The 72,089-nt window shown below is 35.3% G+C and overlaps 1 protein-coding gene across 2 annotated transcripts; it reads right to left on the bottom strand.

Annotated features, from left to right (window-relative positions):
- Positions 1-25,073: 25,073 nt before the first annotated feature.
- Positions 25,074-65,981, bottom strand: LOC118201802 (peptide methionine sulfoxide reductase-like). 2 transcript variants are annotated; one of them, XM_085810498.1, is made up of 3 exons: positions 65,610-65,981; positions 26,410-26,661; positions 25,074-25,402 (listed from the first exon to the last, which is right to left on the bottom strand). In XM_085810498.1, exons 1-3 carry the CDS (start codon positions 65,801-65,803, stop codon positions 25,171-25,173), a joined length of 678 nt encoding a protein of 225 aa, XP_085666624.1. In that variant the 5' UTR covers positions 65,804-65,981; the 3' UTR covers positions 25,074-25,170. The 2 variants fall into 2 exon arrangements, with proteins under 2 accessions (XP_085666624.1, XP_085666625.1); XM_085810499.1 differs by lacking the exon at positions 65,610-65,981 and adding an exon at positions 56,229-56,501 and having other exon boundaries at positions 26,410-26,591.
- Between the last annotated feature and the right edge of the window lie 6,108 nt (positions 65,982-72,089).

Below are 72,089 nucleotides of genomic sequence, written 5' to 3'. Positions count from 1 at the left end.
TAGGAATCGTTTCCCTCGGATCCTCAAGAGATAGAGGGGGGTCCTGTCTTGAGACATGAAGCGGTCTCTCCTCCTTCTCCTCGAGAAGTCTTGAGAAAGGGAGAGGATTTTCGGTTCCCTTATTCTTGAGGGGTCTTGACAAATTGAGAGGTCCCTCCTCTTCGAAAGAGAGAGAAGTTTTGGTTCCCTTATCCTCGAGGGGTTTTGACAAATCGAGAGGTCCCTCATTTTCGAGGGGTCTTGATAAATGGAGAGGTTTTTCATCTTCGAGGGGGTTTGATAAAGGAAGAGGTCCCTCCTTCTCGAGGGGTCTTGATAAATGGAGAGGTTTTTCATCTTCGAGGAGGTTTGACAATGGGAGAGATTTCTCCTTCTCGAGGGGTCTCTCTTCCTCAAGGGGTTTTGAGGAAGGGAGATGTTTTTCATCCTCGACGGGGTTTGACAAACGGAGAGGAATCTGAACAGGCTTCTCCTCATCCCCATCATTATCGAGGAGGATGAGGATAGGCTTTTGGAAAGGTTTTTTCTTTTTCTTCTGAACAGGCTCCTCTTGATGCTCGGGGAGAGGGATGGGGTAGTTGTTCCACAATTCTATTTTTTCTTGCTCGAGGATTTTTTCAAAAGTCGTGGCCTCTCTATGATGAGACGAAGGAGGAGAGTCCTCGAGAAGAATATAATAGGTATTCTTCCCAGTCTTCTCGATCGAGAGAGGTTCGTGCAAACATTTGTGCAACCATTCACTAAAATGAACGAGAATCCCTTTTGTCTTCTCAAGACGATCCATAATCCTATTCATTTGCGAGACGGTTAGAAAGTGGGACGTGTAAAAATATTTGGCTCGTTTCATTAACAAAATTTGTGCATCCAAAGGTGGAATGTCACGAGCCATCAACACGTTTTCGTCGGACAAAAATTCGTCCCGCATCTTTTGATAACTCCCCACGGTATAATAACCCGCACATTTTGAAAAATCGGAGGCTTTCAGGTAAACGACTCCTTGGATGATATAAAAGGAAAGATCAACATATTTATATTTGAAAGGAATACACGTAGTGAGCTGGGGATGCCTCCTCATGATCCACTTGGACAAAAATACGACTTTGGGGCTCTCCCCTTTTATTTATAAAGAGAAAGAGAGTGTGACCTTCCCTTCCCTCCTCCTCCTCTCTCCCTGCTTCCTCTATCTCTGGACGTCCTTGGATTGGAAAGGTTGACTTTGAAAAAAAAAAGAAGGTCATGGTTGGATAATTTTTTGTTTATTAAATTATTACTTTCACTTCCTCATTCCCACACACATTCATCTTTTTAAGAAAAGAAAAAGAGGTCATGGAGATAAGATTTCTTGGAAAGAAGAGAGAGAGAGAGAAAGAAACAAAAAAAAAACAAATAAAACGGACGTCATAGAGCCTCTACATGTGTCTGTGTGTGTCTATATATATACAAAAAGGCGAGAGTACTGGGCGAGATCATTTCTTTTCCATTGGGAGCCATGTCGCTATTAGACGTTTTTCCAACTCAACGGATTTCGAACGGGGAGGATTTGAAGACGCTAAAGCAAATCTCCAACTTGAAAATTTTTTTGGCGTGTCATTGTGCGACATTTATTCCGCATTTACCACCTCATCAAGCGATCGTTTCTTTCAACCAAGATGTTGAATCCTCCAACCTGCTCGTTCAGAATATATACAGAAATTTATTCGAATCGCAACAAACGAAAGAGGAATCTCCCTTCTCTTGGAATCGGATGGATCGAGCTTTGAGACGGCCCATTCAAACAGACCGGCGATATACGGATCCGCGCACGAGTTTTCGGTGGAAGAATATTTTTCTCACGAAACGATATTTTACGTTTGGAGTGAGAACGACGGCTGAGGACGAAGTTCATATTGTTCAGACCACAGCCGCTCCTCTCGCCTATTACGAATCATCGTCCCCCAATCTGAAGGAAAGAAGTTTTAAAGTCAGCGACAGGATGAAATATAAGAAATATATTCTAAGACCTTTTCAAAACTATGTCGTTCCCCCGAAAACGCAATATCTCATCGTCACAACCCAGAAGAGTCTCTTTCTCGTCGATCGGTGCTCGTACTCGCTTTGGAAACAATTGAAAGAGGAGATTTCTTTCCAATCGCCGATGATGTTTCAAGAAAAAGAAGAAGAAAACCCTCCGCCACCTTTACCCATCCCTTCCTTAGATGATAAGAGGAGCTGGACCAAACCGTCAGCATGGCCCGAAACAAAATCGACCCGGCAACGGAATGAAATTAAAGTCATCACAATTGAAGATGAGGAGGAAGAAAAAAAATTACCTCTTAAAAAACGGTCGACTTACCGGAACCTACCTGGCGTGCAAGATCCGCTTCAGAACCCAGAAGCTTCTTCTTCTTCTTCCCCGACTTGTTCAAACAGGCAGCCTCTTTCGGACTCCTCACAGACAGAACCTCTTCCAGTATCCTCTTCTTCTTCTTCTTCTCCTCCAACCTGTCCCGACATCGTAGAGGTAGAATGTCAGACGGGTCCACAAGCTTCAAAAAGTCCCGACATCGTAGAGGTAGAATGTCAGCCGGGTCCACAAGTTCCAACACGTCCAGAAATCATGGAGGGAGAATCACAGCCGGGTTCACAAGTTCCAACGGGTACGGGTCCAGAAATCGTAGAGGTAGAATTTCAGCCGGGTAAACAAGTTCCAACGGGTCCAGAAATCATGGAGGTAGAATCGCAGCCGGGTCCAGACATCCTAGATCCCTCCACTCATCCCAAAGAGACTCCAAGTGTTTCAAGACAGCCTTGTGAGGATCCAGCCCTTCCCGTATGGAATGATTATATGGACTTACAAAATTTGGTGCAACAGGAAGGAGAAGAAAATAATCATACGGATGGGTGGGTCAAAGACTGTTTAGATCATTTAACCTCGAACGAAATTGAACTGTTATGGAATTGCATTTCTGAAATCACATCGGAAATGGGATAAAAACCAAAACAAAAAAAAAATTTTTTTTAATAACAAATTGGAGGAGGGTCATGATGTCAATTAAAAAAAAATATTATATAGAGTCCAATCTTGGTGGTTCACTTCAGTTTTCCAGCATGAGGTGATCCACGTTTCCCGAAATATGGATCCCATTCCAAGAGAGATTGTGTAGAGCCTTCACTTCAGTTCTTTTTTTATATACCAAGAGGAGAGAGTCCCCAAAGGCCTACCCATGTCCAAAGAGAGGAAGTGTAGATCGTTCATTTCAGTTTTTTTTTCCAAGTTTAGGGGAGGGAGGTCTCAAAATGACACCCCCCCATTTTCAAAGAGAGATGGTGTAGAGCGTTCATTTCTGTTTTTTTCCAAAGTTAGGGAGTTTTCAAATGGCTACCCATTTCAGAGAAAGAGAGAGAGAGAGAGAGAGAAAGCGTAGAGCGTCCATTTCAGTTTTCCAACATTAGAAGGTCCCAAAATACCTTCTGAATTCAAAGAGAGATCGTGTAGAGCGTTCATTTCCAGTTCTCCAAGATCAGAAGAAGAGGGTCCGCTTTTACCAAAATGGCTTCCCAATTCAAAGAGAGAGAGAGAGAGAGTGAAAGGGTGTGTAGAGCGGTCATGTTCATTCTCCAAGATAGGGTCGTCAGCTTTTTCTCAAAATGTCATCTTCCCATTCAAAAAGAGATCGTGACCAATTTTTTCCAGTTTTTTCCAAGATGGGGGGGGGAGAAGAAAACCTAGGATGGAATAACACGACACACAGAGAGAAAGAGAAAAAAACGCCATCTTGTCATTTTCTGATAGGGTACCGGTGTTCGAATACTTTTGTGACCGACTGTACAGACTAAAAGAAGGACGAAATGGAACAAAGTGGATTATCCAATGCGAACCTGCGGCATACGACAAGCTTACGCAACTCAAAAAGATCAGCTTCGGATGGAGAGTCTACAGAATCTCAAAATATTTTAATACGCGACGGTGCTATAGATGTCAGGCATTCGGACACCTACAAAGTGAATGTAAATTCCAGCAACATTGCGCCTTCTGCTCAGGAAGTCACAGCGTTAAGGAATGCAGAGCCAGCAGACCAACCTGCATCAACTGTGCCGATTTTAATTTCAGAACACGTGGTAAAATCAATACCGCGCATGCAGCATACACAGCCTCATGCCCGACATACGCACGATATATTGAACGGCAACAACGCAGCACAGCCAACTAATAGCAACAAGTAATAATCAACCGATACCCACAGAATCAAATAACCCTACGACAGCACAGATAATCCGCTGCACACAAATAAACCTGCAAAGAGCAGAAGTTGCTACAGCACAGGCGATACAACATGCAACGGAGCATTCTGTAGACTTCCTGATGATCCAGGAGCCGTACTGCCAGGAAGGACGCATTGCAGGTTTCCCTATAGCATGGCAGGTCTTCCAGTCAAAAGCAAGGAACCAAGATCAAGCACCAAGAGCGGGTCTAATATGTTGTAACCCAGCCTGGAATCCGCTGCTAATTAAACAGGACAGAGACTTTGTTGCCGTTTTAATTGTGCTCAAAAATGCACAACTGATTCTAATATCTGCGTACTCCTCCCCAACAGACTCCATCGACAATTTCGTAGCAAACGTAACGTACGTCCGATCTAAATGCCATTCAACGCCACAAGTCTATGGGGGTGATCTTAATGCGCATCATGTAAACTGGGGATACCAAGATATCACTCCCAAGGGACAAGCGCTAGAGGACTACTTAACAGCAAACGACCTACATTTGGTCAATACCAGCGGCGCACCCCCTACCTTTGATAATACGTACTGCAAAGGTTGGCCAGATGTCACCCTGGCAACAGGAACGGCTCTATCGCAAGTACAGGACTGGAAAGTTAGCGACGAACTAAGCTGCTCGGATCACCGTTACATAACCTTCACAATCAACTGTGACACCAACATCTGTATTTTAAAGCGCTTTAAGTTACCAAAAGCCAAAATCCGTCCTCTGACAGCAGCCTTCTCTACTTTATTAACAGCATAACAGGAGACACTAGAAGCCTACAACGGCAAAGACGAGATGGAAGAATTTACAGAACATCTTCTGGATAATATTAAGACCATCTGCTCAAATTTGCTTCCAACGCGAGCTGCCAAGAAACTGCACAGCATTTCATGGTGGAGTAAAGAACTCAGGCAACAGCGTCAGAAATGTCGTGCTCTAAGGCGCAGAATAAGAACAGCAACCGACGAGGACACAAAAATGCACTACCTTTCAATTTTCCGTAAGGAAAGGTCATCATACAAAAAGAACATCCTCGCAGCAAAGATAACAAGTTGGAGAACTTTTTGCACGCAGAATAACAATCCATACAGCGTCCTCCATAAATTGTCGACTAATAAAATCTACCAGCCATCACAGATCTTCGCCCACCCCTCTCTTACAACAGACATCGCAGGAGCCACAGTTGCCACCTACTTAGACGCACTGTTCCCGAATGACGATCCAACACAGGACACAACAGAGCAAAGGGAGATACGTGCAGACTCAACACCTCCAGCAACTCCAGCCGACGAGCCCTTCAGTGACTCAGAAATCAGACAGATCTACCGCCATCTCCCACTCAAAAAGGCACCGGGACCCGATGGCATCGATTATAACATCCTTAGAATAGTCTACAAGGCAAGACCATCCTTCTTTACTAAATTCTTCAATCAGCTCTTGCACCATCGAGTTTTCCCTCGCGTCTTTAAAGAGGGACAAGTCGTCCTCTTCTTAAAAAAGAATAAAGATGCAGAAAATCCGCGCTCCTTCAGGCCAATATGCCTTCTATCCTCCCTAGGGAAGATATATGAGAAGTTAATAGTCAATAGACTCAGATTTCACCTTCATCGCAGCCGCTATCTCAGTAATAGACAATTCGGCTTTAGAGTTGGACAATCCACCACTCATGCTCTGCACGCTATCTTGGAGGAAATACAAAGGAATAGATCAGGCAACCTGCACACCGCCTTCGCTGGACCTCCACAGTGCCTTTGATACACTCTGGTGGCCAGCAATCAAGCAGGCACTCAGGAAAGCGCAATGCCCCATCAATCTCTACAGCGTCCTCTGCCACTACCTGCAGGACAGAAGTCTACTAATAACTCATAACAACGGAGTTACTACTAAACACCAAGAAAGGGGCTGTCTGCAAGGCTCGTGTGCGGGACCGATTCTTTGGACGATTACTTTCAACGCCATCCTGGAGGCCACATGGCCAAGACATACGTCCATCGTTGCCTACGCTGACGATGCCGCACTGTTAGTACAAGGAAGAACCCGCGACGAGCTTGAGAAGAATGGCACCGAGTCTTGTGCACTCTTTGCAGAACTCTGCGGCAAACTTAAACTTCAACTATCTGCTGAAAAGTCCTGTGCCCTGATCATACCGAAGCAAAGAGCCAACCTGAGACGCAAATCATTCATCAAGTTAATGCAGAGGAACATTAAAATCAATAACACCTTAAAGTACCTTGGCCTTCTTTGGGACAACAAATTAACATGGATCCCTCACCTCCAAAGTATTAAACAGCGAACTTCCGAAATAGCAAGAAAAGCCCGCCTATTTCAGGGGCGAAACTGGGGTCAAAATCCCCACACACAGAAAATTCTTTATCTCACAGTCTCAGAGAAAATAGCCCTTTACACTTCAGCAATATGGGCCAATCCGATGAGTGGTAGAAAAGTCAAACAGCTGGGAATTATACAGCGACCTTACGCCTTACTCTTGTGTAAGGCCTACAGAACAACGGCCACTAGTGCAGCAGTGGTATTATCTGGTCTAATGCCACTGCACATACGCGGAGAAACTGAAGCTGCTTACGCTACTGTTATCCATTTAAAGAAGGAAGCTACCTTCTGCGGAAACACTTATAGTCCAGTTCAGTATGAGCATCCAAAGAATACCCTGGAGACGCATCCTGCGCACAAGGGAAGAAATATAAGGATTCACGTCAGCAGAAGTGGCGAGCAAATTACAATACAGGATCCACGGTACCCAATGTAGTACTATACAGATGAATCCAAGCTCGACGAGGGTACAGGTAGTGCCTTCGTCCTGTACCACGGAGGATGCAAGGAAATCGAGTGGAAGGGGCATCTTCAACCAATAAACAGTACATTCCAGGCTGAAGTCATAGCCATTACCACTGCGATTCAGCATGCAATTGACAGCGGAATCACCGATGCAATGCTGTTTACAGATAGCATGTCAACGCTATTCGCCCTAGTCAACCATAACCACACCTCCCCATTGGTAGCGGACCTCCAGAATATTCTACAATCACATCCTCAACTAATTTTAAATTTAATATGGACTAAGGCACACGTTAACAACGAGGGTAACGAGACAGCTGACCAACTGGCAAAGGAGGCAGCAAGCAACATAGCTGCACAGATGGTAACTATTCCAGCGCCACCCTCGTATCTCAAGAGAACTCTTAAGGGAAAAGGTCTGCAGAAGTGGCAAGCTGAATGGGAGACCTGTGATACGGGTCGCAGAACCAATTTATTTCTGCCTAGAGTGAAAATGGAGTGCCAATACTTCATACCTCCCATCACTAATTACATCTCGGGGCACGGGCCCTTTCCCACCTATTTTGAGCGATTTGGTATCTCTCATACAGGCTTGTGCGTCTGTGGGTCGCTCGGAACTCCAGACCATTACATCTTTGAATGCCCGCTCACGGAGGATAATCACCTCCACTTGCCAGCAGACAACCAAATAGCCTTCAAACGATTCATCGTTAATAACAAAGGCACAGTGAATACCATCTGCAGAATAATCAGCCAGATAACCGCCCTGGGGCAAGACCTATGCCAACCCCACTAATTCAGGGTCTTAAGTGAATGTAAGTACTCCTCTGCATCTAAGGAAATACAGTATCTTCCTTCTGCTAAGCGCATGTACCTTCTTTATTAATAGTATTTATGTGTCATGTCATGTATGTGTTATGTTAATTTTTTTTTCTTAAATGTGTAACCAATATGTTATGTAACGTATACCTTGCAAACCTAAATCTGTAATACAATATAAATAGCCAATGTATCTCTCATCTGCCCCTGTATGGCAATGTAATAAATCTTTTAAGATCTCAATAAACCCCCGGTAGGTAGGGGAGGGCGCGGGACATATGCCTGTTTACCTCTGTTAAACACCAGGCGTCCCCGTCCTCCGTCACCTGTCACTTGAGATGTCCTTCCAATCCGCAGTTCCAGCATTTGACGATTTTCTTCCCAGTATTAATTTTATTAAGTCTTCTTAATGCCTCCCGAATCTCTCTTATTTCTTTAGTTTCGAGATATCAAAATTTGGATCTTCTATTTCAGCCGCTCTAATAGGATGGCGATCTCTTCGAGTCACTTGTTGAGCCGACTCGAAATTCATAGCGGCAGATTGAACTTCGGTCTTTCAGATGAGGCACACTCACTGACTGCGGACCAGCAGGGTTTATATAGCTTTCGGCTTGTGTTCGAGAACACTCTGGGCTAAACTGGTGAGAATTTGTTCCAGATGGTTCTCCCTTCCACGGTAAGTCGCCAAATGTGGCAACTCTGCCTTCCTTTGCCATTTTATGGCAACACTAAACCTTCTTTGCGGGAAAGCTATCTCACCGCGCCTGTACATTTCGTAACAATATTCATCCAAATAGTCATTGAATGTCTGACCATCCAGATAAAAAAAAAAATAGGTTTAGAAATTACTGTAGCAAATAAGGATTTTTTTCCCTAGCCCTTTTATTTCTTTTATAAGTTGACTTGACTATTTCTTTCTCAAACTCTAATTTAGAATCACTTCTAAAATTCGTAACCTCAACATCTGATACTTCTGAAGAGAAGTACGTATAATAATAATCATTAATGAGCTCTTTCATTTTCTTGTCATGTTTTTCATGTTCAAAACCACTTTCATCAAGATTCAATTCATTTCGTCCAGATACTTCTTTCAGTTTTAAAATTTTTTCTTCAAGTTCCTTTTTTAATCTCTTTTTTGCTCTTTCTCCTTTTTTTTTTCGCTTTTAATGTATTCTTTACACTTCTTTCTTTTAGTATCAGTGTGATTGAGAGAATCTCTAGGCATCCTTGGATATCATTTAATGAATTCTGAATTCAGCTTTTCAAACTGAAAATTATTCTAATGCAGTGGCGTAACTAGAACTCTTGGGCCCCTATGCAAAAAAATTTTCCTGGACCCCTTTCCCAGTAAATTTAATGTGCTTAAAAAAAATCAAGGATTCCAGGAGGCAATGTTTTCATGATGATTTTTATCACATTTGGATTAATTGTTAAAAAATAAAAGCACGTTCTTCGGGAACCAGTTGAAAGGTACGTAACAAGAAGAAAGAATAAAAAGGAAAATAATTTCCCTTGACCAACTGGTGAAATGAAAATTTGCTTTAGTCTGGGTACTTGAGGCCAGATGATTTTAATTCAGTTACTTAAAACTTTTTGTGTGAGTGCGAGAGACAGATTTTTCTCTCCTTTCACTGAGATGTATAGTGATAATAAAAAAGTCTATATAAAAAAAGGAACGTGCCGACGTATAGCATTAAGAAAAGGAAGAAAGACTAGATTTGCGGAGATTTTTATATAAAATCCAAGAAGTTTTACATACTAATGATTAAAATTTTTATATAAAATCTGCGCCTATCTAAGTTTTTTTCGCTTAAGTTAGCAAACTTATAAATAATTAGTTATATTATAAATTGACAGGCAGATAATTGATAAACGTACAGAAAAGGTATTACATTAATGTATAGTACTCTGTGATTTACTCAGCTTACAAACATGATTTATGCAATAATATACAAGTAATAAATAAGAACTCTTATAATGTAAATGATACATTTGTTAAATATAAAACATATTTATCATAAACTTCATAAAGAAAACTATTTGAACATACAATTTTTGTAGAAAATATGTATGGTAAAGTTTTTTTCCGTCTTTTTAAAAAACCTTTTGGTACACAAAACTACTTGAATACGTGATTTTTATAAAAAATATGAATGCTAAAGTTTTTTACTGTTTCCTTTTAATTTTCCTCAGTCCGTACTGCTCTTCTTCTCTAATTTTTTCCTCCCTCAATAAGTGTAATGATAACATTTGTGGCCAAAATTCATCATAAAGAAAAAATCCTTCTTTTAAAATTTGCGTCTCCTAACCTTCATTTCCTCAAAATTATTTATCAATACTTGGACGTCCATTTTCTCAGCCATCTCAGCTTCAACGCTCAATAGTGAAAGGTTTGACAACCGATCTTGTGTCATACTGTTACTTAAATATGTTAATTGAAAATGACCTCTCACTTGTGGCTGTGGTTACAGGTAATGATAAATACAATATAAGTGAATTGCACACTCCCGAAAAACTGCTTTTCATGTCATAATATTTTACCACTGCTAATTTAGCTAGAAAGGGACGTGAAATCACCCTTCAATGCAGCTGTTTAACGAAGAAAGGGACCCCGCCTCCACTATAAATTTACAGTGTCTTCCCAAGTTGAGTCACAGTAAAACTTTCATCCAAGACTTTACTGTAAAGATGTCCATTCTCCATTTCCCTTTTAAAACGCTGAAACATCTGGTTTTTTTTTTTTTTTTTTTTTTCAGTCAAATTGTACTATTATTATTGCCATATTCCAATGATACATAATACATCACCTGAAATATCTTTCTTCATTTCCTCTGTACTATAAATACATTTCAGTTAATGTATAAATTTTAAATACTTTGACAGTAAAAATTATGGATATTCGAATATTTTTAGGAAATTCTTCACAAGTTTACGATGAAATCATAAACAGGTAGAAACAAATTTTATTGATATGTATCCAAAGAGCTTTGAAAATGATTGTGTAATACGAAATGGAAATTTTAAAATTAAACACAAAATACTTATGGTATGAGGATTTATCTAAGTTTAAATACCCACTATAGCAAAATATGACGATTCCTTTCTAAGTTTTAAGGTCCCAGAAATGTTTAATAATTTAGAGTTAAGCTTATTGACACTAAGGTATATTTGAAGATAAGTACTCACACTCTGTCCCATGGATTTTAAAAGTAGTACATATAAATACTTGTTTAGGAAACCTGTATAAAGTTTCTTCATAATTAGTAAAAATAAAATTGTATGAAACAAGTTTTGTGTACTTCGTAGAGAAATGCGCAAAACTTCATTTAATGAAAATAGATTTGTTGTACCCCAGGTGGATCAGAAAGCAAAAATCAGTTAGGAAAAGCGGCTATATTTTAGGAGCATTAATATTTATGATTATTCTTATCTGTTTTATTTGCGTCTTAGAAAGCTATTTATGTCTCATGAATTAATGACCTCAGATTTTCAGTCTTTACACACACACACTTGCTTATAAATTAAGCAGTATCAATTTTTACCTTAATCATTAATTTATTAATGACAAAAATATAAAAACTAAATGTAATGTATGAGAGCATATATTAATGGAAGCTATTTATGTCTTAGAAAAGTTATGCAGTGATGCCGAAATGAAAGAGAATAATTTACAAAAGAATTTTATGAGTGAAAATCGCATCTTTACTATTAAAACGTGTAAATTAAATTTTTTAATTTGCAACAATTATTAAAATATTGCAATAACGGGGCAGCATTCTTTTCTGAAATATTCCATTCGTTTGTGTAGTGAAAATAGCAATGTAATTCACGTTCTTTCAGATGTTGAAATGCAACTTAAAACTATTAGGGCAACGCTGCCTTTGATATGTTTAGTATTTTTAGTAATTAATTTATAGAAATTTACGAAGTAGTATATACTTTTAGTTGTGCGATGCCATTTTTATTATCATTATTATACTATTATTGATGATTTCACGTACTGAATGCTGTGGAAAGTAAATTAACAGCAAAAGTAAAGTAGATTGTAAAATTTCATTTCAAATAATGATTAGAAAGTACTCCATGAAGGCGTTCTTACCCTTAGGCAAATAGTCCTCGAGTGCTTTATTATTATATAATAATTCAATTCAATTCCGTTTAAATAACGTACAAATTATTGCGCATTACTCAATTATACGCTTAAATGTTTCACGTTGTTAAAATAAATTGTAACTTATTATATTTTTTTCAAACGAAGATTTTGATATGAAGAGAGATTAATATATTACTTTCAAAACAAATTTAATGTCTTCAGAATTATCTTTTACAGGTAAGTGTGAATTTTTGGTAGATGGGTAATTTACAGGTTAAGAAACACTACAGCTTTTCTCTTTTCTAAAGCAAATCAAGTAAATCCTCTGTTCTGTGCTTTCAGATTTAACGAGTTCTGTGCTTTCAGATTTAACGAGTTCTGTGCTTTCAGATTTAATTCTCGATTAAGGATTTTAAAGAATTCTTAACCTGCATTTTATCTGCAATGTGAGAATATTTTGAAAATTTTGATATGAAAAATTGGATAAATATTTATTTACTCATTATTTCAAGTAAAAATATTCATTCATTCCATTTCTTACCCCCATGAGTGTAAAAGTAATGAATTTCTATAAATTTAATGAAAAAAATTTCATTAAATTTAAGCCGGAAATTAACTGAAATATTTTGCCGCTTAATGTTTGAGCATCTGTGTATTCGTAACCTGTCGTAAAACTCCCTGCCCCCCTTTTTTCGGACTTTGAATTCATTCAAAGATCCCTAAGCCGAACGGAAAATCTCTCCTTTCCAAATGTGGTGCCATAAATTCTTTGCGTTTCCTGGACTAGAACGGCATTTCTACATGGGGGTGGGGCAAAGTCCTTTCATGTCACAACTACTCAACTTACGTCAATGATTTTGTGTCTTTAAGAAAGAAAAGTATGTATTCTGGAGTTAGCAATTAATACTTAGGAATGATCCCCCCCTCCAGCTTATTAGTGGAAAAAACAGAGAAAAAAAATCAATCTGCCTTTAACTTTGCCATTTTGTAAGGTCAATCGTGCTTCTAAATCCCAAATGTTTCTGTTCCTTACCTTGCCTCTTGGTGCGACTGCACAGGTTGCAAGTACCATCGTTTTTTACATTGTGAGAACTATATATTCAAACATGCAGATTCTTCCTTATGTAATTTCTTTAAAAATAATACAGAGTGAAATTATTTGGTGAATTTTTTTGAAATTATTTGGTGATTTTATTATCTTATAAGAAAACGAATTCTATTATCTACATATGCTTAAAGATTCTAAAGTTAAAAGTGAATTGGAGTCAAATCAAGGCTATTCCTCAACTATATTAATATTAACAATCGTGTAAAAGGGGTTTAACACAAAATCAAAACATATCAAAATTAAAATAAGAATAGTAGTACAAATTCTAAAAATAAAAATGAAAGCAAAAGGGGAAAAAATACAAGATAAAAATTATAAAAATAATAATTAATCTTCTTTTATAGAAATTCTAATTCCGAACTCATCAAATGAAAATGAATTAAAGCTTCTATATATATATGTAATGGAATCCGTCTTAAAGTTTAAACGCGTAAGGACATTAAAAGGGCCCCCTAAGCCTTCGGGCCCCTATGCGACGGCATTCCTTGCATACCCATATTTACGCCATATATTATATTTTTCTAATGTTCAAACAATTCCTGCTTTTGCATATCTTTTTCATCATCGCTCAGCATTGCAATATTTGCAATTTCCTTATAAGTAGGAATATCATCACTTTTTCCTTTACGCTTGTTATCTAATCAAATTTCTCATTTCTTCCAAGTTTGGATCATTCTAAAATTTCCTCAGAAAAGGCATTTCTTTCTTAACACCTGTTAAGAATTTTGAAATACCTTTTTTTTTTTTTTTTTTTTTTTTGTTCATAGCCACAGATTTTCGTACCTTTCTTTTCATTGCCAAGAAAGGTTTCATTGCAAAATTTGCTTCCTTTATAGTTGTAGGATCTACACAAATAGCCTTTACAAATGTAGTTTCCTTTTCTAGGATTTTCAGAAATTCATTTCTAGAAGCCAAAGCAGGTTTCTAGTGCATTTCACTACCTTTACAGCCTTCTAGGTATTTCAGTGATAAAGGTTTCTTTGTCACAGATTCTTTTGATAAAAATTGTTTTACAGAATTTTGTGCATTGTGATCTGAAAAATGACCTTTCTCGTCTCCAGTTTCAATAAGCACACTTCCATTTTCATACAAAAGTCTAGTTTTAAATGAATTATTTTCTTGGGACACAAGATTATATGCAGATCTTTCTGATGCATCTGTAGGTTGCATTCCATCATGGAGCAGTGTAGAGATACAGATGGGGGATAGAGAAAAGTTTCAAAACATCTATATTATTTTTAGTTGGAAATGTATTAAGAGTGATCATTTCAGTCAGTTCCATATCTTTTTGGAGCAAAATCGTATTATTTAAAACAGTAGATTCACATGTTATTATATGCGAACTATTGAATTCTATTGGTTTATCAACAGCTGTGATAATCTGTTCAGAAAATGTAGATAAAATGTAAGTACCTCTTCTATCTACTACATTGGGTTTTGATGCTTCTGAATGAGGTATTTCATAGTATCTTTACAAGCTTTTCTTTTAGTTTCTTCTTATAGTGACTTCACTTTAATGCTCCTCTTCTGTTCTTGTATAAATATTTCTGAAGGGTCTTTTATCAGATTTAGTTCAGAACATTCATATTCCACATATGGCAAAATGTCATTTCAGTCAATGTATCTTTGTCCCTAAGTTCAGCTTCAAAATTCAACTCATCTATCGAGCCTAGATTTTTCATTTCGTCAAGAAGTTGCTCTTGCATACAAATTTGAATAGTGTTTATCATATGAATTTGAACTTCATCTTGTTTTGCTTCTTCAAATAATATAGCTATTTTATTACCTAAGAGGTACCTTCTTTGATCTAATTAATATCTACACTTTCACTCATGCATATATAAAGCTTTACATACATTTGCAAAATTAAGTCCAAAGTTGCACCAATATCTCCCAAGTAATTCCTCTTCAGTTTATCACACTCAGGTCAGAGATGAGAGTGGGATCCGTAGTCATAAGAATGAGGTTATCTCCATTTTTCAAATTCCTGAGTTTTTGTTGTAAATTCTGTCCTAATTACAAGCGCAGTATTAAAATCTTTAGAGATTTCATTAGGATTTTATTTACTGTCATAGCTACCTTGCATTCTCTTCCCATTTTGGTAACCCTTTTTTTTTTTTTTTTTTTTTTTACACCCTGCTTTCTAGGATTTTCCTTCTTAAACATTCATTCAATACTTTCATACTCATGTAGTTTCTCTGCTGGGGCATATATATAAATTTCCTCCCATTGTCAAGAAAATTTTCGCTATCCACTGGAACCCGTTAGTTAATTTGCTCAGTAACTAATTAAGTTTTTCAGATTCTTAAATATTTTTATTTCTATTATAAAAAATGACTGTAAAATTCATGAGCATAAATTCTCCAAGACTTTTCAGTAGTCTTTCTGATGTCAATAAAAAGCTTTTTGGTATATATATCTTTTAAGATAAGATTTTCCACATAATCATACTTAGTTGCATCTTGAGACGCTTCTCTGGCTAACATAGTAGAGATTTCGACAGTTAAAACACCAAAAAAGATAAGCCAGCCGATCTTTCTTGGGACCTAAGCCATTTCAGCTCTTCTCTCAAAATTGAACCCTTTCATCTTTTTTTCATCAAACTTTGGAGTAATTGTGCCGACTGGATTTTATTGCTCAATTCTGCTATATTTGTTGGCGATTCTCTAGCTCGTATTTCTTGATTTTGCAATCCAAACTGCTTTATTTGTAGTTCAAATGCCCTTGCTTCCTGAGCTAACATTCTTCTTAAGCTTCTCGATCAGTAGTTATTCGACTTATTATGAATTTAACTTGTTCCTCATTGTAAAACTGACTTCCCAATGATTATTTTCTCAGTTCTGGGACCTCACTATTGAATGGCACATCCTCACCTTATTATTCGAGCACTTTCATTAAATCTTCTTTCCTACCCTTGGTACGAAAAGACATCGTTGAAATAGAAAATTCTTGACAGCATTTCAAAATTAATTAAAAAAAATGCTTTTATTCAGCATTCAAAAATTCGAATCAACTTGCATAGTCTAGCAGTTTATATATTTATTTTGTTGTAAATTCAGAAATTCAAATATGATACAAAGTATTTTATTTCAAAGAAAAAAATCATATTTCTCACTCTACAATAAAAATCTGCCAAGATTGCTCTTAATAATAAAGAAATGCTAGAGTAAATAAAATAATTCAAGCCGTTAACTTGATCCACATATCAGAATTCTTGATTTGGGATTCTAATATGAGAGCTCAAATTTCGATATGGAAATCTAATACTATGTAATAAATCTCAACTCTAAAACAAAGACTTCAAATTTCAAAATAGAAATATTCCAGCATTGCATACTAATTTTGACAATCTAATCCAACTAATCAGTTTGACACTTTGATATGAAAGCTCATCTAGAATATCATACTATTAGTTGAATTTAGTAATGATGAGATTAAGCATTTTCATAAAAAATGACACTGTATTCGCAAAAAGATTGGTACTCATGCTTCGTAATAGCATGATAAAACTAAACTGCATTTCTGAAACATTTTTAAAGGAAATGATCATGTTTTAACGATTTGAGTTATTGAAATAGCATGGTTTTTAAAACTAAATATTTCCAATGGAATCTCTGGAGTACTTATACCATCTGAATATTTAAGTGCTAAATTCATTAAGTTGCTCTTTTATAAAATACCTATATTCAATGACATTAATTTTTAGTAGTTACAGACTGAAAATCGGAAGCTATCTCGTTTATTTTTTAGTATGTGCATTTTATTAGGAGGTTATATCTGTAACTTCTTTAATTCTTTTTGTATTTAAACATAAAGATTGGTTTCAGTTTTCACTCCCAGGGACTACCACCAGATAATGAAGAGTTTAAAGAAATTTCACCATTTTGTCAAACATCAAACTTGTAGAAACTAAAACATTTCCAGCACAAGGATGTTTTAAGCAGGAGCACTTTTACATTTCTCAATAGATATTTTTTTGGTAGTGTTGCAATGCAAAGACGTAAAATACAATAAATAAATAAAGCAATATAAAAACATATGCTTTCGTTGAATAACATAGGCACCATTTTATTTTTAAAAAGTCATTAGATTTATTCATAAAGCTTTTAAGAGACCCTTATTTATTCATAGAGGATGGTCATCAAAAATGAATATTATCTTCAAAGCTGAAATTTCCATGCTTAAACTTCTCAAATCACCTTCGAACGGTGTCATCAAAAACAACACGTTTTCCACACACAAATTTTATGAGTAGTTTGCTGGTAAATGTGTTCCCTGATATCTAATTAAATCAACTATATCTGTATACTTCTATATTTAATAAAGTTTACAGAAACTGTGATTTAGTATAAAAATCAATTTTAATCACTTATTAATTTAATCTGAATCAATTTTAATTTTAATGTATTCAGAAAATAACATGTAATAATTTACAACTTTTAAAGGAATGTGTTAAAGGGTACTTTTTAATAAATAAGAAATTACATTGAAGAAACATCAATAATAATACACTTAATATACAATGTATTGCATGAATATTCAAAATGTATTGCATGAATATTCAAACATTTTCTGTATTTTTTTTCTTTCTTTTTAAAGAAGTAAAATTAACAAAAAGTTTTTTTCACAATCTATTTGATTACTTCTGTTCTGTAGAGAGAACAATGATATTTGAAAGTTTTGCTTTGGCTAAAGGACAGTTAGCATAATTTTTTTTTTATTATTATTATGAGTTTTCTGAAGTTTCACCCAAGCAATTGTAACTGGCAATGTTAAAATGTATTTTTAATGCAGCTTTCAAATTCGCATATGATCAAACTAAACTGCATTGAATCATCTTTAAAAGAATTGATCATGTTTTAACGATTTCAGTTATTGAAATAGCATGGTTTTTTAAAGTTAAATATTTCTGATGGAATATCTGGAGCACTTATACCATCTGGATATTTAAGTGCTAAATTCATAAGTTGCTCTTTTATAAAATACCTATATTCAATGGCATTAATTTTTAGTAGTTACAGACTGGAAATTGGAAGCTACCTTGTTTAATTTTTTGTATGCGCATTTTATTAGGATGTTATATCTCTAATTTAATAATTTAATTTCTACTGTGAAAAAATAATTTTCAGAAAATTTAGCAACTAATTCTTGACAATCTGATTTAGTAAACTCTTCATTTCTCTCATCTTTAGCTAAATCTTCCATTCTCAATAACATTTCTTATATAAAAGTCATAATCTATGTGTATAAGGAGAGGAGTGCTTTTATGGAGGACTTACTAAAGGAAAGATGTTAATTTTAAATTGCACATGATAAACCATGAAAACTCCTTTACAGCCAACACTTTGTTAGAATTCAGTATCAGGTTAATCTGTCTATTAAATGTGCAGCTTTATGTATAATTAAAGGTTTCCATTGTAAGGCTTTATTTACTCCGTTTCTTGCAGTAAAGAATTCGATGCATAAAATTTTAAACTGATTTTCTTGATGAGGTTATTAATTTTAATCCATTGCAAAGATATATCATTTCATGTCTTGACAAATTTGAGGCATTTATATAAATATAATAGAAATGATGAACTAAAAATTATATAAAATGCATGCTAATGGTTTTTCAATCTCGTTTTTAATAATAAATTATTAATAATTTAAGCTTTTCATTAAATTTGGTTAAATGATTAAGGAAAAAACACGAAGGCGGGAAGACCTGAAGAACGCAATACCCTTTTTATTGTTTTTTATAGTATTTTAAAATAGTACTTTTTGTTGTATTTCAAACTTAGTTAACAACAATTTTAGTGCATTTCTAAAATTTTACATCTGATTTGGTACCCCTTTTAGCCATTCACCTGAGGCAAATGCCTAACCATTGTCCCAGCTCTGGTGGTCTGACAGCATTTGTTTCCTTTTTCAAAATAAAAGAGCATAATATGATGAAAATGAACTTTTGGGTTTTGTATTCTTGTCATGGCACTGAAACAAAAATTATGCAACATGAACAGAAAAGACTATATTTAAACAACCACTTTGATCAAGGTCACTGCATATCAGTTAAACAAAATAGTTAAAAGAAAACATGCAATTTGAAAAAATGGAGAACATTTTGCATGATTCAATACTTACATTTTTCATTATTAAGGAGAAACAGCATATTTATCCAGATGTGTTCTTGTGTCCTCTGTTCCCCTCCCAATCATTCACATGGTAGAAAGATGTTAATTTGTGATCTGAAAGCTGTCATTCAGAGTTTTCACACTCTCCCCCATAGATCTAGAGCTGTATATGAATGTTATTCTTAAGACTTTAAATAATTAAACACTACTGTTAATTATTCATATTAATTTAATAATGTAATAAATAACTAGTTTAAACATTGCTTTGTTACCAGAATTTTTTGGCAGTTTGCAGTATTGTTAATAAATCCTTGTGTCTATGTTGAAATCATCCTTTTAACTTTCCCTGTTATTTTAAGAATGTTTTGTTAGCTTTTATACATTGCACTGTTTCACATGTTGCAAATTTATTATTTACTTCATAAATCACTGAAATTTGCACTCTCCCCCCAAAAATCTCACAGTTATGGGCTTTGTTAAAAAAAAGAAAAACTGTGCAATGTTCGTGGCAACAAAATTATGTTGTTATAATTGCTGTTTCTAATCTTCCCGATCTGAACCTGCAACTAATCATAAATTATGTTATGGCAAGGATTGAATCTGTTGTTGGTTTAGGCCTTGGGCATTTTACAGATGATAGTTTGAATTTGCCCAGCTCCATGCCAGTTTCGAAGAAAACTTTCCTCATAAATGAATCGGAAAATCTACCACTCTTCTTCTTAAAAAGACTTTCAACTCAACACCATTTTAATGAAGCAAAGCAAGAGACACTTATAAACATTCATGTCTTTATCTATGTAAAATTAAAGAAAACTGATATAAAAACTAATCTTTCATTCTTTATAAAAAAAAAAAAAAAAAAAAAAAAAAAACCCTCCAAAGATTTTTGTCAAGTGAATTTATTTGTTAACTATCTGATTATGGTGGATTCACAAGCATAAATATCCATTTACCAAATGACACATATGGTAAAAACAGAAGTTTATACCTTTGTTAGCACTTATGTACTTCTAATTTTGGCAATAACTTAGTTTTTGCGTTATTATTATCTACTGACTGTACTGACACCCCACCTTATCTGTTATGTGTCCTGGCATGCAAGCATATTAAGTCTGTAATTGTTTCATTAAACTGACCTCCTATATCAATTCGTTCTGTTTCTTTTCACTGAATAGCAATTGCGTATACAAACACAATTCATATGTCTGAAATGCTGTTTATATTTAAATTTTAAATTGCCATTTCCTGAGATACAAGGATTAACAAGCTTCTTTTTGGATCTGTCCGAACACTTTTATATGCATACATATATATCAGGTTTCAACGAAAGTTTCCTGCCATCACAAATATTGTCTGCGCAAACTGTTCGCATTGCCAAGTTTGATCATATTTTGTCAAACAATTTTTGGCATTTGAAAGAAAGATATTTGCTTTAGAAAACTGTGTTGTGAAATTCGTAAAAACATATCATTGTCATTTAGTATAATGTGTCTGAATTGGAACTATCACACTACCAAATTACAGCCATCATTTACTTCCAGTTCTGTTACAAAAAATCAGCTACAGAATGTCACCAAATTATGTGTATAGCTTTATGTACTAATGTTGTATCATATGACACTCTAAAGGTTTGGTACCAGAAGTTCAAAAACAAGGACTATGACATTCAAGTAGAGTGCTCTGTCCGATCTACTGATGTTGATGCCTGTGAGAACTTGTGGAAGAAGATCGGTATGCAATCACTCAAGAGCTTGCTAAGGGGTTAAATGTTTGTACTGTGTACATTAGCTGCGTTATGCATCACATAAACGTGATGTACAAATTCGTGATCTGAAGTTCAATCGCTGGGTGCCACATGAGCTGACTCAAGCAGATAACAGCAGACATGTTCTGTACTAATCCACTAATCTGCTTAAACATCAACACAGAGACAAAATTCTGGACCAGATCGTCACTTGTGATGAAAAGTGGATTTACACAGACCGAAAAGGGGGTAGGTCTGCATGACCGGTGAGCCCATAGGCAGCATTGGAAAGTGCAATTTGACTAACAGAGAGATCATGCTTTGTATCTGGTGCAATTGCCATAGTATTATCCACAAAGAGTATCTGAAAAATAGTAAAACCATCAACAGTAAGGTGAGCAGTGAGAGGCTAGTCCATGCTGATGCTGTTATCAAGGAAAAACATCAAACTGAGTTCTGGCACAAAAAGGTAATGTTCCATCAAGATAATGCAAGAATGCATGTTGCTGCATTCACCAGCTGTGCTCTATAACAACTCAATTGGTATCTTTTACTACACCCACCATATAACCCTGACATCCCTGCTTCGGACTTCTACCTTTTTTCACACCTGCAGGTACATCTTGTGGTGCTATCTTCCATTCTACACAGGACATGCAAAAAGAGGTTGATCTGTTTTTGGGCCGAAGGCTTTGAAAAACTACGAAAACATTGGCGGAAAATCTTTTATATTTGGATGGTGACCTGCACTAAAAGTACTGCTTCCATATTTTTTTGCTTGTAACTTTATCAAGAAAGCTTTCTGGTGGAAAACTTTCATTACAACCAGATACTTTTGCTAGCACCTTTTTATTTTTTTAACAAACACTATTGCAATAAACTGTGCAATTAATTTATGCTTTATTGAAATCTAGAAAAACTATTAAAATAAATGCATAATTGAAATGTATTGGTCAGCCACAAAATTGCCTCAGGGGCCGCCAGTTTGAGACCACTGATCTTAATCATTTACAGTAGAATTTCTGTAATCTGCACATCTTGGCACTAAGCATCTGTACCAACTAATTCTTGGCATATCTTAAGAATTATTTAATTAAGTTATATTAATTACAAGCTATTACATTTTTAAATATTATTATATGAAATGAAAATAATATCAACAGAAAGGAGAAGAGATAAAATAGGCAACATTTTGAAGTACACTCCTGCTCAAAAATTAAGACACATAGGCCAAGCCTAAAATAAAACGAAAACTATTTTATGGATATGAATGAAATTGATCCAATAAGTTTGTGTGGCATTACTAGCCTACACAGCAAAGACATACAAAAGCCAATGTATTATGATAATCACATCATCAAATTGATTGGAAGAACGTGAAATGAGAACATCCCGCTAATAATGGTTATGATACTCTCTAGTTGAAATGTATGCTTGACAATGGGAAGACAAGCTGGCAAAAGTGTCATTGATCACTTGTTATGGCAGTATCGCCCATTGTAGTCAGAGCTCATGGAAGATGCCTGGCAGCACACTGCAACCTATTATCTGTCATCCCATATATTTTGTATGGGATTCAAGTCTGGTCATCTAGTAGGCCATGACAGCTGTGGAAAGGTTTCACTCACCAGATAATTCCACACCACTCAAGCTCTATTGTCCATAAATATTGCATCGGTAACCACTGCAGTGATAAAAGGAGGTACAAAAGGGTGCAGAATTTCGTCGTTATATTAGAAGGGTGTGGCGGAATCAACAGAGTCACACAGAGGTCGGTGTGGCCGGTCGTTATCCCAGCCCATACAAGTAAACCTTCTCCTCTGTAATGGTCTTTTTCGACAATGTTTGTCAGCTGATAGCATGTCTCTGGTTCTCACCATATCACTGCACCTCAGAAATCTTCAGACATTAATTTGAGACTCGACTGTAAAACATACATGACCCACTGCTCTGGTGTCCAACTGTAAAATTCACAGGCCCAATTCAACCATGCTATGACATGCGACAGGGACGAAGGCACACAAACTACAGGTGTCACTTTCATGCAGTCAACGGAACTCAGTTTGGTGTGATTATGGGCTATCTTGCAGCAGCAAAGAAATGTGATGCCAGGTATTGTGCTGTTAGTTATCAACAGCAAGCCTTCTGATATAACTGCCATTGTTGTAAATGTGTTTGCTAATGTGGAATATAAACAAACTGGTTATAATACGCATTTAATTTGAAATGCAATGTCTGAAAAGTTGTGGACAAATAAATTCTTGATACAAGCCATATAATTTCAAAATTGTTATTAAAAGACAGCAGAATGTGCACCCAGAAGCACATATTTAAATAAAGCAAAATATTTGCAGAGATTCATGATCCATGTTTATAATAAAAAAGCAGCACTGATGCAGGCACAGGAAAATGCTAGCTAATGAAATAAATCTGTTGAAAGTATAAAATGTACTGTTTATATGTTAAAATTTTATTTTCATATACACATAAGAAAAAAAATTGACAAATATACATCATTTTCTAGAAGTTAAAAATTTCATTTGTTTACAACCAAAAGTGAGAGTGGGATTTTACCATTTTATGTACATCTGTTTTTTACAGAAATATATGAAATATGATTCTGCTGTGATTAGCTTATCAAAATAATTTCAAATACCAATCATTATAATCCAAATACTTAAATAAATATATACATAATCTAAATAAGGATGAAAGAACAATTACATGAAATAAAGTAGCTAGAATTGAGAATCTGAATAATGAAACAAAACAACAATTATCATATAAAAAATATAGAATTGTTCATTGAATTCTACTTAAAATGTGGGAGAAGAGAGATTTCAAGAATTATGTTAACTAAAATAGGCTTCCTATAAATGACATAATAACTGGACAAAACTATTAAATTTTTGGTACTCTTTGATTACCTGCACACCACTCTACAAAAGCATGGGAAATTAGCACCATGTCGCCAAAAGCTATTTGTCTGATAACTTGCAACAACTGATGTCGCAAAAATTATTTACATGGCAACCCCAGATAGGTAAATAGCATCCTCATCAAACGGCTTTGTTCCTTCTGACATTTTTGACAGTATGACTGCAGATTACGATCTTTCCTATGGGAATTTCAGTGTTTAGCATAGCAATGGACCACATAGCGAAACCTTGTACTAAACTTCCTACATGCATGCAGCATATTGTAACTTGGTTAAAGATATTATGCACCTCTTTTTTTTCCCCTTTCCATTTGAGTATTTTGGAGCAAATGTTGTAAGCAGATCCGAGTTTGTACAAATCTCTGACAATTTTTTTAGCTAAAAAAGATAGATCACTGTGTACATGAGAACAACACAAAAAACCAAAACATATGTCTAATGGAAAAAGAGTAATGTAAAAAATAAGCAGCATTAGACACATCATTAAACTAGATGTAAAGATACCCAAACAACTTTTTCTCTCTGGTTTATTTGGTTTATTTAATTATGGCATAGCATACTAGGGCTATCTCCCTAAGGGGAGGGATGCCTTCGTGGAGGCCTTTCTAAGGGAAACTGGCTCGTATACACGTTACACATGGGAAAAACCATGAAAACGCCCATGCAGCCAGCTCGTTTGCGGGATTCGAACCTCGTTTTCTCTCTGGAGTTACCAACAAGTTTGGGTATGTTGTTTGGGATGCATGTAATCAGAAATAACCAAATTTTCCTTAGAGAAACACAGACGTCATCTCTCCCTATGCTTGTTCGTACTCTAATCTGATTAATGATTTGATTTTCCCCAGCCTTCTCATATTCTTTCAACTTCTCATCATTTTTATGTAACTTTGTTTAGTACTTTTCCATTAAGGCCACTTGGCACATTTTCTCACTGAATTTGTTTTTATTTGCTTAGCTGGCACCTCTGCAGAAGGTTTTCAGCCTCTATCTTCCAAGTTTTTTATACTAGTAATGTACATAAAAGCCATCAAAAATCCATGCTAAATTTTTCTAATATTTATCATTAAAAGAGCGTAATACTTGTTTACATAGTGTAATATTTGTTTTACATACTTGAAAAAGTGACTTTACATCTATGCTAGTGACAAAAACTTAATGGATTAAAAAATTGAATAATAATTATAAAATATTTGTTTCCTGTTAAAATAATAAGCACAAGTACGTTTTTCCAAAGACAATTTTTATGTCACTAAATATTTTTTAAAAAACAATGTTTTTTAATTTTTATTTATTTATCTATTTATTTTAATGAACAGTTAACAATGAGATCGTTTGCCTTTTGCTATCATTTGGCGAACATAATCTATATGTTCTGGAGAAAGTCCAAAGGCTTGACATTCTGCATTGAAAGCATCCACAGTGTTCAAGCCAACAAGATATCCATTTAGTTTTGCTGCTAATGTTGAATCAATTAAATCACTCTCCTTAATACCAAGGCTTTTAAATAGTTTTTCATGATGAGTCTGGAGGTAATATTTTTGGTGGTAGCTGAAAAGCAAAATACATATTTTTAATGAATGTATGAAACAAATACCTTCAAGCACTATACTTTAAATTTTGCACAAAGTAATCCAAGACTTGTGATGTATTTCTTAAAAATGTATCTATAATTTTTTCATACCGATATATTTTACCGATATATTCTAAATTTATTTAATATGAAATATACAATCAAAGCTTTAAAAAGGAAAAGTAATAAAACTTAAAAAAAGAAAACAATATATAATAACAAACTGTATAAAAATTATAACAACAGAATAAAAAATCAGATAAAATTTGTTACAGTTTTCCTGAAAATATTTCTGTTGAAATAGAATAGATGAAGTTCATCACAATAATGTAAAAAAATTACTTAATTTAGAACAATTACTGCTATCTTATACACCACAGGGTTAATTGAAAATTTACAACATAAATCTTATCTTCAGTTTCCAAATTTTTAAATTTAGAACTTTTTAAATGAGAAATAATAAAAAGTAACAATTTTAGAATTTCAGTAACGTCTCAGTCTCTGTATTTAGATTAATTGTTCATTGATGTCGGTTATTCTTAAAATAATTTCACAAGCTTGAATTCTAAAAATTAAAGTATTAATCATTTACTTTTTCCATACGATGGATAGCAAGGTTCAAAATATTACTGTATCAATAAACAGAGCAATGAATGCCTGAAAACGTGAATGAAATCTTTATATCAATATTATATCATATAATCTTTATATAAATATAAGCTGAGCATTTAATATAATATATAATAAATATTAGCAAAGCAAAAATGTTAGCAATAATGAAATATTTATCTTATGTTTAAAAGTATTTATTTGACACAAAAGTGGAATTTTCTCACAACAAAATTTAGTATTTTAACTCTAAAATGAATATAATTTAGTATGCCTAGGCTCTTTTAAAATAATAGCAGCATTTAAGTGTGCATAATTTATGAAGAGCTTATTAAAACATATACACATAAATTTAATATTAAAAAGAAAAACATACTTTTCAGCATTGTAAAATCTATCAAATGGTTCTATAACTGTTACAACTGGTTTTCCAATTAGTTTTTCCTTTCTCTGTTTGCTGTCTAGGGCTAATTTCTTCTCCTCTTCATCCCTGTAGAAAACGGCTGATCGATACTGTCTCTTATGCACTTCTGTTGGATCATGGTTCTCCCAATATAACTGCAATAATTTTTCATAGCTAGTTAAATCAGGATCATAATCAATTTCTATTGCTTCTGTATGGTCACCCCTGTAAACACAATCATTATTATTAATTTTATGAGCAGTAAAATTTTTACATATAATAATTTATCAGTATTTTTAATGTTATTATTGAAACAGAAGAGATTTATTTCAAAAAAATTAGGTTTGAATAATTAGACAAGAAACATCCACAGATACAACTATTGGGTTGGCAACTAAGTAATTGCGGATTTTTTTTAGAAAATTTTTTCATGGAACTAAATAACTTTATTCTGTAATGCATTGCCCATTTTGATCAATGACTTTTTGCCATCTTTCAGGCAGCATCATAATCCCACGTTCATAAAACTTCTGGTTTTTATTAGCAAAAAACTGAACCAGGTACGATTTGACATCATCATCATTATTGAAATTTTTACCATTCAAGGAGTTTTGTAAAGATCGAAACAAAAAGTAATCAGATGGTGCAAGGTCAGAACTATATGGTGGATGTGGCAAAACATCCCAACCAAGCTCCAATAATTTTTGCCGAGTGACCAAACATGTGTGTGGCCTTGCATTGTCATGATGGAATACAACACCTTTTCGATTTGTCAATTCGGGCCGCTTCTCTTCAACTGCATTGTTTAATTTCGTTAGTTGTTCAATGTAGACATCAGAATTAATCGTTCGGTTGGATGGTAAGAGTTCAAAGTAGACAATTCCTTTGTAATCCCACCAAACTGATAACAAAACCTTCTTTTGATGAATATCAGCTTTTGATGTTGTTTGAGTTGGTTCACTTGGCCTGCTCCAAGATTTTTTCCGTTTGATATTGTTGTAAACAACCCATTTTTCATTACGTTTCTTTAGCAAATTGCAGCTGTTAATGCGTTGCATTAAATGTGTTTCTTTCAGTTCGTGAGGAACCCACGTATCGAGTTTTTAAACATAGCCAAGTTGTTTTAAGTGATTTTCAATGCAAATATGTGATACATGAAGCTTCTCTGCAATCTCACGTGTTGTACTGTGACGATCCGAATCGATTATTGCTTTGATTAGGTCATCATCAACTTCAACTGGACGACCAGAGTGTTTTTCATCTTTGAGTGAAAAATCATCCGAAAGAAATTTGGCAAACAAATTTTGACACTGCCATTCTTTTAAGGCTTCATCACCATAAACAGCATATAACTTTTTAAGAGCTTGTGATGTGTTTTTCCCTTTTCAGAAATAAAGAAGCAAAATATGACGAAAATGTTCCTTTTGATTTTCCATTTTTCAACAAACGCCAAACAAAAACTACGCAATCGATCAAAAAACTTTTTTTACTGATTGACAGCTGAACTGCCAACTATCAAATAACAAAATGTGTTTTACATTTGTACTACGTCTGCAACCCTAAAAATTCAACTGAAGCCATCTACGAGTGAAATCCGAAATTACTTAGTTGCCAACCCAATAAAAGCTCTATTTTAATCTGACTACTATTTATTCTTCAATCAGTCGTCATTCCCTTTTGAAATGATGAAATACTTTTAGTTCAATTACACAATATAAAATAATATGAAGTATATTTAAAAAAAAAGGCATGAAGTGGACTATTTTCTTAGTTAAAGATGCAATTAGCATGAAAATTGATAATGCACTTCAATAAGCATATTTCCAACCTTGCAATTATTACACGAAATATAAGATAATATAAAATGTGGGAACGTATGAGGGCAATTCTGAAAGTAAGGTAGCAAGAAGGTGTAACAATCCTCCTCTCTCATGGTTTAAGTTTTCCTCTTATTCAAATTCCTTGTCTGGAAAATAGCAATTGATTACAGAATATGAATGCTACCAGTAAAGGTACTTTGTTATCACATGTACCTTAGTAGAAGTTGTTAAATTTTCAGAATGTACCAAACCATGTGCATAACGCAGCATCACAATTTTTATACATTTTTTTTTTCGGAGAAAGGGGGCATTCTAACTTCCAACATTTTTTTAAGCAAATCATTATATTTTTTAGTTCAAATTTAATTTTAAAAATCTACTTGTTGGCAGAAACAGAAGAAACCATGGTAAAATTTCTGCAGAAATAGAGATTTTTGCCACAAAATCTCTAAAGGGAACAACAAGGAGATACATTTGGTAGATAGCAGGTGTTGCTAAGGTTTCCACCACAATGGCGAGTTTCTGCAATTCTCTCTCTTTTTTTTTTTTTTTTTTTTTTTTTTTAGAGAGAAACAGATTGCTGGGTACTTGGAGCTGAACAGTGCACAAAAATTACAGAAAGATGTGGAGACAGATGTAAGTGCTTTATTTTTTAATGTACCATGTAATCCTTACTTAATAATTAAAATTTGTATATTAAATTGTTGTATGATTTCTTTCACGTTAATAATGTTTGCTACCTTATGATATAAATCAATAATTCAGGAATGTTTTAAGAAAAATCACAATAACCACCAACCTGCACCTGATAAGTAACTTTTACCTTTTCAACTGTAAAAAATCAGGAAATTGTGCCAAGGTGGCTATGCTAATATCTTAGTACCATAAACGGCACAGGTAGTGTATCAATATAGTGCAATATATTTGTTGATCGAAATGTAGTTAAATATAATATTAAAATTATCAGTTTCTTCCTTTGCTCTTCCGTTCATTAATTTTATTTAAATATTAATTTTCACATAACAGTCACTGTCATTTATATACTTAATTATTTTTATTGATATTACTTATTGCTTCCTACTAAGTTTCACATTTTGAAATTAAACTTATTTCACACTTTTTCAGAGATTTCAAATCCAGTACTTTAAATAACACCTGAAATTCTTTTATGAACATTCAATTTGATTGATAACAGTCAAATGAGTGATGCAACTAAAAGAGAGATTTCGAATAATCTTTGAAGGTGACACAGAAGAATTTATATCAATGATACAGAATGGTTTTCATAATGATACAGCAAAATTAGAGCAGTCTTTTTTATTCCAGATCTGCAGAATAATCTTTGACAATTGCAAAAAGGAATAGTTTTTTCTTTTAATACCATAACTAGTACGTTATGGCATAAAAAGGAAGTTTAAAATGAAAAGGGATTTAAAATATCAATATCCCACATACAAAATATATTGTATATGTATATATATATATAATACACAATCCATTATATATACACTCATGTGCAAAATTAAGAGGCTTTATACATTATGCCGAATTTCTGAAAAACTAATGGATAGATTTAAATGGAATTTTATACGAATTATTTTGCAAGATTCTAACTAAATTACCTTTATGTTGTTGGCTAGATCTTTACTTGACCTGTGAAGCAACTATTTGCTATGTTCAAACTGTATCAAAACACCACCTGAAAAGAGTTATTCAACTCAATAAAAGTATTTACAGTTGGCACTCTGTGCTTATAATCTGAGCTAATACTTTTGGCTGTAACTCAAAATAGAAATGTGAAATTAAAAATAAGCCTAAGTCAAATAATCAGCTGAAGCTGCACAGGGATATTTAACACTTAGCCCTATCACCAATGTAGACAAACCAACAATTAAAATGCATGGCCATAAAATAGTAAGCTTAAATAACAGTGAAACAATGTGGCCAAAAGGCAGAACATGCTCTGTCTGAAGTAACTCGGACACCAACTTAAATAGTATCTTCCTACCCTACTTTGTATAACACATGAAACTAAAATAACATTCTGGCAAGAGAGTGCAGGTTGAAAGCAAGAGCAATAGGAAAAGTTGCTTCAATATAAAATTAACTGTTAAGCAAATTAAATACCGTAATTTCCGGAAGAAACGCCGCAGCGTTTACGTGTTTAAAACTTAAATTTTCAGCGGGTGCGGCGTTTAAGTGCACTAAAAATAAAATATTTCCTATGATGGTCATTGTACATAGACTGGTGCTGTTCCCACACAAAAGACCACTCAGTTGCTTTTTGCGAACGTTAATTTGTTTACATTTTTTCCCTTGAACGGACCTACATGCCTTATTCACCCTAAACAAGATCTCAGAACAATAACATTCTTCCCCCTTTCAAATCAACATTCTCATCAGTTTGAATAGTCTCTTTCCTCTGCCATTCGATGAATCTTCCAGGACCCGTCCTCTCCCCACCCCTGCCTTTTCTGCAATTTTTTTCAAAGGCGGACACGACTCCACCTGCCTCGCAATAACGAACTCTGACGTATTTCCCCTTCAGCATGAATGGATTTTTCTTGGCATTCTGCCAAATACGGATCCCATCAGTTTGGGTACAAGTACTTGTTGGATAGTTTTTAATTAGGGAGCGGAAAATTTTTGAAAATGTCTCTAAACGGCACAGAAGCTATACATTTCTTACCTTTAATTTATTTTTGAGTTATGGTTTCATTTCATGCATTTTTCTTAACTGGTATGTCATATATCAGGACTTAGGTTGAGTTTTTGCATCTATACGGCCCACGACATTGTCACGCGCAATTTAATCTATTGCGGCATTTACGCTGATGCCGCGTTTCTGTGTAATTTAAATTTTTTTCCCGCCATTTTTCTCGAGTGCGGCGTTTACGCTGATGCGGCCTTTCTTCCAGAAATTACGGTAAATCCTCACAACACAGAACGAGATGTACCATTCAAAAGTGATATTATGTACACATGATTATCAGTACAGTTCACATTACAGGGATATCTAAAACCCACATTGTGATATCAAACTAAAAATGAATCTAATATGGGTTATGGTCCCCTCTAACAGGTTGCTCAGCATGATGGATAGAAGGCAGTTTAGGAGTCCCTGTGGCAGTGAATCCCACTCCAGCAAGGCAATTTTCAATGCTGGAATAGTTCTCAAAGGGGGAGCCGAGATGAATTTGCCCTCCAATAGTGACCCAGACATGCTCTCCAGGGTTAAGGTCAGGAGATCTGGCTGGCCAATCCATGTGGTGAATATCTTTCACTTTCCAGGTAATTGTCAACCAGTTGAGCATTATGTGGATGACTGTTGTCGTCCATTAACACTAACCCAGGACCTGGTGTGTCTCTGAAAAGTCAAACAGAGGGCTGTAAGATCTTCTCTCTATACTTCATAGCAGTCAGGGAGCCTTTGTCAAACATATGCAGGAGTGTGCAGCCGTCCAACATAATGCCTGTTCAAACCATAACATCTCCACCACCATAATGGCTTTTCTCCCTGATGAGGGAGAGATGGTGCTGTGTTCCAGGCCTTCTCCAGATACCGGTTTGCTTCGAATCAGTGTCCAGACTGAATCTAAACTCATCTCTAAAATGCATGATGTTATACTGAAGTATGGTTCAAGGCACATGTTGTCTGCACCATGCTAAATATGCTTTCTCATGTCTTGCAGTAAGCAGGATGCAAACAGTGGGTCTTCTGGCATACAGCCCTGTCTCATGAAGCCTTTGGGCAACCATGGACCAAAAGTCTGGTTCCAGTAGCAGCATGCAGCTCACAGTTGAGCTGTGAAACTGTAGTAGTTCCTGTGTCACCATGCTGAAAATGCCAAATAACAATCCTCATTCATTGTTCGAGATCTTGGCCAACTTTATCCAGGTTTTCTCACTATGCATCTGGTGTCCTGAAACAGTTTCCACACATTGTAGACATAAGTGTACATTACACTGAGCTCCCTAGCCACCTGTGCTTATGATTGGCCTGCCTCCAATCTACAAACAATTCTTCATCTCAAGCTATCATCCATACATTTGTGGCTACTCAGTTTACTCGATACCTTATAAAATTTACCAGACATGTGCAAGAAACACGATGAATATCATGAAAAAGCACACAAATCACCAAAAACCCTTCATATGCTAATATTCTCTCCACAATGATAAATCTGCAGAGACGCACATGCATGCTTACATATTTGACTCTGAAAACTGCATTATTCTTTGGTGTCATAATTAGTACTTCTGGTTAAATACTTTTCGTAAAAATAGACATAATTTGGAAATTCTCTAAATTTTGCACTTGTGTGTGTGTATATATAGTATGGATTGAAAATACATTAAGTTTTCCGTGCAATTATTATTCTTCATTTATTAGGCCATTTGAAGATATGTAATACTTGTATATGAAAGTAAAAGCTTTAGGGCTGTTCGACTCAAGCAATGACCCAGAATAGATTAAGATTAAATTCAGTTTCATGAAGAAAAGCACTACAACATATAAACAAACTAACAATTAAAAACATCATTCATGAATTTTAATAAAAAACTGATTTCTGCAAATTACTTCTTTTAAATATTCTGCTTAAATTTACTATTTTCTAAGACTGTGAAAAATTCAGGTTTTTATCGTTAGCCTTTCCTATACAGTATAAAGTCTTTAATCCAGACGTCCATAATCCAGAATGATCTATAATTCAGACCTCAATGCTACAAACTTTCTGCGCATGCGTAAATGCATTGCATGCACATAATACCTTTACGCATGTGCATAATACGTTTACGCATGCACGTTTAACGTATAACGAACGGTATAAGCTAGGCTAAAATTATCTAATTATCTATTTCAGTTAATGTTGGAGATTGCATTGTTTCTTAATCTTCTAATTGGATGCGGCTTATTATTTTTTGCAGACTGTTAGAGCAATTTTATAAAAAGTAAGCTTGAACTTTCGATTATGTCAAAAAGATTTTTCGATTCTGGAGCTGCCAAAGAATCTACAAAGCAAAAGCATGTTTCGATCTCCATCAAACAAAAAGTGGAATTGCTGCAAAAAATGGATAAAGGCATGAAGAAAGTGACAGAGAGGTGATTTGTTTCTCTAACCATTCCGAAATCTGTTAATTAATTTCTTACTGCTCTGCAGAAGGGGGGAGGGGGGACATCGCGGCGCAATGCACTGGAAGTTGATCTGTCAGCACTATCCACATCTTCAGGGCAGATGTTTTTATTTTACAGTCAAAAGTCGTTAATTCGGACACCCATAATCCGGACCTCAAAGCTACAAACTTTCTGCGCATGCGTCGGGTTGACGCGTTAGACCTTTACGGCTGCGAATACGCGTGCACAAAATACGTTTATGAATGCGCGTTTAATGTATACCGGACGATATAAGCTAAGCTAAAATTATCTAATTCAGTTAATGTTGCAGATTGCGTTGTTCCTTAATCTTCGAATTGGATTCGGCTTATTATTTTTTGCAGACTGTTAGAGCAATTTTATAAAAGTAAGCTTGAACTTTTGATTATGTCAAATAGAATTTCTGATATATATTTACTAATATGTAAAGGATCTACAAAGCAAAAGTATATTTCGAAGTCCATTAAACAAAAAGTGGAATTGCTGCAAAAAATGGATAAAGGCATATCCTTTGTTTATCTAAACTTTGTTTATCTTTAACGACGCGGCGCGCAATGAATTGGAAGTTGATCTGTCAACACTATCCTTATCTTCAGGGCAGATGTTTTTATTTTGTTTGGCTTACAATTCCTTACTAAATGTAGTATTTCCGTCTTTGGTATGATTTAAATCAAATTCCTCGTCATTATAATTTGCTTCCGATAGCGAAGAAAATGACAGAGGTTATTGAAAACTGTTGGAAAATATGACTTATTGTAAACCTTTTACCGCATCATCTCTCCTCCTTGAAATATTTATTTAGTTTAGTTCTTATTTTAAATTAATATAGTAGTTACTTCTACTTCTACTTCTTTTTTTCACTGCCACTGTTTGCGTTGAGAACGGACTGTTTCAGCCTAATTGATATGCAAAAACGAAACGTGATGTTACGTCATCTGGAAAGCCGATAGCTGATTGGTTGCCGTGAGATGACGTCATGCCTACTTCTGGTATAAGTATCTCGCATCGCTCTGGCTCAGCCCTTCTAGTTCCTGCTTTCCTGGCAATTGGGTGTGCAGTTTCCAGCCCCTTTTGAAGGATGCATGCAGTCCGGTGAATAAGTTCCTTGGTTCCTCTCCACAAGATGGCTGTTCCTGAATAAGTTCCTTGGTTCCTGTCCACAAGATGACTGTTCCTGAATAAGTTCCTTGGTTCCTGTCCACAAGATGGCTGTTCCTGAATAAGTTCCTTGGTTCCTGGCCACAAGATGACTGACTGTTCCTGAATAAGTTCCTTGGTTCCAGAGGCTACAGTGTGAGTGACTGCCGTGGGCGGCATCCATGTTCTTCATGAAGGTGGCATTTAAAATAAATTAGCGGCGATTCCTCGTGTTCAACTAATATGAGCGGAGTTAGGCCGGATATAAATGCTTTCAAGAACTTAATCTAAATTTCAGGATTTTCTTGACCATTGATCATGGACTTATTGAATGTGTAGCCAATTTCATTTGGGCCGCATAATTACTGTTTAGGGCATTTTATTTGTATTGAATGCCAGTATTTTTGGAGACCAGGTAAAAATATTATTTGATGAAGTTTGAAACTTCTTTATTGTCATCAATGTCTGCACAACATACACTCATGTCCAAAATTATCTTTACATACACAAAAATGATGATATTCAATGAAATATCGAATCAATGTGATCCGTATTTGCAGGGAATGTGTGAAAACCAAACCTAATTAGCATTATCCAATCAAAAGTAATCAAACGGTTTGTGATATGCAAATCTAGGCGTTACGTCATCCAAGGGTGAATCAAGCGCTTTGCGCAAACTGAATATTTGAGTGAATTTCTGCAACATAGCGTTTGATTTCAGTGTGTAGGGACTCAAAGCAGTTTGTTATGGCTTCGAAGTATCATTTGGAAGAATCTGTAAAGTGGCGGCCGTTTAGAAGCAGGGCAGTCAATCATGGAAACAGCCACATGTCTGAATATTTCAAGACAGACAGTCTCTAAGCTATGGAAACAGTTTCAAAATGATAGAAGTGTTATAAGGAGGCCTGGACAAGGTCAGAAACGAATGACAACTGCTTCTGAAGATCGGTATCTGGCATTAACTGCCCGTCGTAACAGAAAGGCTACTTCTCGCCAGTTAAGTTCAGAGCTTGCAGCCGCCACTGGAACTGTTGCAACACGGCAAACAATATACAGAAGGCTTAATGAAAAAGGCCTTTATGCCAGAAAGCCAAGGGTATGTGTTTTACTGTCTTCACAGAAAAAGAGGGATCGCTTTAATTGGTGTAAAGAACATCAAAACTGGACTGAACATGAATGGTCCCATTTTCTCTTTACTGATGAGTTGCGGTTTAGTTTAACTGGTGATTCTAAACGTGTTTACATCTGGAGGGAGTCAGAACACGAAATGATCCTTCGAACATTGTGGAATGTGACCGTTTCGGTAGTGGAGGTGTGATGGTATGAGGTGGAATAATAATCGATGGACGTACGCCCCTACACGTGTTCAGCAGCGGATCTGTGACAGGCCAGATATATCGAGATGAGGTCTTAGATCCTTATGTAAGACTTTTCAGGGGTGCATATGGACCTGACTTTTTATTTATGGATGATAATGCCCATCCACATCGAGCAAACCTCGTTGATGAATTCCTTGAAAGTGAAGACATTAAGCGAATACCTTGGCCACCAAACTCTCCTGACCTTAACCCGATAGAGAACTTATGGGACTACCTTGGAAGAGCAATTGCACGTATACATCCTCCTCCTAGAGATGTAAATGCTCTGAAGACGGCATTGCTAGAAGAGTGGAGATTAATTCCCCAAACTGTGGTTAACAACGTTATTTCCAGCCTTAAAACACGTTGTGATATGTGTGTACAAGTCAGGGGAGATCATATTCCATATTAAATTCGTAAGACTTAATTCTTTTTCTGAATCATTCCTTTTTTTCTTAACTCTCTTTGTCACACTTTATTACCATTTTTATTGTTTCATGCTACAATTTTATATCATATGAGGTGATCTTCAATTTTTTCTTTTGCATTTATGTGTCATCATGTTATGTATGATTCCACGAAAATTCATTAAATTATAAGTCATAGTCTCTGAGAAATCCGTGAATTTATGCATGTAAACATAATTTTGGACATGAGTGTAGTATCTCAGGGAGCTTTTATTGCTACTACTACTAAATGTTTAATTTTATAAACTTTAAACTTTGCTTTAGCATCATTTTGGTTATGGGCCCAGCCCCTGAGTTATTTTTAGTGCAGACTTTTGAAGTTTACAGTTAATTTAGGACTTAAGAGATTGGGGGGCGGTTTTAGTTGAAATTCAAATATGGCTACTGTTAATATTATGCATAATATTGCTAAACTTGAGGCATGTAATTACTTTACATGGTCTAAAGATATGAAGTTTGTTTTAAATGAAAAAAATGCATGGCTTTTGGTTAAAGGTATTGAAAAATGTCCTGATTTAAATGATGTTAAGGGTATTACAAAAGAAATTATTGCCGACTATCAAAATAGAAGTCATTTGGCATTATCTTTAATTTATATGAATGTAAGCCCTGAATATAAAAATTTGATAAGTGAAATTGATGACCCGGTAGTGGCATGGAATATGCTTGCCAAATACTTCCAGCCAGATTATCGATCTAGACATATGTCCTTGTTTTCAGAGTTCTTAAATTGTAAAATTAAGCCAAATGAAAGTATTAGTTTCTTTTCTTCTAGATTAAAACGCGTAACCGAACAGTTAGCTGATATTAATCAGGCTGTAAGAGATATATACATATGTTTTCAGTTTCTTAGGTTCCTTCCAGGTAAATATGATCAAGTAGTTCAGAATGTTTTGAGGTGGCCAGATGAAAAGTTCATATTTAAAAATGTTGAACTTGAAATACTAGCAGAGGAAACGCGTCTTAATTTAAGAGAGATAGATAGGGAAAATTCCAATAAGACTATAGAAGTTCAAAGTACGCACTTTGAATCTAAATTTAAGCAGATCAAAGGGCTCAAGTGTTATAAATGTGGCTGTCCAGGTCATATTCAAAAATACTGTAGAATGAAAGATAATTTTTCCAGATCACCCTCGCCTGTTTCTTCTGTTTCCTCAGCTGTATCTAGTAGTAATAAAACATCTATTAAGTGTAAGAATAAACCCAAGTTGAGTAAAGGTAAAAATAATTCCCATGCTCAGTCCCATTTTATAGCTCAAGCTAATGTTAACAATTTGGAGGAAAATGATGATAGTTGGATTTTTGATACTACTGCATCTCATCATTTTTGTAAAAATCGTGAATTGTTCGATACTTTTTCTCCTGTGAAAAATGAGAATATGCTAGTAGCTATTGATAGGGTAACTTTTCCAATTGATGGGAAGGGCACTGTTAAAATGAAATTTGGGGATACAGTTATTTTGCTTAAGGATGTTTTATACTCACCTGAACTGAGACGAAATTTAATATCTGGACCTAAGGTGGATATCAATGGAGCAAGATTTTATGGTAAAAATGGCAAATTAAAGTTACTGATGATGAAAATGAAACCTTGTACAAAGCTAAGTTGATAGGAAGTAACTATCATGTATTACCGAAAATAGTGAAAAAGGGGGACAAATCTGTAAAATTTGAGGCATCCACAGTTCAGACAATAGTGAATTATGGCATGGTCGGTTTGGTCATATAAATTATGGTGCTATTGTCAGGACTAGTAAGAGACATTCAGTTCAAGGTCTTCCTGTGTTAAAGCACTCACCTAATTTGTTTCGTGAACATTGCCAAATCAATAAACAAAGACGAATCTCCTATAGACCCTTAGAAGGTATTCAAGTAAAGAGGCCGCTTGAAAGGGTTTTTTCTGATGTATGGGGACCTATTAACATTCCAAGTAGGAATAGTGAATGTTATTTCGTTTCCTTTATTGACGAATATTCTCGTTATGTGGTAGTGTACCCCATTGTAGAGAAAAGTCAAGTGTTTGAAGTATTTGAAAGGCATATAGCACGTGCAAAAAGATCTTTGAACCTTAAGTTGAAATACTTTAGGACTGACAATGGGCGAGAATATGATAATGATCAATTCAGGTCATATTGTAATAAAAATGGAGTAAAGCACGAATTTACAGATGTATATACTCCAGAACAGAATTGAGTTTGTGAGAGATTTAATCAAACAGCTCTCAACAATGTACGTGCAATCTTACATGATAGTGGAATGAGTTCTAAATTTTGGTCAGATGCAGTAATGTATTTTGCATATTCATTTAATAGAATTTGTCATAAGGGCCAAGATAGAACCCCATTCAAATTGTACAAGCGGAAACCATCAGTACATCACCTTAAGGCATTTGGAACGATTGCCTATGTGGGAATTCCAAAGGCTAAAAGAAATTCTAAGCAACGAAAGGCCAAAGGCAACGAAGGACCGGTTGATTGGTTACAGTGTACGAACAAAAGGGTACAAGATTTGGTTGGAAAATGAGCAAAAGGTAGTAGAAACCCTAAATGCTACTTTTAAAGAGTCAATTGGAATGCAGAAAAGTGGCAGTGGAGCTGCACTGGGCAACCTTCCTGATTTGGAATCTGAAGAAAGGGTAGAGTTCCAATCTACTGATACTCCAGTTGGCTATTTACCTGAAATAGAGGAAAGAACCGATACCAATGTACCTTCTTCTACAATTGGCACTGACACTCAATCTACACTGAGACAAGTAACTTGGCTTCGTAAACCTGTTCCAAGGCCAGACGGCACTCGTACGGATGTGTATTATTTTGAGAGGGGGTCTAATCAAAGACTACGATCACTAAATGATGTAGAAAGGTATTGCACTGAACATAACATTCAGTATGATCTACCTTGTTTGACTTCAAGGGAAGCAATACTTATAGTGGTGAAATCGACCCAACTGGCACTCCTTCAACGTCATACACCCGAGATAGCTGACTAGAGATTTCAATTCCAAACACTTATAACCAGGCAATGAAATCCACAGAAAAGCTTAAATGGATAGAGGCAATGGAAGAGGAAATGGCCAACATGTGAAAGCATAAGGTATGGCATCTCGTTCCACTTCCTAAAAACAAGACTCCACTAGGTTGCAGGTGGATTTTCAACATTAAACGCGACGAATTTGGAAACACTGTTCGTTTTAAAGTTCGTTTATTTAGTGGCTCAGGGTTATCGGCAAATTAAATACGATACCTATGATGAAACCTACTCTCCCGTAGTTAATTTTTCAGTAATAAGGCTCTTTTTCTCCCTTTTAGTTGCACACCTTGGATGGGCAAATATACAATGCGACGTAAAAAGTGCCTATCTCTACGCTCCTTTATCAGAGGAAATTTACATGTCCCAACCTCAGGGTTTTGAAGAGTGAGATAAAGAAACTTTTGTGTGTCGTTTAGATAGAGCCTTGTATGGTTTGCATCAGAGTGGGCGATTATGGTACTACGAGTTGGATAGAACACTATGTAACCTAGGGTTTATCAAGTTTGAGTGGTGTAATTGTGTCTATCGTTTTAAAGATTTTGTCATTCTGTTGGTTTATGTTGATGATATAGTTGTGTTTGGAAAAAGTGAAGTTCAGGCCAAAAGGATATTAAAAGTCCTGAATTCACATTTTGATTTGAAAATTTTGGGTAAAACAAGAAAGCTTTTGGGAGTGGAATTTGAATATGAGAACAATAGTGTTTTAATTCATCAGCAATTATATGTAGAAGACATAGTTGATCGATTCAAGTCTTTTAAAATACAAATTACTTCCCTTCCAATAGTTAAAAGTGTGAAATACTCCAAGTCTCAAAGTCCCAGTACACAAGAAAAAACGACTGAAGTGATGAATTATCCTTATAGAAATGTTTTGGGATGTCTCTCGTTTCTTTGCAATTGTACTCGTCCGGATATAGCTTATGCTGTTAATATATTTTCTCAGTTCCAAAGCAATCCTGGTAAGTTTCACTGGGAATTATTACTTAAACTTTTAGGATACGTTTCCAATACCAGACAGCACAAACTTAAACTGGTATGCAAGGAACTGAAGCTCAATATATATTCAGATTCGGATTTTGCCTCAAGCAGAGATGATATGGTGTCTATTGGTGGACAAATAGCTTTGTTGGGAGAATCACCTGTATCTTGGCATACATTTAAAGAAAGGGGAGTGAGTTTGTCTACTATGGAGGCTGAATTTATCTCCATGACTGAATCAGCAAAAGAATTAGTTTGGTTTAAAAACATCTTGGATGAATGCATTCAGTTTAAGATTGCAAGTAACTATGTTTCAAAACCAATATTGTTTGCTGATAACATGGCTGCTATATTTTTTACAAAATCACCCATTGAAAACTCAAGGACAAAACATATAGATGTGAAACTATTTTTCATTCGTGATCTATTGAACAGGGAAATTTTTGATTTAAAATATAAAGTAAAGATAATCTGGCTGATCCCATGACAAAACCGCTGACTAAGCATAACCTGATAAGATTTCGTGGAACAATTTTCTTATGAAATTTGTTTTTGTGTGTATTTAAATTAAGAGTTTTGTTTATTTGAAAATATAAGTTATATTATTATGATGGATATTAGGTAAACATAAAACTGTATAGTGTAGAATGTTGTATGATTGACCAGGGCCCTGGATAAAAGTATTGAGTGTGTGATCATACATATGTCTTTGTATTGTTTTGTAACATGTTGGACTTTCTTGTTATGGTAAAATTTTGAATAATGGGATAAGATGTTCCCAAAGGAAAATTTTTCTTAAAAAATTTCTGAATTGAATGAAATTGTGATATTTATTTATTTATTCTTGTTTTGAATTTTTGTAAAGATACTGGCGTTCAGTTTTATTTCAGGTCGAAGATGATGATGTGGGGGGCATTTGTTGGAAAATATGACTTATTGTAAACCTTTTACTGCATCATCTGTCCTCCTTGAAATATTTATTTAGTTTAGTTCTTATTTTAAAGTAGTATAGTAGTTACTTCTACTTCTTTTTTTCACTGCCACTGTTTGCGTTGAGAACGGACTGTTTTAGCCTAATTGATATGCAAAAACGAAACGTGATGTTACGTCATCTGGAAAGCCGATTCGTGCCGATAGCTGATTGGTTGCCGTGAGATGACGTCATGCCTACTTCTGGTATAAGTATCTCGCGTCGCTCTGGCTCAGCCCTTCTAGTTCCTGCTTTCCTGGCAATTGGGTGTGCGGTTTCCAGCCTCTTTTGAAGGATGCATGCAGTCCGGTGAATAAGTTCCTTGGTTCCTGTCCACAAGATGGCTGTTCCTGAATAAGTTCCTTGGTTCCTGTCCACAAGATGGCTGTTCCTGAATAAGTTCCTTGGTTCCTGTCCACAAGATGGCTGTTCCTGAATAAGTTCCTTGGTTCCTGTCCACAAGATGGCTGTTCCTGAATAAGTTCCTTGGTTCCTGTCCACAAGATGGCTGTTCCTGAATAAGTTCCTTGGTTCCTGTCCACAAGATGGCTGTTCCTGGATAAGTTCCTTGGTTCCTGTCCACAAGATGACCATTCCTGAATAAGTTCCTCGGTTCCAGAAAAACGAAAAAATTTCGATTGACAAATTAGTCAGTATTCTCGACACTGCAATTGTAGGACTTGAACAGCGGAACTTTGTAACTGAACAAGAAATTATGTCTGTTTATAGAATTAAGGAGAATGTATTATCACGTAAAAAACGAAGCAACTTAAACAACTTACATTGAAAGAAATGTTTAAAAAAGTAAACAAATAAATATTAAGCTTTTTTTTTTTTTTTTTTTTTGTAAATTTTGATACACTTTAGATCATAATTGTTCTTTATTTCATAAATTACTGTTTCATATTTTTAATTTTATAATTTCTGCATGCCATCTTACCAGATTTAAACTGATGATCTATAATCCGAAAAAATCGATAATCCGGAATCGCCGAAGTCCCGACGAGTCCGGATTAACGACTTTTGACTGTATTCAGCTTATAATTCCTTACTAAATGTAGTGTTTCATCTCGATATGATTTAAATCAATTTCCTCGTCATTTTAAATATCACAAATACAAATCAAATAGTTTTCTGGTTGCAATTTTCTAATTTCGACTATACGTAATGTATGCTTTACGCATGCACGCATTGAAAGAAATGTTTAATAAAGTAAACAAATAAATATTAAACTTTTTTTTTGTAAATTTTGATACCCTTTAGATCATAGTTGCTCTTTATTTCATAAATTATGGTATCATATTTTTAATTGTATAATTTCTGCATGCCATCTTACCAGATTTAAATTGATTATCTATAATCCGAAAACACCCCTAATCCGGAATTGCCGAAGTTCCGACGAATCCACATTAAAGACTTTATACTGTAATTAAAAAAAGACTTCTTTATGAATTTGATTTTAACTTACACTTGTCATAGAAGTTTTTTACATGAAAAAAAAAAAGTACAATTTTTAAAGATTTTCAGACTTTTAAGAAAAAGTGCTGAAAAGAACAGTTAAAAAAAATAGCTATATGCCCATTCTGATGGTAGTCCGTTTCTTACATGAACTAAGGAATAAGAGAAGAGAAAAGTATACCAGTGACTAGGCCTATACTAAAAGAGGAGGTAAAAGCTCTTAACAGAGTTTCACAGGCTATTCAGGTAAAAAAAAAAAAAAAAGGATTTTAACATGAATCACGGACGGATACATCATTTTAAAAGATTCTTCAGATGGCAATGAAGTTATTAAAAGTCAATGACATACAGTCAAAAGTCGTTAATTCAGACACCCATAATCCGGAATGATCTATAATCCAGACCTCAAAGCTAAAAACTTTCTGCGCATGCGTTGCATTGATGCATGCGTATAGGCATTTACGTGTACGTGTAAGACCACTGGCTGCGAATATGCGTGCGCATAAAACGTTTAGGCATGCGCGTTTAATGTATAACGGATGATATAAGCTAAGCTAAAATTATCTAATTCAGTTCATGTTGTAGATTGCGTTGTTCCTTTTAATCTTTGAATTGGATCCGGCTTATTATTTTTGCAGACTGTTAGAGCAATTTTATAAAAGTAAGCTTGAACTTTCGATTATATCAAATAGAATTTCCGATATATATTTGCTAATATGTAAAGGATCTAAAGCGAAAGTATGCTTCGAAATCTGAAATCTGTTTATCAATTTCACGCTGCTCGGCGGGGGGAATGCCGCGGCGCGCAATGAATTGGAAGTTGATCTGTCAGCCCTATCCTTATCTTCAGGGCAGATGTTTTTATTTTATTTGGCTTATAATGCCTTATTAAATGTAGTATTTCATCTCGATGTACTCCGTCTTTGATACGATTTAAAACAAGTTCCTCGTCATTATAATTCGCTTCCGATAGTGAAGAAAGTAACAGAGGTTATTGAAAACGAAAAAATTTCGATTGACAAATTAGTCGGTATTCTCGACACAGCAGTTATAGGACTTGAACGGCAGAACTTTGTAACTAAACAAGAAATTACGTCTGTTTAAAAGAATTAAAGAGAAAATATTATCACATGAAACGAAGCAACTTAAACAACTTACATTGAAAGAAATGTTTAATAAAGTAAACAAATAAATATTAAGCTTTTTCTTTTTGTAAATTTTGATACTCTTTAGATCATAATTGTTCTTTATTTCATAAATTACTGTTTCATATTTTTAACTTTATAATTTCTGCATGCCATCTTACCAGATTTAAACTGATGATCTATAATCCAGAAAAATCGATAATCCTGAATCGCCGAAGTCCCGACGAGTCCGGATTAACGACTTTTGACTGTATTAATTTCTGTCCAAACAGTTTAGGGTATTGGCATGCAAAGGAAAATATCGCACCAATGGAAAAATTCTAGTGTTATATTACCATGCTCATCATCAAAATTCTCTGCCTGTTGATGGTAGAGGCAGCAGAAAGGAAGATGAAGGAAAAGCAAAAATATTATGATGCTCCAGAAAGGCAATGAAACCTATGTAACTTAAAAACAAGAAACCATGGATGATAGCAAAATTGTTTTCAGAAAGAATAAAAGAAGTAGAAGACAAATAAGAAATAAGATAAAAATAAAGAAACAGAAAAAATTATTTTTACAGACAACTATGTTGCATAATCATATACATAGCTGTCTTAAAAAAAAAATCTATCATTCTTCAATATCTGCCACCAAATTATAAAAACAAGCTTCAACACATGAATCTATGACTATTCATCATTTATCTCTTAATTATGAAATTAAACTCAAGATATGGACCTGGATATAAAGAATCATCACAAGAAGAACAACATGAAAGTAATAAACAGAAAGAAGATGTAATAAGCACATTATAAAGTCCAAGACCCAGAATTGTTGGGACTTCTTCATTTCTGGATTTTAGATCAGTTTAAATCTAATAATATCACAGGTACACACAGAAAAGGGGTGGGACACCAGAATTTCATCAGAACGGTCACATAAGTATAGTCCCACTGCACTAATTATGCAGTTCTGCCTAAATTTTGAGGAAAAACACCCAAAAAGCAATTTGAAGGCCCCCCATCCATCTTCCCCAACCACAAACATTTTAAGAGGTCTTTCAGTTTGCCATGTATTTTGAGTGCCATATAAACACCATACACTTACAAACATAATCCGGGCCTGGATGGGCACTAGTAAGATGACATATAAATCTAGTAACACTGAAGCTTTACTCATTATTTAGGTCAGATAGAAGAATGCTGTAGAGACGGCACAAGTGCCAGCGCGGTCACACCAAGTGGCAGAATAATTTTAGAATTCCGAGAAGCATCAAGCATCAAAGATTAGGGATTGCAAAATTTTTAGAATTTAAGAGGCCCTGGTCAGCATTGTTCCAGAAAGAGGGAAAACCAAAGTCCATGCCCAGTTCTTACAGACCTATCTGCTTACTCTCAGCGTGGGGCAAGGTCCTTGACAAGATGCTTACGCAGAGATTAACGTATTACCTGGTCAAAAACAAACTACTAAACCCCGCCCAATTCGGGTTTACTAAAGGGCGGAGCACCACCGACGCCCTCAACCGTGTTCAAGACATCATCTTAAATAACAGACAAAATAACCTCCATACGTGTATAATATCGCTTGACGTAGCTTCCGCATTCAATAAACTATGGTGGCCAGCGCTCAAAACAAAACTAAAAGACCTGCGATGTCCAAAGAATCTTTACCAACTGATCGCAAGCTACCTCACAGAACGTCAAGTGACCTACAAAAGAGACGGCTTAAATATCACGATGAATTACCACAAAGGAGCCCCACAGGGGTCTAATTCCGGACCCATCTTGTGGAACATAATTGCAGACTCAGCGCTGAACATCTTGGAGACAATGCCAAGATACAAGCTTACGCCGACGATATTATACTCATAATAGACGGAGGCAATAGGACAACAATAGAGCGTAAAGCAGACGCAGCACTCAAATTGCTTGCAAAATGGAGTCAAGACAACAAACTGTGTTTCAGTATTGAAAAGACACAGATGATAGTCTTTCCAAAAAGTTCAAAAATAGACGCGAATCCACCACGCATAAAGTGGGAAGGGCATCCATTGCGACGCCAGAATACCATTAAATACCTCGGATTCACGCTTGATAAGAAGCTCACGTGGGTATCACATCTTACGGAAGTCCGAGATAAGACGCATCGAATCATCAATAAACTAAACAGGATAATCACAGACAAGTGGAGCCAAAAGGGGCGCCTGTTAAAACATCTATACCTTAATGCAATTGAACGCATGATCCTCTACGGCTGCCCAGTCTGGATGAATGGCACAGCAAGAATATGTCAAAAACTACATCAAATACAGCGAGTAATCCTGTTAAAAATCACCAGTGCGTATAGCACCACATCAACCGCAGCACTTCAGGTCTTAGCTGGCACGCTCCCACTCGACCTAAAAGTAGAATTAGAAAGATCAATCTATCGACTTCTACATTACAAAGAGGACCTTCACACTAAAAAAGATTTACATCTATCATATGCCAGCATAGAAAGCTTCCAAGATTCCCCTAACTTACACCCAGGAGATCTACCCATCCTTTCCTGGTGCAAATCACCACCCTCAGGACAACAAAGAGTGATTTTTTCTGACGGTTCAAAAATTTCAGGACGAGTAGGGGCAGCGTTCACGGTCTTTTCGAACAATGAAGAAATTTATCAAGCACAATTCCGTCTAAGCGATCATGCTTCAGTCTTCCAAGCCGAGTCCCTAGCACTCAAAGAAGCAGCACTATGGTTAGGTACACAACCAGCAGCTCACACTTCATTCTTCACAGATAGCATGAGCGTTCTGAATGCGCTGAATTCCTTTCCTCCAAAACATCCGCACACGGCAGCACTTAGAGAGATCTTCTTGACGTTAGGCTCTTCCATACCTTTAAAGATCAACTGGATAAAAGGACATACCGGGCAGAAAGGCAACGAACGAGCGGATGAACTAGCTAAGACTGCAGCTCTCAAACCAGAAATTGACAAGGAAGTTCCGCTTTCCGCAGAAGTTGCAAAAAGGCTCCTCAAGACAGCATTTCAAGAGACATGGGCATCACGATGGCAGGAAGAAGAGACAGGAAGATTTACTTACAACATCTTCCCAATACCTTCTCTCAAGAGGCTGAAATGCAACCGACTCTTCCTCCACGCCTGTACCAACCACGGGAAATTCCCAGCGTATTACAGACGTTTCCTCAGACGGGACGTCAACTGTTCTTGCGGTTTTCACGGGGAAGACGCGGACGCACTTCATTACCTGCTCTCCTGCCCTCTGACAGAGCACCTTCGACAGCAGTTCTTTCCTTCCGACTACATCACATATCCTGTGAATAGACTGTTCACGGACTATTACTGCAACAAGGGCATCTTAGAGATAATGAAGCAAGTGAATGAAAATAATTATATCCAAGAAACTACAGATTAAAGTAAAATGTAGAAAGGCGGCCTAACCGTCAGATTGCTAGCAATGAATAGGATAACTTCCTAACCCTGTAGTGCCATTAACTCAGTTTGGCGGAACAGGTTAAGTGACCATATCCATATCCTCCCACTAAGGAATCCCCCCCCGTCATGAAAAATCTGAATAATGCAATAAAAATTATTGTTATTCTTGAATTATACTTTTTTTTATATAAACATATATTGGTTACGGTTAGTTTAGCTAATATACTTTATTTTGTTATTACAAACAATTAAAAAAAGAGAATTTTTAAGACAAGCAAAAGTATAAATTATTTGTGACCTCTATAATTTGCAGTTCATGCTACAATTCTTGAGATAAAAATTCTGTAACCTTTTATTGACCACACCTCTCGCTTAAAATACTTACTTAGGTCAATGTTTACAGCACTAAATTGGTGCATAATGTTTAATTTAGAAGTAAAATATTCTTTAAGGTTTTGTTTTATTCATAACTGAAGCTGCAGATGGAGAGGGCCACAAACCAAGTCTGCGGCCACCTAACAGAAGTAGGTTTGGTTTATGTAATTACGCCAAAGTCAAAGGGCTATCTGGCCAAAGGGAGGGATGCCATCGTGGAGGACTTTCTAATGAAAACTGACTCGCATACATGTTACACATGGGGAAAACCACGAAAACAACCATGCAGCCTGTCTGTTCGCAGGATTCGAAATTCGGACCGAACTGCCAGGGTTCATGACTTTAAAGCTTGGCCTCTGCTGAGCCTAACAAAAATAGGTTGACTGTTTTACTTAATATATAATGAATCTCTTCCGATGAAAATTGCCTTTTTAGGCTAGAACTTTATAAATGCATTCAGAAAAATTGGCACCAAAAATTTTCCTATTACCATGTAGCTAAACTGAAAACAAGAAAGAGAAGAAATGAAAGAGGGGGAAAAAATTAAATTAATGAAAAATGAAATGAAAATTTATACATTTTTAACAGATATTGCGAAAAGTTATTGGTGATAGCAATTGGTAGTTGTGGACTGTATATTAATTCATGAAAGTCAAGTTGAGAAACTTAACAACATTTATTTTCTTTCAAGAAAATTAATGCTGCTTAAACGGGCAAAGAGTGAGTAAGGAACAATTAACAATTGACTGTTGCTTTGTTCGGGCAGAGGAGCAGAGACTCGGTGTGGACCGAGCGCATCCCTATCCATGGTTCGTAGCCACATTTTAGTTAAAAAAATAAGCGCCTATAAGCACTTTTCAAGCACATTTTAAGAAAAAAATAAGCACCTGTCTAACTACATTATACACAACTGCATAACCTTAAAAATTAGACTTGTGATTTAAAATATGAGAAATGCAGTATTTATTAAGAGAGAATAAGCATTACCTCAACTATGGAAAATAATTACTTTTTTTTTTCTTTAATTTTAAATAACAGTTCAATTTACAGAACTAGTTTACAATGAGAGAAAAAAAACTGTGCAGAACTAAATTATATTACAAGATTTAATGATGAAATTTCAGTTCAAAATGAGAAAATAAATAATAATAAGGCATATTTATTGTATTCGCTTGGAACCCAATAATAAATATAATTTATTTTTCCACTCATATTGATATTTAAACAATTTAAATCTAAATTCTGAACATTTTCTAAATTTTCATTGTATATCAGTTTTCCCTTAACAGATATTGCAAGCAAAGTAATTTAAGTAAAAAAGAGTAACATTTCTGAAATTAGAAGACAGAAATTTGCTTCATGCAGTCATCCTTTAACAGTAAAAGCTTAACTAACCCGCATACTTGGAAATTGGCGAATATTCGGACAGTCGAGCGTAACTTAAAAAAGAGGAGCTGAAGGGGGTAGACTGTAGTTGCTCTTTAGATTTTTCCACTAAATAAATGCTTTTGACATTTCGATATGTGCATCATATAAAAATAAACCAATGAAACTGAAAAATATTCTGCTTAGCAAGCACAGTAAAACTCTCATAAACAAATCTCGGACAGAACATCAAAATTAATTATCTCTGCAAGATATCGCAAATGTTATTGCGCAATATGTGTGCCATAATTCTTTCCTACGTGATATTATGCAATCGGAATCAACAGCTGCTGGGATTGGGAGAATAAAGAATTAAATAACTGGGGTGTTTTTCATTCTAATTTTCAACAGACGGCGTTAAATTTCCAGCAAAGAATCATTCTTTGCTTGGGTTGGTAGACCACAGAACTTTTAGTCCTATTCAATCCAGATTGGAAAGTGATTAGAAAAAAAAAAAAAAAAAAAAAGTTCGTTGCTTGTTTTGCAGCGAACTGTAACAGTTTCAATATTCGAGATTTTACGGAGAAAGGGGAGAACCTTCCAATCCTCGTACTGTATAATGTATTGGACAAAAAAATGAAATTATTTTGACTATTCGATTACTTTCCCTTAGGTAGAATTCATCTCCCAGTGGCTTTCAAGATTTGGCATGCCTACCACCATCACTACTGACCAAGGCCGATAATTTCAATGTCACTTGTTCGCATCCCTCACCTCCCTTCTTGGCATTCGCCATATTCGCACAACACCATACCATCCATCTGGAAATGGGATGGTGGAACGCTTTCACCGATCTCTCAAACAAGGTCTGAAGTGCCACAGTAGCACACACTGGACAGAAGCCTTACCCCTAGTCTTGCTTGGTCTTCGCACAGCATTCAAAGAAGACATTGGTAGCACTTGTGCTGAAATGTTGTATGGTGCAACCCTCCGTCTGCCAGGTGAATTCTTTCACCCGGAATCTACTCCAGTAATCGACCCTCTAACATTCCTTCAACGTTTACGTGAGACCATGAGCAATATCTCGCCAACCCCAGCATCTTCGCATAACCAGCCAAGCTCTTTTGTACATCCTGCGCTTGAGACATCTTCGCACGTATTCGTGCGCAACGATGCAATTAAGCCAACTTTAACACCTTCATATGATGGTCCATTCAAAGTTGTCAAACGAACACCAAAACATTTCACCATCATCTGCAATGGCAAACAATCAGTGATTGGAATCAATCGTCTCAAACCAGCATTTCTAATGCAAGATCCAACAACTTCCTCATCAACATCACTCCCGGAAGAAAGCTTACATCCCGTTAAAGAGCAACCTAAAACTACCAGATCTGGAAGAAAGGTTAAATTTAACCCAAAGTACTTATAACGTACCGATGGTACTTGGGGGGGAGTACTGTGGCGTTCCGACAGATACTTCAACTTCTATTCATGAGATGGCGCCACGTGTAAAATCCAGTTCTTAATCGGAGCAGCAAAGCGACATCTTTACTCACTCAGACTTCTCGTCACACAAGTGTACGCGACGCTAGCACGAACTGTGTTCCGAGCTCTGTGTTGATTTCTGCAATGTAATTTAAATTGTAATTTAGTACTTAATATATTCTTTTGTTAAAGGAGATTGTCTATTCTTATTTTCTTTAATTATATCATGCATTAAGCACGCACGACCACCAAAGGCCCCATGGCAAGACGGCAGATTCTCATCCTTAATAAAACCATTGCACCTGTTTCTACATTGGATTTCTGAAACTGCCATTTATTGCGCTGTTGCAAGTGATTGAGGTAATCTGTTTGCCAACGCTTCCATATTAATTGAACAAATTTTGTTGTCCGCTGCCACCTTGATAACCTATTATCAGTGATTTCATTAAGTTCAGGTTCTGGTATAGACGTGATTGGACGAACGACTACAAAATGTCCTGGCGTTAAAACTTCAAATTCATTAACATCATTAGACATAGGGGTTAACGGGCGTGAATTTAAAATTCCTTCAATCTGAGTAATGATTGTAAGAAATTCTTCCATAGTAACCTTAGTACTTCCCATAGTTCTTCTAAGATGGTACTTAAAGGATTTAACTCCCGCTTCCCACAGTCCACCAAAATTCGGTGATCTAGGGGGAATTAATTTCCAGGGTATAGATTCTGAGGTGAAATAGCTGGATAACGCCTCATCTGGTTTTCTAATCAATTTCTGTAAACGCTTTAACTCTGTATGAGCCGCCTTAAAACTTGTGGTATTATCTGTAATGATGGAAGAGATTTTCCCTCTTCTCGCACAAAATCGCTTAAGAGCTGCTATAAAGGCTTCAGACATCAAGTCTGTCAGTACCTCCAAATGGATTGCTTTTGTGGACAAACATATAAATACAGCAACATATATTTTAGGAAAAATGCCCTTGCGTTGACCCTTGAATTGTACATGAAATGGTCCGCAAAAGTCAACGCCACAATTAAGAAAGTGTGAAGTTGGAGTTATACGCTCAGTGGGAAGATTACCCATGACCTGACTTGCTGCAATTGGTTTGTTTTTAAAACAAATCACACAAGCATGAACTATCTTACGAGCCAAGCCCTTGCTGTGAGTGGGCCAATATTTCAAACGCACCTGACGAAGTAAACCCTGCGCTCCAATAGGTAGATACTTCTTATGAAAATATTCAAAAATCAATACAGTAACTCTATGAGTAGGAGGCAAAATTAACTGGTGTTTACAATCAAATAATAAATTTGAATTTTTTTACTCTTCCTCCAACTCTTAAAAGAGAATTCTCATCTATAAAAGGGTCAAGACCTTTTAACTTACTTTGTGCAAGAATAGGTTTACCTCGTCGAAGAGCTGTAATTTCCGAATTAAAGGCAGTTAATTGGGCATGCCGTATAAGAAACGCCTCAGTCTTTTTCATCTCATCTATAGTTAAATATCCCTGCATCTTATCCTGGGATTTATAATTTAAGATAAACCTGAAAATAAAACTGAGAATTCTGATTAGCTTAGGAAAATTATTGGAAAGTTTTAAAAAAAGAGTCTATAAAATGTTCATTCATTGTGAAAGTCAGAACTGGAACTGATGACTGTTTCAGTTCTTTCTCATACTCCTCGTCCGACGAATAAGAAATGCATTCTGGAAATGCAAGTTGCTGATTGAGGAACTCAGGACCTGATCACCACAAGGAATTAGCCAAAAGTTCACTAGTGTCTGCTCCTCGGGATATTATATCCGCTGGATTTTCCTTTGAGGCAACATGACCCCATTTGAATTGGTGACTCAAGTTTTGAATTTCAGCAATTTGATTGCTCACAAAAGTTTTGAGCTTGTACGTAGGTGTGTTTATTCATGCTAGAACAATAGTAGAATCACACCACAAATAAACATCATCGATACTTAGCTGCAGAGCTGTTATTACCTTTGACACAAGCCTATACAGAAGTAATGCTCCACACAATTCAAGACGTGGAATTGCAACAGGCTTTATAGGAGAAACTCTGGATTTGCTACAAAGGAGATTGGAATAATTCATTCCATCAGTGGTAATACAATGGATGTAAATAGCTGCACCATGAGCCTTTTCCGAAGTGTCCGAGAACCCATGGATCTCAGTTCTAACGGAATGTTCAGTTAAAACATATCTGGGAATATTCAATTGATCGATTAACTGAAGCTGGGAAAGGAATTTTTTCCATTCACACAACTCCTTGGGAGGTAATTCCTCGTTCCAGTCCAGTTTCAGCAGCCATAGTCTCTGCATGAATATTTTTGCCCTCGTTACTACGGGTCCGATGAGACTCAATGGATCAAAAAGCTTAGCTATTTCAGATAACACCTGACATTTAGTAAAGCTATCTTGATTGTTCACAGCTGTTTTGAAAGTCAAGTGATCATCCTTCGGTTTCCAGAGCATTCCTAGTGTCTTCACTACACTTTCCTGAGATTCAAAGGAATATTCCTGTGTTGAAATATCATGCAGTAGTTCAGGATGATTGGACACCCCTTTATGTAGCTCAATACCTCCACGACGAAGCATTTGTACTAATTCAATCTGAAGCTCCTTTGCTTCTTCTAAAGTATTTCCTCCTGTCAGGATATCATCCATATAAAAATCCGTTGATGTGACCGCAGCCACCCTGGAAAAATAATCCTGTTCGTCAGCTGCCAATGCCTTTAAGGTTCTCATGGCTAAGAACGGTGTGCTAGTAGTGCTGTATGTAACCATACGTAACCTATAAACTAGAACTGGGGCCTCGCGACTTGGCTTCCAAACAATTCTCTATAAATTTCTCTGGAGCAGTGGCTGCACGAAAAGTTTGAATTGCATTCTCCGGAATGAGTTTTTAGACAATTCACACATAATTTTTTATTTTTGACGATAAAGTGCCTATTTTCAACATTCATTTGTTTGAACGCACTACATTTAAAAAAGGCATGGTTTCCTTTACAATGGATACATTTTTTTGAGTTGGAATGAATTGAATTCATAACAAAACCTTTTGGTTTTGCACCGATACTGGGTTTAGGAGGAAATTTGGGTTGATCTTTACATTATGGTAACTTAACGATTTTTTGGCGAAAATTTGGCAACCAACTCTCCTACAGCAAACCTCTATTTTTTTCTGCGCCGCCATTTTGTCTTCACGAAGTAAAGACATGTTTCTTTTCTTTTTATCTACTGAACACTTCTTCCAACAATCTACTAGCCGAATTACACTTATGCTAGAAATTTTATCAAACAAAACTGCTTAATCATGACAAATATTCATTGCAAAATTGGGAAAAAGTGCACAATACCATACTCCTTACGCGTTTTTCAAAATAACACATACACATAAACCATGTACACGCCGACTTATTTTTACTTAAAAAAAATCCCAGAATTGCACAAAAATAGCATTGCGCACATCTTCACTATATCCATGTACACTGCTTTTTTCTCATAAATTAGAAAAATTTCACGAAAATACATGACAATTTTCTCAATCTTTAAACCCGGTAAAAAGAACATATATGAAATTACCTGATCGCGAAAAAGTATTTACCCTTTACAAATATGAACATTTCCACATATAAAATAAATAAAATATCCAAAAACTTTTACCTCTAAATCATCTATTACATTATACACGTCACCAACGAATTCATACCGCAAGCATTACAAATACTTAGTATCAAATATTTAAATTATTTCCATGCACGTTTATTTCAACTTAAACGTATACCAAATTCCTACAAACATAAAATTCACAAAATAACTATCATTTAATTAAAATATCACTAAACCATGTACACGTCGACTTATTTTTACTTAAAAAAACATCACAGAATTGCACAAAAATGGCATTGCGCACACTCTTCACTATATCCATGTACACTGCTTTTTTCTCATAAATTAGAAAAATTTCACGAAAATACATGACAATTTTCTCAATCTTTAAACCCGGTAAAAAGAACATATATGAAATTACCTGATCGCGAAAAAATATTTACCCTTTACAAATATGAACATTTCCACATATAAAATAAATAAAATATCCAAAAACTTTTACCTCTAAATCATCTATTACATTATACACGTCACCAACGAATTCATACTGCAAGCATTACAAATACTTAGTATCAAATATTTAAATTATTTCCATGCACGTTTATTTCAACTTAAACGTATACCAAATTCCTACAAACATAAAATTCACAAAATAACTATCATTTCATTAAAATATAATTCATTAAATATAATAAATTCTTCTTAAATTTAAAAACACTACTTAAAATATAAATGAGCACATACATTAAATTAATAAAAATTACCTTACAATCCTAATTACTTTAAACTAAATCATTGCTAATAACAATTTTCCCAATAATACCAAATTCCTTTCCACCTTACATTTAGAACAATGCATAAAAATAATATCCTCAAATAATTAAAAATACTAACTTACCTAATCTTCTTCAGAATCTTGATTACGTGGCGGATACACTTTTCTAATTCATTCAATAAAATTATTGAAAGATTTTTTGTGCGAATTTTTCCTCCATACTTCCTCCGCTAAATAAAAAGCAAACTTCTCTTTATCACGATGCCTAAAAACCCATTTCGAATTCACTTTAGTTAGGGCCATGGGATCCAAAAATTAAACAACACCGTTTCACACAACACAGAATAAAGCTAAATACAAAATTTCCACATTTTTTCCCGATTTCCCCCCTTTTCCGATTAAAGAACCGTAATTCATCCATTAATATCACATGACATATCCCATTATCTCTCATTTCCCTCACGCAAAATAATGCGTAATCGGAACTGAGTACTGCTCACATTATTACCAAAGTCCCAGGTGTAGCCTCCCAGTCCCAGTCCACCTTTATCGCCTCCAAAATGTCGCCAAACTACCAGTTACCATATTGTAAAGATCAACCGAAATTTGATAGGCATATTTTTATGAATGCCTTCTAGTACCAAAGTTCGGTTTTCAAGAAAATTTTAAAATTCATCGAGTAATGGAACATCTTTAGATTTTAAGTTAAGCTCAAATTGCTTCCGGGTTTCCTTGTCAATTTTCTGAAGGAGAATGTTTATTAAAATTGCGTTAAATAGCTTATCAAGATTGTACTCTAACGTTTTTAAGGCGTGTAGATTGCGTTTGGTATGATCTAATAATTGGCGAAGTTCCTTAGGTGATTCCTGCTGAATTTTTTCTTGATTTAAAATATTTTGAATATGATTATCCACTATCGCTCGTTTATTTTCATATCTTAATTCTAAAGCTTGAAACAGTGACTGGTACGCACTTCGCAATTCTCGATAATTTTTGCCTCTCCTTTAAGAGCAGCCTTTAAATAATAAAGTTTTTGTGTTTCAGTTAGCTTCTTATTTTCAGCAATTAAGGATATAAATTGGCATTTAAAATCATGAATTTCTTCATATTTTCCAGAGAACTGAGATAATGATATTTCAGGCAATTTAACAATAATATTTTCAACGGTACTATTAAGTAATGGTAATAAATTAACTTTTGATTTTAATTTTGAAAGGAGGTATTTGAGACTTACCTCCATTTTCTCCAGATCGTCCTCCAGTCCTTCAATAATCTCACAGGATTCCTCTATGGAGACGTCTGCTAGTAGATTGAAGTGCTGCTGTTTTAATTCATCCAAGGATCGCTTTATTCCTGATAACGATTGCAATTTCACTTCTAAAAAGGATTCACTTTCTTCATTTTCAACGAAGTCACGCAGAGAGTGTTCCAGTTTTGTGACTTTTGCTTTGAGACAACCGCGTTGCCTATTCAAAGTAATTAAATTATCCATAGTTGCTGTTCTTTCTTCGGGTCGGTTAGGACCAAAATGGTGATAGCAATTGGTAGTTGTGGACTGTATATTAATTCATGAAAGTCAAGTTGAGAAACTTAACAACATTTATTTTCTTTCAAGAAAATTAATGCCGTTTAAACGGGCAAAGAGTGAGTAAGGAACAATCAACAATTGACTGCCGCTTTGTTTGGGCAGAGGAGCGGAGACTCGGTGTGGACGGAGTGCATCCCTATCGCTTACTGATTAGTACTGGGATCTCACCACTAACATTACGTGGCACTGCAAGCATTAAGCCAGTACATATAGACATAAATATTCTACCCGAGACGGAACAGTTATATTTTATAAGAACAACATTAATATAAGATATTATAGTGAAAATTACACATCACGACTTTAAAAATATAGAACATAATATTATGTATTTACATGACTGATCTAGTTAAATCCAGCATCGATAGATAACACCACATTACGGTGACTTTTCAGGATGTGATGCTTTGCTACGTCTACTTGGTTTGTGGCTCCCTCCTTCTGCAGCTTCAGTTATAAATAAAACAAAACCTTAAACAATATTACTTCTAAATTAAACATTATGCACCAATTTAGTGCTGTACACATTAACCTAAGTAAGTCTTTTAAGCGAGAGGCATGGTCAATAAAATGTTACAGAATTTCTATCTCAAGAATGGCATGAACAGCAAATTATACAGGTCACAAAAAATTTATACCATTGCTTGTCTTAAAAATTCACTTTTTCTAACTGTTTTTAATAACAAAATAAAATATATTTGCTAAACTAACCCTTATCAACATATGTTTCTAAATAAAAGTATAATTCAAGCATAACAATAATTTTTATTGCATTTTTCAGATTTTTCATGACAGGGAAAGGAAACTTCATTAGTGGGAGAATCCAAATGCTTTTGTAAGGGAAAGAATGTAACATGATGTGATACGTAAATGAGTAATGAAATGTAAAGGTATTAGAAATTTGAAAGCATTTGGAAGAGCTAGATTGGAAAATTAATGTCATTAAGTACACAAGAAAAATTATTAATAATGTGAAGGAGTTCAAAAGAACCCAGTTGATTAAATGAAGAAGCTTTATGGATAATTTTTTAAGATCATATTAAAATGTAATCAAGTGACTGCTGTACTTAGCTAAAGAAATTTCTTTTTTCCTTTTGAAATTTAATTCATTTTCCCTGACGAGAAATTTCAGCGCTTTTTCAATTTGGCCAAAATACACCAAACAGAACAAAAACAATTTGGCCAAAACAAACAGAACAAAAACAATTTGGCCAAAACACAAAAAAATGCTAAGTTACACAAGAATTTAAAGCACATATGAGACCTTTAAGAATCGAAAAATGAATTTTACTTATAGGTGAAAAAAAAATAACTTAAATATTGAACTTATGGATAAGTCGAGAAATTTTGTAATTGATAGTAAGTTTAAATAATTATTGGGTACGTGTCAGCTAAACGTCACTGTCAGCTTAGTGTCCTGTTGACTAAATGTCTTGACAGTTAAGTGTCCCGTAGCTTAAATGTCCTGACAGTAACTCTTTGTGTCGCCTAACCGTCCTGTCGGCTAACTGTCTATGTTGGTTAAATGTCCTGTTGGCTAAGTGCCTTTGTCGACTAAATATCCTGTCGTCTAACCGTTCGTGTCAGCTAGATGACCTGTCGGCCAAGTGTCCATGTCGGCTAAATGTCCTGTTGGCTAAGTGTCGGTGTCGGCTAAATGTCCTGTCTCCTAATTGGTGTCGGTGAACTGTCACAGACCCTTGCAGACCACCACACCATGAAGGCATGCCATGAAGGTGGGAGAAATACCTGTGCTATTCTTTTCTCAAAGTACAGAGCAACCTGTTTTCACTTAAAACATTATCACAGAATAGTAGAGATTGGGTTTCGTGCAACTATCAGAATGATGGCTACTTAATATATATATACTAGATTGTTGTTTATGTTAAAGCAAGTCTAGTTTTCAGCAAATGAGTTCTAATTTTTAAAAATCATAGAGGAAAATCTGCATCCCATTAACCTTTCGATGATCATCATTGAGCTCAGCTCATATTCCAGTTACGCACAATACGCGCAAGCGAAAACAGCTCACATTAAAAATTTATGACGAGATATTGCGTGCATTTCGAAAGAAAGAGTTGCTTAATCTCGCAACTGTTGAAGGTTAAGCCTCTCCGATTATTTTTTCAGTGAACCAAGTACAGTAAGACCCCACTTAACGCGGGGGATACATTCCATCAAAGTAGAGCGTAATGCAAAACAGCGCTAAACGAGGCTATCTTTACATGTAAATATCGGGGTTAGGGGAAGATGGCTAGGAAATTGGTTAGGTATTAAATTTAAAAAGTATGTTTTTTTAATAAAAATAAAACCAAACATTTATTTCTTAAAGCCCAAATTAATACCACAAAAATTATTATTTCTTGCAAAAATAAAAACAAAATATAAATAACAAAACGAATATTCTTAAAAAAAACAAATAAAATTCTAAGTCAGTCATATTTAGTTAGCCTTCCGCGTTTTCAGTGTTCTGCCTTTTTGTGACAAAAGCATCTAATGTTGTTTGCCTTTTTCTTTTGCGTTGTTCTCTTAAAAGTTCTTCATAACGGATAGAGCATCTCTAACACCACGCCTTACTTTTGAGCTCCTGTCAAAATTCGGATCATTTTCAATGAATTGATCCATTATTTCAGTTATGGTAGACAAACTCCTTTTTACAAACGCCATCGAAAGTTCTTTTTGCTCTTCTTCTGAATCACTGCTGTCAACATTTTTGTTTTCTTCTTGTTCAGTTAATTCCTTGAGCTCATCATTAGAAAGACTAGCCGCTGCTTCTTGAATTATTTCTTCGACATCTTCCACATTTACCCCTTCAAAATATGTCTGTACTATACCGCACCAAACAAGAAATACAAGTACACTCTTTCGGATTGGTATTTGAAACCTATCGCTGCATAATATTTCGGGGAATCCCTGTATGCTGCGAGCGATTTCGTGGAATCCCCGGGTTGAAATAAAAGAGCGCTAAACCGAAACAGCGCTAAACGAAACAGCGTTAAGCGGGGTCTTACTGTACTTAATTTTTTAGATAACAGAAGAAATATTTTTTAAATTCCTAATTGGAAGAACTTATTGGAGTTTTGTCAGAATTTTCATAGTCAAACATTTCTTTTCTTTAATTGAATTCTATTGGTTCTGTATATAGGTACAGCATAAGAGCAAAATAATTATACAAAAACAAAAGAACTATTTCAACACTGAGGCTAAGTAAAACTAAAAGCAAAGATATGCTTCCTCATAATGCACCCCACATTTCTAGCTGCATTTCCAACATTGATATTGAAACATACCAAATAGAACAACTAACACAGCATGCTAATATTGTTCCACCAAGATAGTTGCTCTTGAGAATTTGAATGATGCCTTCCATAAATCAGTGCCTTCAGTTCATTGCCTATGTCAATGGATGTGATTAAAAGCATGTGCCATTGACCAAAAGCTTTACACGACAACATAAGAGTAAATTAACACGTACTTCACATGTTGTGTTATATACTATAGTCTTCCTATCAAGTAAGTTCAGGAGTTAAGACAGAAAATCACAAGGAAGAACTGAATCTATAGTAATGTATAATAATCGGTTTAATCCTAGTATCCGGTGCACACGGGATTTGGCGACTTTATGATGAGCAGTAAAAACGGGACATATACGATGAGTAGTAAACGGGTCATTCAAAGAATTTATATATAGCACATAGTATATACTATGTATATAGTGTATGTACTATACATTATATACATAGTATATAGTACGTTCTTTGGGTCATTTTTAGTGTTGGCTATAATTTTCAAAATCGCGCCAAGGCTGCACCGTATACTAGGATTTTACCTAATAATCATTTATATCATGAATTTAAGTCAGCTTCAAACTCCAGGCTAGGAATCTATATTGCCATATATATTCCTCCCATATTATTATGCACTGAGGATAAGATAATTTTCATTTATAAATAGAAAAATTGGTTGATCTTTAGATTATGGTAACTTGGCGATTTTTTGGCGAAAATTTGGCGACCAACTCTCCTACAGCAACCCTCTATTTTTTTTTTCCTGCCGCCATTTTTCTTCACGAAGTAAAGACATGTTTCTTTTCTTTTTATCTACTGAACACTTCTTCCAACAATCTACTAGCCGAATTACACTTATGCTAGAAATTTTATCTAACAAAACTGCTTAATCATGACAAATATTCCCTGCAAAATTGGGAAAAAGTGCACAATACCCTACTCCTTATGCGTTTTTCAAAATAACACATACACATAAACCATGTACACACCGACTTATTTTTACTTAAAAAAACATCCCAGAATTACACAAAAATGGCATTGCGCACACTCTTCACTATATTCATGTGCACTGCTTTTTTCTCATAAATTAGAAAAATTTCACGAAAATACATGACAATTTTCTGAATCTTTAAACCCAGTAAAAAGAACATATATGAAATTACCTGACCGCGAAAAAGTATATACCCTTTCCAAATATGAACATTTCCACATATAAAATAAATAAAATATCCAAAAACTTTTACCTCTAAATCATCTATTATATTATAAACATCACCAACGAATTCATACCGCAAGCATTACAAATACTTAGTGTCAAATATTTAAATTATTTCCATGCACGTTTACTTCAACTAAAACGTATACCAAATTCCTACAAACATAAAATTCACAAAATAACTATCATTTAATTAAAATATCAGTAAACCATGTACACGTCGACTTATTTTTACTTAAAAAAAAAATTCCAGAATTGCACAAAAATGGCATTGCGCACACTCTTCACCATATCCATGTACACTGCTTTTTTCTCATAAATTAGAAAAATTTTACGAAAATGCATGACAATTTTCTGAATCTTTAAACCCGTTAAAAAGAACATATATGAAATTACCTAATAACGAAAAAGTATATACCCTTTCTAAATATGAACATTTCCATGTATAAAATAAATAAAATATCCAAAAAACTTTTACCTCTAAATTATCTATTATATTATAAATGTCACCAACGAATTCATACCGTAAACATTACAAATACTTAGTGTCAAATATTTAAATTATTTCCATGCACGTTTACTTCAACTAAAACGTATACCAAATTCCTACAAACATAAAATTCACAAAATAACTATCATTTCATTAAAATATAATTAAATTCAAAAACACTACTTAAAATATAAATAAGCACATACATTAAATTAATAAAAATTAGCTTACAATCCTAATTACTTCAAACTAAATCATTGCTAATAACAATTTTCCCAATAATACCAAATTACTTTACTTCCACCTTACATTTAGAACAATGCATAAAAATAATATCCTCAAATAATTAAAAATACTAACTTACCTAATCTTCTTCAGAATCTTGCTTACATGGTGGATACACTTTTATTATGGATTCAATAAAATTATTGAACGATTTTTTCTGCGAATTTTTCCTTCACACTTCCTCCGCTAAATAAAAAGCAAAATTCTCTTTATTACAATGCCGACTCGGAATGGCGCTTTTTATAGCACTACACGTGCCCTCTATTGTATTGGTATGTGCACCTGTTTCCGGATCTTTAAAATAATATTTGTGGTTCACAGCAAGATGTTTAAAACCTTCATCTTCCAAACATTCATACGATTTCCAGCAATCTGAAATAATTATAGTACCCAGTAGAATATATTCTTTTATAAAACTTAATAAACAATCTTTACTTCTATCTCGCACAACCTTAAAATAACATTTATTACTACTCCTTTCAATCCCACCAAACACCCATTTTCCTTCCACTCTCCTACCTCTCTGATACTTCCACTTCCCAAACTTACTCTCATCAATTTCCACAATAACATTCATACCACCAAGCATACCCATATCATTTTCGCAAAATTCCACGCACACTTCCCTACAAAAAGAATTCCAAGCAGCTGCAGTCCTACTGCTAATTTCTAAATCCGAAATCCAATAGTCAACTGGCAATCTATTCACCTAATAATAAGAAATCAATAAAATCTCACCCCTACTCAAACGACTTTCAGCAAACTACGTACCCTTCCTTACACTCCGTTTCACAAAATGTCCATTTTCACCGGATTTCTTGCACCGCCATTCACACTTATCAGTAATATCCTTCCTTTCACACAATCTCATTTCATTCCCACATTTTGGACAGTCATACTTATCCGCAATTAAACCTAAAATCATGCACCATTCAACCAATTCTTTTGAATTATCACACAAACTCATTAAAAATCTAGAATTCACTTTAGACAACGCCATACAATCCCAAAATTATTCAACCCTACTTCACGCAACACACAATGAAGCTTAATACAAAATAATATACAGCTACAGATATTTTTCCAAATTCCCCCCTTTTCCGATTAAAGAACCGTAATTCGTCCATTAATATCACATGACATATCCCAGGATCTCTCATTTCCCTCACACAAAATAATGCGTAATCGGAACTGAGTACTGCTCACATTATTAGCAAAGTCCCAGGTAGGAACCTTTATCGCCTCCAAAATGTCGCCAAACTACCAGTTACCATATTCTAAAGATCAGCCGAAAAATTTCTAAAAGATTTTTGTTTTTTATGTATGTAAGCTACATGGTTTTTCTACTAGTTTTACCAGTTGGGTAAAATCCTAGTATACGGTGCAGCCTTGGCACAATTTTGAAAATTATCGCCAACACCAAAAATGATCCATACATAGTATATACTATGTGTGTATAAACATACTATGTATATATACTATGTGTGTATATACATAGTATATACTATGTATAACTATATATATTCTTTGAATGACCTGTTTATTACTCATCGTATATGTTCCGTTTTTGCTCTCATCATAAAGTCGCCAAAAGTAGCCAAATCCCGTGTGCTCCAGATACTAGGATTAAACCAAAAGTTGTAAATCTTTCAAATTTTTTCTGGTACAGCTTCAGTATAGGGACCATTGGCGATTTTTGGCTTGGCACACTTTTTGGATGGTTGTTTTTCTGGTAACCCAGTAAATTCTAGAATACTCCACTTCGGCAACCCTGTCGCAAGTGTCATTTTCTTCGAAGGAGCAAAATATTATTATAAGGTACATAAATTGAGCAGAGTATAGGAATTCTTCATAAGTTTACCATGATTTTGTAAACTTTACTAAATTTCCAGCATTTCTTTTATTTTTAATTTAAACATTTATTCTGAACTTCTTCTGGTTACAGTTTTATAACTTAAAACTTGCATTTTCAATATTGCTGCTCAAAATATGCTTCCATGTACTTGTGTAATTTCAAACTTTCTTTACTTTTAATTTAAACATGCATTCTTAATTCCTATTTTCATATTTTTAATTTAAACATGTATTCTGAGCTCCTATTTTCAATTTTACAGCTTGTAATTTGTATTTTCAGTATGACTGCTAAAAATATGCCTCCATTTATTTATTTATTTTCAGTTTCACTGTTTAAATATATATTCTAAATTTGTATTTAAAATTTTTCTTCTTAAAATGTGCATTCTACCATCTATTTTCAATTTTAACTGTTTTTACAATATGCAATAAAATATAATAAATTTACAATTTAACATGCCAATATAGGGTTTTCATCCGCAGAGAACCCGTTGGCGCTTCGGGAAAGAACCCTTTGGCGCCGTTGCAGTTTTACTCGCCAAGCTCGCGGCTCATCGAGGATGAGCCGAGCCGTAAGCGTGATACTTTGTAAACGTGGTTTTTAGTGATGTAAATTCAAGTTAGCAGACAATGGTAGTAAAAATTCACAGATAATAAGTATGTAGATATAAAACTAACAGGTTAAACGTGATATACGAAAATAAATTTCTATTAAATTCAAGTTAGCACAGAAAACAATGTATTAAACATAACGAAGCAAAAATTCATTTAAAAAAAGCAATTAGTATTCTTATAATTAAGACACAATAACACGCCGAACAAATACCAATTCAGAAGTCAAACAACAAAAATCAGCGTTATACCTACAAAATTTTCACAGTGGGAAAGTTTTTCCACTGTGAAAATTTTGTAGGTATAACGCTGATTTTTGTTGTTTGACTTCTGAATTAGTATTCTTATACTTATGTTTACAATATACTTATATGTATTTTCTCTAATTCATATAGAATACTAATATTTCTATTACAAATGTCTTTTTTCACTATTAAGTACTTTGCCTGTTGATTGATGTATTTCGGTAAGAGCCATGCCCATGTAATAAATTAATGAATGCATGACCTTTAATATATCCATTTTACATAGTTTTAAGTATTTTTTTTCAAGTTACTTGCATACAGCTTAAAGCTTTTTACGTTGAAACAAATACCTATCCTTTTTCATAATATATTTCACAATACAAATAACCTTCAACAGTAATCAAATTTTCTTCAGTAGCATTTTTAATAAAACTAGAACTTTATACATTTAAAAATTATCATAGGGGTTGGAAACCTCATGGTTCTGCGTGCTTACAGCTGTTAATAATTAAGAACATAACGTGAACAGCCATGTTACAAATTAGCATTCACCCCTCCCGCCATAATTCTTCCTTTGATCCCGAACTGACGACCCGAGAACCGGCATCTTTCGACGAAAACTTCTTTAATTATGCGAAAATATTTCTATCTATTCGTTGTTAAAAAATTCTGAAAAAATAATAATAAATAAGAGAAAAATAATATAAATCTCCAAATGCGAACAACGACAATCTTCGCATAAGCGAATAGGATGAATTAGCTAGGTTACCAGGTTTGAACTATTATCGCCAAAGTTGGCGATGTTTACATTTACCGGGTTCTCTGCGGAAGTGCTTCCCCAATATATTTTAAATATTTCTATGTACTACAGTCAAATTATTAAGGATATTTTAAACTACTGGCAAATATATATATAAAAAAAAATGAAAAATGTTTCCTCGTCTTCACAAACAATATAGTATGAGGCAAGGCGGGGCGAACTGTTCATTTACCAGTTTAATTCTAAAGATAGAGGCAAAGAATTCTAAATATACTCACAAATTTCTATATGTTGGATTCGGATGTGTTCCTCCGGTATAACCAACACGAGTACGATGAACACCTTTTTGACAACCAAATAATGCATCGGGATGCCAAAAGCAACCCATGGCAAAAGTGGCAATTTTGAAGTTCGAATACTGATCCATCTTCGTTACAGCGCGATATGATGAAGCACCCGCAGAAATGCTCATTACATCTTATTACCGCCAAAGAATACGAATGAGATATCTGAATCTCCCAATTTTTATCTTTGCTACCGCATCACCTGACATCAAATGACCTTGGATACTCAGCCGAAAAACTACAGATATGAACTAGAGCAATTCACTTACGTAATGCAATGCATTACTTCCCGTTTCATTCAGTGATCGTTTGATGCACATTAATGTTCAGTCGCTTTGCCCGAAGGTAAAAAAAATTTATGTGGGTCGGGCGCCTAGATTGATGCCCCACCCTATAAGAACTGCGTCAGCAGGAGAACTAAATGTAGAATATAGCTAACATGATGGTGTGAAAGAGAAAGAACAGGCAAAAGCCATTTCCCAAGCTATGAAGTCATCCAGACGAAGATACACCTGCAGAGTGAAGTCTGGTAGATGAATTATAGCATTTTATATGGAGAGTGCATAGAAGCGAAAAGAACACGAGGGAGCGTGGCAGAAGTCCAACATCTTGCAAGGCGTCCAGCGCTAGACTGTATGTAGTTTAACATGAAACATGACTCTTCTGTGAACATATAACTAACTAAAATTTCGATGCAGTATCATTAGATTAAGCCCCCAGGCGTTGGCATTAAAAACATCATGCTGTAACATGTTGACGGAAGGCAAAAGCAAAGCTGCCGAACTGACCTATGAAGCATAAGTAACTTCTTTTAGATAAACACATTTTATACTTAGAATAAAAGTCCATTTCATAACTTGGTAATTCGTGTCCATAGTCAATATATAGCCAAGGTGGTTTGAATCGAAGAATTTGAATGGATGTTCTTTGATTAAAATAACCTCCTTGGATATAACATAGAGATATAGATAGACAGAAAGCAATGTTGCGTCCCATACTTTGTTATTCCTGTCCGGTTTGGGCGTATTCATGCAAATCTGCCAGAAAAAAAAGCTACAAACTGCGCAGCAGATTACTGATTCTCGATGGTACGTGAGAAATCTAAAATTACATGACAAAATTACGCATAGAGAGCGGAGAGTCATTCTATTGCCACACTGCTCGCAAGTTCTTTAATGATAAAAAACGAATCAATAATCCTGCCATCAGGGTACATGATTATGATGTAAACGAGCCTTTGTACAGTAAAAGACTAATTGCTATACTTGGCAAGGTATTATTAATGTACCTGTATGCCTTAATTGACATATACTTTGAATTTGTGTAGTATCTTCACTCACATATGTCTTATTTTTTGGTACCTGTATCATGCACATGTATTATCTTCATTTATTTTCATATCGCACCTCTGGGTTCGCACTTACTTAATATGTTGTATATATATATATATACATGTATGTCATTTCAAAGGTTATCACTAGCTCGACGGCTAACTTCGTACCTTTCCAGATAGCTTTTCACAACATCTGAGATCTTTGCACGACCTACCTTATTATGAATTTAATTATCGTACACCTTTGGCCTCTCTTAACTCCAAAAAATTATATATATTAAAAAAAATTACGTATGTCATGTAAATATTGTTACATTTCTTTGTCTTCACGTAATGTACGGGTTCGTGGATTTGGAGTGAAAAAGACGACACTTTATGAAGTATAGAAACACACTTTCTTGGCCAGTATTCTTAAGACAGCTCCAAAACACGTTTTCACAGTCGTCGAATAACTACACGCTGTAACAATCAGCGATACAGCCTTCAGGCAATCAGGCTATAACGGTGAAGAAAGCTTCACTGCAAAGCAACAGAGTACAGCTTCCTATTCGTTCCCGGAACTTCACGTACTCTCGAGACTCTCCACGCTACAACTTGAGATGCACTAGAATACAGCTCCCGACTCTTCGGTTCAGTCGTTCCCGGAGCTTAACACACTCTAAGATCAAGCTCCACGATGCACTAACTCACAATACACTAAGAGACTCTTTCGGTGCACTCGACTACCAACTCGGTACTCACTGACTGACTATTAACTCGATGGACTCTCACTAACTCCGCACGGACTAACTATCCACGTACCAGCAGGGTTTATATAGTTTTTGGCGTGTGTTCGAAAACATTCTGGGCTAAACCAGTAAAAATTCGTTCCAGAAGGTTCTCCCTCCGTCTATGGCATATCACCAATTTTATCGCCAAATGGGTGATTTCTCGCCAAATGTGGCAACCCTGCCTTGCAGGGAAGCTATCTTACCACGCCTGGATATTTTGTAACACAGTCCCCTCCCAAGGACTGCACGTCCCGGGCACTACAATCCTTGATCAGAAGCCGAATTCGATACAAACAAGAAGTAATGAAACAAAAAATTAACATTACTAAAGAAACAAATATTTACACTATGTAAAGGTTACACAAGTTAAACACATAACAATTTTAAATTACAGAAATTAAAGTTCAGAATGAATTTCATTCTCAGTCTTTGCATTAAGTTATACCCGGGTTAAATATTTTTGCATTGCAGGTCTCAGATGCAATCCTGCTTTGCATATCACAGTTTGAAGATTCAGTTTCAGACTTTCCATCCACAGGAAGCTCTAAAACTGTTCGTTCACCACTCTGTAGTTTATTCGCATCTTGTATACAATTCACCTGAGTATTTTCAGCAGCTGGTACATGCTCATTCACCTCTATTTCCTGAAAGCCAGTTCCGATGTTTGCACCACGGTCATGTATAGAATCCGATCCTTTACAAGCAGAACTATTCAGGTTTAGAATGAAGTCCTTGTCTTCAAAACCTGCGCCATGAGGCACACACTCAGCTTGTGGGGTGGGTGAATTTTCTTGCAATACTGGAGCACACTGCTTAAGCTGCATATCAACTTCTTCCATCTTTGCATCACATGCACTTTCAGATGGTTCAACACTTGCTGCTTGCGACTTCGTAATTTCACTATCAGTTTTGACGAACTAAACAGTCGCATTTCACTTTCTTCCACTTCCACTTCAGGCACTTGAGAATCAAAAGCTTCTTTCTCGTCTTTTATTTCTTCATGTTTTCGTTCTTTTTCTTTATAAGGTATTTCTCCCGCCTTCTTAGCAAGCCTTCGTAGTTTAGTGCTCTGCATGCTCAGCGAGTAATTGAGAGGTCTGTGGTTCGATTCCCGGGGTTCTACAATGGCGCCCGAACTAAAAGAATGTAGGATGATGGTTCTCCTCACCCAGGATTTAGCGTTTAAGTGCCCTAAAAATCTCAGTCGCTCTTCAAAAGGGAGAGTATGTAATGTATTCCTCCCGCCTTCTTAGCGAGCCTTCGTGGTATAGTGGTCTGCACGCTCAGCGCGTAATTGAGAGGTACGTGGTTCGATTCCTGGCGAAGGCGTTGCTAATTTTTCATCTTGCCTGCTTCCAATTAACCTAATGTCTCTACATTTTTAATCCCATTAGATGTTTCATCCAACATTTCTTGATTTTTTCAGGTAGTTCGTCAGCTACTCCCTTCATTTATCCATCCTTTGATTCTCCAGATGGCACTAATGTTATGTCCACATCTTCTTTTATTGCTCCAGTTTCTTCTGCAAGCTCCACTTTTATCTATTGGAGTTGCTCTCGCACCTTTTCTCGGCCGGCTTTCATTTCTTTTCGTCGGGTCTTCATCTCTTCCGGTCCGGCTTTTATCTCTTTTCGTCCGGTCTTCATCTCTTCCGGTCCGGCTTTCATCTCAGCCGTCATCTCTTTATATCCAGCTTTTATCTCATCATATCCGGCTTTTATCTCGGTTAAAAAGTCCATCAAAGTCTTCATTTCCTCCTCCATGGCTTTTCTCTGCAGGCGGGTCACTGGTATTCCTGGCATTAACTCGCAAATCCCACTCCTGGTACCATTTTGTTATTTTCTTCCTTCACGTTCGTACGGGGTTTGTAGATTTGGAGTGAATAACGACGACACTTGATGAAGCATCGAAATACACTTTATTCGCCAGTATTCTCAGGACAGCTCCAAAACACATTTTTACAGTTGTCGAAGAACTACAATATACACACGTTGTAACAATCAGCGACACTACCTTCAGGCAATCGGCCCATACAGCACACTTAGTTGCTAGGATGTTGCAGTGACCTCTCAGTGTTGTATTTTCTTCACTTTACATTTATGACCACGGTACAATGTCACAGAAATGTCGCATTGTGATGTGGATGAGAATGTCGTACGGATGTCGCATACACGTCGCAGCAAACGTTTAATGTGACGACAAGAAATTCGCAGTCTTCCCCACGCTGACCTTTCTTGACCTTGCTTACATAATTCTTCTTTTATGGGAGGTATTCTTGCGCGCTGACCTTCCTACCTCCGATTCATTGCTATGTGTTTCAGTAAACCTTTCTAAATAAGTGATTCTTTTATACTAACAGCTTGCAATTTTAGTTATTTCTTTATTTATTAAAAATCTTAACAGTTTTTAGCGTGTTTTTATTGATGTGGTACTTCGAAATCATTGAACTATATTCTGTAGTGAATGGATTCACATTCTACCTTATCTAGTGTGTCTAGAGACTGACGAAAGAGTTTATTGTCTGCATAGAGGTTTTTTTTTTTTTTTTTTTTTTTTGTCTTAAGGATTTTCGCGACCATTTTTTTAATTCTGTTCACCGAAGACATCGCCTGTGCTACATTTTCAGGTAAGCACTGTTTATTGTACACTGAAGTAAATGATATCAGTAATAATTAATATGTAATAATAAAAGCGTAATTTAAATGCTTTGAACAAAAAGAAATATTGGCAGTAGACAGGGCTTAATTTCTAAGATTAGATGTGCCGGAGCCCTATGGAAGACTGTCAGCAAAGAGGAACAAGAGTAAATAAATAAATAAAATGACTATTAAACTCATTAATAATTTTAAAATTAAAGAGTTAATTATTATCAAATTAATTTATATATATTTAATTAATGTTTATAAATTGTTATTTAATCAATAATTATTATATAATTAATTAAAATTTAATTGATAATTATTTGATAATTAATTATTATTTATTGAAATATTAAAGATTAAAGTAATTAAAAAATAAAAATTAAATAAAATGTAAAGAGATACGTTGAACTTTACGCAGTTGAACGCGGTTTTTAATATAATTTTACTGTTAAAATAAAATTTTCAAGATAAATTTTCTACTGAAATTGTTATTCAGTTACATAAAAGAAATGCCGCAGTCTTCTTATTCAGGGCTCCGGTGCGTTCCGGCTAGAATTATGATTTATTACAGAAACTAAGAAGCACCGGAGCCGAAACTCGGTGGGCTCGGGCCCAATTTAAGCTCTGATCGTAAGGGGGGGGAATTCTTTTATCATCACAAAAAAATTAAATGTACTTAAATTATAGCTGATGAAAATTCCAGAATGAGGGTATAAGTGGGTGGAAACAAAAAATGAGAGGAATCTTGGTGAAAGGGAACGCTCTCTTCGACCGGGGCTCTCTGCTGATATAATTATAGCCATCAAGCAGATGTGTGTAAGGGGTAAAATGAGTCCTGAATCTGACTCCTAAGGATGAATGTAAAATTGCTGGTTACGCTGTCCCCCATTAGTAGATACTGTGGGAAGACGATGTATAGGACGTGCTTGAGCAGTTTATCGCAGTATTTTACTCTTATTGTACTCGCTGTCACTTAACGCACATTTAAGAACACAAATTTTCCTTCCTGCGAGGATAACTAACTGTAAGCATCGATAACAATACACTAAATACGATGGCATGGCGAGAAATTTACACGTTCCTAAACAAACTCCCCCAAATTTATTGCTTTTCTTAAAGGGAAAGGTTTTCGCATGTGAGTGAGGGGACTTTGCTTGAACGTCTCATGTTCTCATGAGTTCGTATTTCTAGGGAAATAGAGTATTGCAAGGTCTGCTTTTTGTTAAGCTAAAACGTTAGGAATTCTAAATTTTTCCCCTTTAAATTTTAGTTCATTTTTATAAAGAGAAGTACCGGAGCTCATCTTATTTAGGGCTCCGGTGCGCTCCCGCTAAAATTGTAATTTATCTTTAAAAATTGAGAAGCACCGGAGCAGGGCTCAGGTGGACTCCGACGCAATTTAAGCACTGGCAGTAGATTAACTTTTATTTGTATTACAAAGGGTGCGGAAGCAAGGGCCATTATCAAAAGTCATCTTATTTTTGTCTCACTGCTTAGAAATTTTAATTTAGGGAGTCAAGTGTATTTGGTTGATATAATTCACTTTTTATTATTTTAAATGTTAAAAGATAATGTGAAAAAAGAATTGATTTTATGCATTTTATTGCAGTACTTTCATCGTGTTCAGCTATTTTTCGAATTTATTCACAAAATAATTACTTACTTCCAT

Source organism: Stegodyphus dumicola, chromosome 2, assembly GCF_044657685.1.
Source record: "Stegodyphus dumicola isolate Sdum_Otavi_A_Nest chromosome 2, ASM4465768v1".
Taxonomy (NCBI): Eukaryota; Metazoa; Arthropoda; class Arachnida; order Araneae; family Eresidae; genus Stegodyphus; species Stegodyphus dumicola.
The sequence above is the reverse complement of the archived record's forward strand: the minus strand, read 5'-3'. Positions and strand labels throughout refer to the sequence as shown.

Bases quoted from the DNA above. Each gene is read 5' to 3' on its own strand.
- LOC118201802 (XM_085810498.1), bottom strand. From the start codon at position 65,803: ATGAGCATTTCTGCGGGTGCTTCATCATATCGCGCTGTAACGAAGATG. The intron at 26,662-65,609 runs GTGAGTATATTT...TTGTGTTTACAG, and splicing joins AATCCAACATATAGAAATTT to GGGTGACCATACAGAAGCAA. The intron at 25,403-26,409 runs GTATGTTTTTCT...TTTGCTTTTCAG, and splicing joins AGATTTTACAATGCTGAAAA to CTACCACCAAAAATATTACC.